The sequence below is a fragment of the Chanodichthys erythropterus genome, chromosome 9 (assembly GCF_024489055.1).
Source record: "Chanodichthys erythropterus isolate Z2021 chromosome 9, ASM2448905v1, whole genome shotgun sequence".
In the NCBI taxonomy this organism is placed as follows: Eukaryota; Metazoa; Chordata; class Actinopteri; order Cypriniformes; family Xenocyprididae; genus Chanodichthys; species Chanodichthys erythropterus.
This window is the reverse complement of record NC_090229.1, coordinates 31034922-31107010: the sequence shown is the minus strand read 5'-3', so window position 1 is coordinate 31107010 and position 72089 is coordinate 31034922. Positions and strand designations below refer to the sequence as shown.

The following is a 72089-nucleotide window of genomic DNA, read 5'->3' as shown; positions in this document are numbered from 1 at the left end:
GGTTAATATAGTCAAAAGTTATTAGCATTTTTGTAAATTTTGTTATAACTTTTGACCACAAGGTGGCGCTGGTCCTAAACTTGGTATGCTCCTTCAGGGCATTGTGCTGATGACCCATACCGAGTTTCATAACGATACGCTAATGCGTTCGTAAAATACAGCATTTTAGCACCAAATTTAAAATGGCCGACGGCCAAAATGTCCAATATGGGAAAATTGGATATCATTCGACTCGGCATGATTCCCCGAATCCAACGAGACCAAATTCATGATTTTTGGCCAAACCCATCAGAAGTTATAAGTAAAAATAGCCATTTTTCATATCTCCGCACCACTAGGTGGCGCTGCGCCGAAACGCTGCATGTTGCCTCAGGTCATGCTTGTGATGACAGTTACCAAGTTTGGTCTGAATACGATAAAGCGTTGCGGAGATACAGCCTTATGTCTATTTTTGCAAGCACTACGTACAATTCGTTTGCGTGTTTTTCGAAAACGGTTTGAGAAATCAACTTGAATTCCATAACATTTTGTCGGCATGGTCTGAAGATGATCTGGTTCAATTTTCGTGAAAATTGGAGTAACGGCCTAGGAGGAGTTCGAAAAAGTACGTTTTTCAGAAAATTCAAAATGGCGGAAAAATTTTCATGACGGAAAATGACGTCATATGGTGCAATCGATTCGTCTTGACCCAAGGAATCAGAGGAAAAAAGAATTTTGTTTCTAGCCCTTATGGTTCAAAAGTTATTAACATAAACATAAGTGCAACTTTGGACAGCTGATGGCGCTAGAGGGATTGAGTTAGAGACTCCAAATTTGCTATGGACAAAGGTCAGACTGTCCTCTAACTGTGTGCCAAATTTCACAACTTTCCCGCAAGCGGTTCTATGGGCTGCCATAGACTTCAAGAGCGGAAGAAGAAACGGAAGAATAAATATAGCTGCAAGCAGCAATTACGGGGCCAAGCACAAAAATGGCACAAGAAGCAAGCCAACATGGCTGGGAGCATCAGACCAACAGCAGTAGTGAGCAATTAGAAAAAAAGTTATTAGCATTTTTGTCAATTTTGTTATATCTTTTGACCACAAGGTGGCGCTGGTCCGAAACTTCTCAGGCTCCTTCAGTGCATTGTCCTGATGACCCATACCAAATTTATGAATTTTGGTCAAACCCATCAGAAGTTATAAGCAAAAAAATCCATTTTTCATATCTCCACTCCAGTAGGTGGCGCTGCGCCGAAACAGAGTATGCTGCCTCAGGTCATGCTTGTGAAGACACATACCAAGTTTGGTCTGAATATGTCAAAGCACTGAAGAGATACAGCTTCAAGAGTCGTTTTTGCATCATGCCTCAAATTCTTTGCTCTGGTATACGAAAACGGTTTGACATATCGACTTGAAATCCATAACTTTTTGTCGGCATGGTCTGACGATGACACGGTTCAATTTTGGTGAAAATCGGAGCAACGGTCTAGGAGGAGTTCGAAAAAGTAGGTTTTTAAAGAAAAACAATATGGCGGACAGGAAGTTTAGCTGACTATGGCAAATTTGATATCTTATTTCTCAGCATGACCCAAGGAATCTACTGAGACCAGTTTCATTACAATTGGTGAATACAGTCAAAAGTTATTAGCATTTTTGTAAATTTTGTTATAACCTTTTACCACAAGGCGGCGCTGTGTCGAAACTTCTCAGGCTCCTTCAGGGCATTGTGCTGATGACCCATACCAAGTTTTGTAAAGATACGTTAATGCGTTCGTAAAATACAGCATTTTAGCACAAAATTAAAAATGGCCGACGGCCAAAATGGCCGAATTGGGAAAATTGGATATCATTCGACTCGGCATGATTCCCCGAATCCAACGAGACCAAATTTATGATTTTTGGACAAACCCATCAGAAGTTATAAGCAAAAATACCCATTTTTCATATCTCCGCACCAGTAGGTGGCGCTGCGCCGAAACACTGCATGGTACCTCAGGTCATGCTTGTGATGACATGTACCAAGTTTGGTCTGAATAAGATAAAGCGTTGCGGAGATACAGCCTTACTTCTGTTTTCGCAAGCACTACGTACAATTCGTTCGTAGTTTTTCGAAAACGGTTTGAGGAATCAACTTGAATTCCATAACTTTTTGTCAGCATGGTCAGAAGATGATCTGATTCAATTTTCATGAAAATCGGAGTAACGGCCTAGGAGGAGTTCGAAAAAGTACGTTTTTCAGAAAATTCAAAATGGCGGAAAAATTTTCATGACGGAAAATGACGTCATAGGGTGCGATCGATTCGTCTTGACCCAAGGAATCAGAGGAAAAAAGAGTTTTGTTTCTAGCCCTTATGGTTCAAAAGTTATTAACATAAACATAAGTGCAACTTTGGACAGCTGGTGGCGCTAGAGGGATTGAGATAGAGACTCCAAATTTGCTGTGGACAAAGGTCAGACTGTCCTCTAACTGTGTGCCAAATTTCACAACTTTCCCGCAAGCGGTTCTATGGGTTGCCATAGACTTCAAGAGCGGAAGAAGAAGAAGAAGAAGAAGAAGAATAAAAAAAAATAAAATAAAAAAAAGAACGCCAACAATAACAATAGGTGCCTCCGCACCTTCGGTGCTTGGCCCCTAAATATAGCTGCAAGCAGCAATTACGGGGCCAAGCACAAAAATGGCACAAGAAGCAAGCCAACATGGCTGGGAGCATCAGACCAACAGCAGTAGTGAGCAATTAGAAAAAAAGTTATTAGCATTTTTGTCAATTTTGTTATATCTTTTGACCACAAGGTGGCGCTGGTCCGAAACTTCTCAGGCTCCTTCAGTGCATTGTCCTGATGACCCATACCAAATTTATGAATTTTGGTCAAACCCATCAGAAGTTATAAGCAAAAAAATCAATTTTTCATATCTCCACTCCAGTAGGTGGTGCTGCGCCGAAACAGAGTATGCTGCCTCAGGTCATGCTTGTGAAGACACATACCAAGTTTGGTCTGAATATGTCAAAGCACTGAAGAGATACAGCTTCAAGAGTCGTTTTTGCATCATGCCTCAAATTCTTTGCTCTGGTATACGAAAACGGTTTGACATATCGACTTGAAACCCATAACTTTTTGTCGGCATGGTCTGACGATGACACGGTTCAATTTTGGTGAAAATCGGAGCAACGGTCTAGGAGGAGTTCGAAAAAGTAGGTTTTTAAAGAAAAACAATATGGCGGACAGGAAGTTTAGCTGACTATGGCAAATTTGATATCTTTGTTCTCAGCATGACCCAAGGAATCTACAGAAACCAGTTTCATTACAATTGGTGAATACAGTCAAAAGTTATTAGCATTTTTGTAAATTTTGTTATAACTTTTGACCACAAGGCGGCGCTGTGCCGAAACTTCTCAGGCTCCTTCAGGGCATTGTGCTGATGACCCATACCAAGTTTTGTAAAGATACGTTAATGCGTTCGTAAAATACAGCATTTTAGCACATAATTCAAAATGGCCGAATTGGGAAAATTTGGATATCATTCGACTCGGCATGATTCCCCGAATCCAACGAGACCAAATTTATGACTTTTGGACAAACCCATCAGAAGTTATAAGCAAAAATACCCATTTTTCATATCTCCGCACCAGTAGGTGGCGCTGCGCCGAAACACTGCATGGTACCTCAGGTCATGCTTGTGATGACATGTACCAAGTTTGGTCTGAATACGATAAAGCGTTGCGGAGATACAGCCTTACTTCTGTTTTCGCATGCACTACGTACAATTCGTTCGTTAGTTTTTCGAAAACGGTTTGAGGAATCAACTTGAATTCCATAACTTTTTGTCAGCATGGTCTGAAGATGATCTGATTTAATTTTCGTGAAAATTGGAGTAACGGCCTAGGAGGAGTTCGAAAAAGTACGTTTTTCAGAAAATTCAAAATGGCGGAAAAATTTTCATGACGGAAAATGACGTCATATGGTGCGTTCGATTCGTCTTGAGCCAAGGAATAAGAGGAAAAAAGAATTGTGTTTCTAGCCCTTATGGTTCAAAAGTTATTAACATAAACATAAGTGCAACTTTGGACAGCTGGTGGCGCTAGAGGGATTGAGTTAGAGACTCCAAATTTGCTATGGACAAAGGTCAGACTGTCCTCTAACTGTGTGCCAAATTTCACAACTTTCCCGCAAGCGGTTCTATGGGCTGCCATAGACTTCAAGAGCGGAAGAAGAAGCGGAAGAATAATAATAAGCGTACGGAACGCCAACAATAACAATAGGTGCCTAAGCACCTTCGGTGCTTGGCCCCTAATAATAAGCGTACGGAACGCCAACAATAACAATAGGTGCCTAAGCACCTTCGGTGCTTGGCCCCTAATAAATATAGCTGCAAGCAGCAATTACGGGGCCAAGCACAAAAACGGCACAAGAAGCCAGCCAACATGGCCGTGAGCATCAGACCAACAGCAGCAGTGAGCAATTAGAAAAAAAAGTTATTAGCATTTTTGTCAAGTTTGTTATAACTTTTGAGCACGAGGTGGCGCTGGTCCGAAACTTCTCAGGCTGCTTCAGGGCATTGTCCTGATGACCCATACCAAATTAATGAATTTTGGTCAAACCCATCAGAAGTTATAAGCAAAAATAGCCATTTTTCATATCTCCACTCCAGTAGGTGGCGCTGCGCCGAAACACTGTATGATGCCTCAGGTCATGCTTGTGATGACACGTACCAAGTTTGGTCTGAATATGTCAAAGCATTGTAGAGATACAGCTTCAAGAGTAATTTTTGCATCATCTCTCAAATTCTTTGCTCCGGTATACGAAAACGGTTTGACTTATCAACTTGAAATCCATAACTTTTTGTCGGCATGGTCTGAAGATGATACGGTTCAATTTTGGTGAAAATCGGAGCAAAGGTCTAGGAGGAGTTTGAAAAAGTAGGTTTTTAAAGAAAAACAATATGGCGGACAGGAAGTTCAGCTGAATATGGCAAATTTGATATCTATGTTCTCAGCATGACCCAAGGAATCTATTGAGACCAGTTTCATTACAATCGGTAGATATTATCAAAAGTTATTAGCATTTTTGTCAATTTTGTTATAACTTTTGACCACAAGGTGGTGCTGGTCCGAAACTTCTCAGGCTCCTTCAGGGCATTGTCCTGATGAACCATACCAAATTTATGAATTTTGGTCAAACCCATCAGAAGTTATAAGCAAAAACAGCCATTTTTCATATCTCCACTCCAGTAGGTGGCGCTGTGCTGAAACATTGTATGATGCCTCAGGTCATGCTTGTGATGACACATACCAAGTTTGGTCTGAATATGATAAAGCATTGCAGAGATACAGCTTCAAGAGTCATTTTTGCATCATGCCTCAAATTCGTTGCTCTGGTATACGAAAACGGTTTGACTTATCGACTTGAAATCCATAACTTTTTGTCAGCATGGTCTGAAGATGATACGGTTCGATTTTGGTGAAAATCGGAGCAACGGTCTAGGAGGAGTTCGAAAAAGTAGGTTTTTAAAGAAAAACAATATGGCGGACAGGAAGTTCAGCTGACTATGGAAAGTTTGATATCTATGTTCTCAGCATGACCCAAGGAATCTACTGAAAACAGTTTCATTACAATCGGTTAATATAGTCAAAAGTTATTAGCATTTTTGTAAATTTTGTTATAACTTTTGACCACAAGGTGGCGCTGGTCCTAAACTTGGTATGCTCCTTCAGGGCATTGTGCTGATGACCCATACCGAGTTTCATAACGATACGCTAATGCGTTCGTAAAATACAGCATTTTAGCACCAAATTTAAAATGGCCGACGGCCAAAATGTCCAATATGGGAAAATTGGATATCATTCGACTCGGCATGATTCCCCGAATCCAACGAGACCAAATTCATGATTTTTGGCCAAACCCATCAGAAGTTATAAGTAAAAATAGCCATTTTTCATATCTCCGCACCACTAGGTGGCGCTGTGCCGAAACGCTGCATGTTGCCTCAGGTCATGCTTGTGATGACAGTTACCAAGTTTGGTCTGAATATGATAAAGCGTTGCGGAGATACAGCCTTATGTCTATTTTCGCAAGCACTACGTACAATTCGTTTGCGTGTTTTTCGAAAACGGTTTGAGAAATCAACTTGAATTCCATAACATTTTGTCGGCATGGTCTGAAGATGATCTGGTTCAATTTTCGTGAAAATTGGAGTAACGGCCTAGGAGGAGTTCGAAAAAGTACGTTTTTCAGAAAATTCAAAATGGCGGAAAAATTTTCATGACGGAAAATGACGTCATATGGTGCAATCGATTCGTCTTGACCCAAGGAATCAGAGGAAAAAAGAATTTTGTTTCTAGCCCTTATGGTTCAAAAGTTATTAACATAAACATAAGTGCAACTTTGGACAGCTGATGGCGCTAGAGGGATTGAGTTAGAGACTCCAAATTTGCTATGGACAAAGGTCAGACTGTCCTCTAACTGTGTGCCAAATTTCACAACTTTCCCGCAAGCGGTTCTATGGGCTGCCATAGACTTCAAGAGCGGAAGAAGAAGCGGAAGAATAATAATAAGCGTACGGAACGCCAACAATAACAATAGGTGCCTAAGCACCTTCGGTGCTTGGCCCCTAATAAGCGTACGGAACGCCAACAATAACAATAGGTGCCTAAGCACCTTCGGTGCTTGGCCCCTAATAAGCGTACGGAACGCCAACAATAACAATAGGTGCCTAAGCACCTTCGGTGCTTGGCCCCTAATAAGCGTACGGAACGCCAACAATAAAAATAGGTGCCTAAGCACCTTCGGTGCTTGGCCCCTAATAATAATTGATTAATTGAATAGTAGTTGATTATTTCTTTGCTTTTTTTTTTTTTGTATGAACACCAATAAATATAATGGATGAACCCACAACAACTTGCCATTATCCAGCTGCCAGTGTTGGCAGTAAACTAAAAACTTTATTTATATTTACACTTCACTATTACTGTTACACAAGGATAATGCACTATTCAGTAAAATAAGAAACTGTGCCAAAATGTCATTATCACCCCCTCTTCTTGCTCCTCACATGCCTGACATCAGTAATGTCCAGCTGTCATTTTGAATGCAGTAGTAGATGTACCAGAATGATCAACATCCATCTTCTTCAGCTCTGCTTGAAGTGTTTGTGTCAGTATAACCCACTGCAGCCTCTCTTTATTCACATTCCTTCCCTTTATTTATCTGGAAACTGCCATCCTTGTCACAACATGAAAGTATATGCAACTTTTGGTGCATTGTTGTCCCAAATATCATGAATTAGATCGAAAATATGTAATATATATTTATGTATTAATAAGTAAAACAATCATGGAAATTATATGTCATTTTTTAAAATTATGAAATAAACTCAGCTTAGTTAAATTGTATTTACTCTACCAAACACCACGTTCACCATAATTTATTACACAACACTTTATTGGAGGATACAGCATAAGATTGAAATTTGCATAAAGACAAATGAGATTCAAGCTAAATAAAAAACGTGTCTTCAAAAATACGTTAACGTCATAATAATCCATTCACAGACTTTACTCCTATTGCACAAATGAGCGCCACAGAATCCCATCCAGTCAACTATGATCCAGAAAACAGATTTGATATTGAGTTTAAAATAAAGATTCATTATCACAGCTGAACTGGGTTCTTGCTCTTCCCTGTACATGTCTCTATCATGTTCATGTTCTTCTTCTAAACAGTTTGTTCAGTTGTACTCTACAGTACAACTGATGACCAGAAGATGTGATCACTGATGTGCTGTAGCTTTTTCTCAACCAGAGGAAGAAGTCTTAACATCCCATTGTCAGGCGTTCTTCAGTCCTGGTCTAAAAGTAAAACAAAAAAACACACAATTCAAGTTAAGTAGTTTAATGGACAGCCAGGTCAGCTTATGTTCTGCATGATTTAAACAGTGGTGGGCTACTCTGGCCCTCAGCGTCCACGGTCCTGCAGATTTAGCTCCAACCTCAAACCCAACAACTGTCTATAAGTATACCTGAAGACTTTGGTTAAAATTTTCAGGTGTGCTCAATTATGGTTAGAGGTAAACTCTCCACCTCAAAAAGGAGACAGCAAAAGGGCTAGAGTTGCCTGTTCCTGATTTAACTTTACAAAACAGCAGTACATAATATATATATTATAATAAAAATGCAGCACAGACTGTAAGCTAAGTACTGAACTAGGGATGCTCGCATTGACCGTTTAACCGTTAACCGAAAGTAAGAATTTTAACCGATTAATACTATCAGTTAAACGATTTTTTTGTTTTTTTTGCTGCATGGTTAAAGAAAAATATGCTATATATATACATATATGCTTATTTGTTAACTCACCGGGCGTTTCACACGTGCCAGACATATTTCGCTAAGCAACAAGCAAAATGAAGCTAGCGAAAAGAAGTACTGACCATTTCCAAGCAATCGATCACAGCGTGCTAACGTTTTAGGACAGGTCGATGGTATAATTCGTGGCCGAACGTTAGCGTTTGTCAATCAAGCAAAACCATCCATTCAGAAACCGAGAAATTTGACACTTTAAGGTAAGAGGCTGATCTCTCAGATTGACTCAAATTGGCTTGACTGAAGGATTTGTAGTTTATGGACTGTTTTGAGTTAAAAGCATTGATGGCATCAATAAAAGAGATATCTAAAAGCGAAACGAAAATTATTGCCTCGACCGGCGACACAGTGGGGAGGACGCACGAGAGGAGACCTGCGCGTTTAATTGGTATGTGTATGCTACTGTAATACTGCATAATACAAAGCTTATCAGTGGCATGCACTTTGATCACGAAAGTGAAAGTGCCTTTTGCGGTCGCATAGCGGTGCCCCCGCGTTCCCATTTCTCTCGATGTGAACCGTGAGCTCCAGTCCATTACAATTCAGGGCCATGGTATACTTCATTTCCCGCATTCCGCTTAGTCTCGTGCGCGAGCCTTTCAAAGAAATTCCTTTGCCCATGAGCGCGGAAAGACGCGTTCGGTATGCACACGTGCACCGTCCGTGGTCATAACAATAACAATCCTTGAGGTAGGCCTGCTATTTTTATTTGACGGAAAAAATGTCTAAAATACCGGTTGTTAAAAGCTTCAATGGATTCACCGTGTTTTTGTTTTGTCATCTTAATTTGTTAAACATTTAAGTGAAAAATATTTAGTGTAGGCCTATTTATTTTATGCCTTTTATTTAAATTATTTTTTTCTGCTGTCAGAAACGCTGCAGGTGCGTGACAATTTGATAATGTGAATCCAGGTTCTGTTGTTTATCTGTTCTATGCTGCTGTTTGCATGTTAAAATAAACCCGTGGAAGACACAGACACTCGTCAATTGTATTTTTTATTTAATGTCATATTATATAGGCTATACAATATTATAATCTTATCAGTTAACGGTTAATAATCGGATAACGAGCGTCGGTTGTCGGTCGAGAAATTTAACCGAAATGAGCATCCCTATACTGAACAAAAACTGTTTTACCCATATTAACAGCAACCTGTTTTAAAAGATCTTTTAGAAAGGCATGCTCTCTTTTGAGCCTTGATTTCTTTCAGGACAACATACTCTTCTGTTTCTTGTTTCAAGAGCATAATTTGGTCAAAAACCAAGTGATAACCTGTACAATGTAAAATTGTTAAAATACTGCAATAAAAACTTTAAGGCAAGAATTAAGAATAGGCACAGGACTTACCGTACTCATGAAGAAGCCATGGCCATGCATAGTTTCTGCCTCTTGTGTTCCTCCATAGCTGCACATCAGTCGTTTTTCCTCTAGGATCTTCTGTTAGTGACTTCACTTGCTATCTGTTTTAAAACACAAATACAATGTTTTAGGTCTGTGCAGTATAAGGCCTTATTTCAAGCCAAAAAAACTAGGTATTACACATAATTTAAAGAACATTTACTATTTAATTCCTATTATACTATATTATATTATATTAACTCATTATCTTCCAAAGCTTCCCTGTCTGCTTTTATCTAAAAAAACAAACAAACAAACAAACAAACAAAAAAAAACAAAAACAGAAGGAACAGTTTTTAAGAACCGCCATTTGACTCCCCCTGGCATAAATAATATTTTGTAGCCCGATCAGAAAAAAGGGAGTAAATAATTAAAACAAAATGAACAGCATTAGCTGCTACGTGTGAAAAGAAACCTGCTTTGGATGAATTATGTTCAGGACAAACGTAATAGCACTGCAATAAATTGGCTTTATTAGGTTAAGGACCAACGTAATAGCACTGCTTATATGTTGGCATGTAACGTAATTGCGATTTGCAAAATAGTTTCCTCAGAACGTATTTCATGTGATACAGGATAGCCTGTACCAGTCCATCAGACACGGGCGGACTGGCCATCTGGCATACCGGGCACTTTCCCGGTGGGCCGACGTGCTTTTTGGGGCCGACGGTCGCCGACCGCAAAAAAAAAAAAAAAAAAAAAAATTAAAGTGAAAGTGGTAGGCCTAGATCGGCGGCCCAATACTTTTTCAATTGACACTGGACTGCTGGCCCGAAACACTTTAGTCAAAAATATCACATAGGCTAGTTTTTTTTTTTTTTTTTCTTCTGACAGACGCGGCTCATGAAACATGTAGCTCAGCGGGCCCGTTGGTTGTTTTCTTGATTGACACTGGACTGGCCCAATCATATCTTTGAACAGTAGGATTTCTGCCTGCACGCACACTGTAAAACCGAACAGTGAAATTAATTAAATTAAATGAGTTTGTTTCACTCAAATAATAATGAAAGTTCATTGTACTTAATAGAAAAAAGTTGCATGAACTCAAAATTTCATTGTAGTAAGCTGAACTTAATATGATTGAGTTGAGCAGCAGCAGATTTCTAATTCCCAGCATGCTTTGCGTCAGACCATATAAATAACTGTTGAAATTAAGTGTTATTTTGTGTGTTTTTGCACAAGATTAACATATGGAGATATAAGTTAATGTTTAATGTTGTGTTATGTTGGGATTCAGGGGGGTTCTGTTATGTTAGTTTTGTAGGGTTACCACTGTGGTGAAGAGTAGAGCCTGTGGTTAGGTTGAAGATGAGCTGCAAAACATTTAAGACCACATATGTTGTTTGAGTACATATATGCAAGTATGTAATGTCTCTCTGATAGTTATAATAGCGTGTGTTATTTGCTACGTAACATTTAACCAAGATCTGAATGTGATGTTTATGTAAATTAACGGTATGTAATTAACATTATGATGAGTTGGGAAAGGGATGCTGGTGACGGGATTGTTAGTGAGAGACACCTGTGCACCACACTGGCCTTGATCCGCTTCCATGGCTCTCGGCCCCGCCCCACTTGTCACAACAATTTTAAGTTCTACCAACTTTTAAAAAATGAGTTCGTTTACTTAAATGTTTTGAGGTAATAAGTTTCCTCAAATGTTTTGAGTATTCTGAACTTATTGGGTTTTACAGTGCAGTTTCAGTGTGATGGTGATCATGGAGAAGAAACGCAAAGGAGGTGCAGGACCCCCCCTATCTGAGTGCTGTCCCCCCCAAAAAAATATAATTAATAACCACACTAAGTATTGTGCATAAATTATATAAACTTAAAATAATTATGTAAGTAGTAAAGCAATACAATCGCAAACGGGCGTTTTAAGTTTAGAAACATTTTGAGTCACCCCTCCCTTGCCTCACAGTGGTTTGGTCCACCGCGCACGTCACACTCGCTTGTGCGTAGATTCTGTAGAAGTCCGGCGGCGCCGGCGGGAGAGAACAGTTACTACAGACAGATGAGTTCCAGTAAGTCGGCTGTCAAGGCTATTTTATTCAAAAACATCGGATGAAGTGATTATTTTCTCTTTAATACTGACGGTGCGGAGTAATTAGTCATAACAACAACAACAACAAAAGATGATAACTGATGATCCCGTGAGTCCGCTATTTTAGCGATTATAATGTTACGTAGCTTGTTTACCATAGCTTGTTGGATATAAGTCACCCACACCAACAACAATTAACATTGTGATAAGAATATGTAAACTGTAATAAGGCTAATAGATTTACTGTTGTGTATTGGGTTATGCTCAGTGTGTATTCATCGTATTTTGGTCACTTGGTTGTAAACAACTTAAACAAAAAATAAAATAAATTATATATATCATGAAATTATATAATTAGTATATAACTATTTAGTCATGAAATTATATATATATATATATATATATATATATAAAGCGGAAGGACGGGTGGTATTTGTGATCTTATGCGGTGGTGGGCCGGTCTGGGCCAAAATGCCAGGGCCGATTTTTGGTCCCAGTCCATCCCTGTGCAGGGACACGACCAGCAGAGTTTAGTTTAACAGCCCACACTAAAGGCTGTCCTGGAGCACATTACCTGATTGGTATTCTGTAGATTTCCTGGGAAGTAGGATAAAGAGGTCTGATGGACTGGTACAGGCTATATTGTACAGTAGGCAATAAAGCTAACAGTTAACATGATTGTACGGATCAAATTAAGACTAGGATGTTTTTTTACAGTTATATGCTAGTAAAACACATACTTTCATGCCTGTAATGTACATTTATAGTCTTTACACATCAGCTTGGCACCTTACATGGTTAAAAACCAGTTAATTTCAAGACGCTGGCGTCACGTCAGGTCGTCACGTGGGTCGACACGCTCAGTTAGACGCTCAAAGTACAAGACGTTCGGATAGACGTTCGGTTTGACGTTCGATCGGTCGTTCGGAAGTTTGATTTTGGCACTGATCCCGCGCCATAGTAAATAGCGAAACGACACCTTATATATTTTTTACTTTGCGTCTGGATAACGTACGTGTGGATAAACGTCTGGATAACGTACGTGTGGACTAGCGTCTGGATAATGTATGTGTGGATAACATTGATAATAATATTTTAGCTTTATTCTTATTTTGTCCGAAGGAAGCTTTAATTAAGGTGTAAATGTTCATAAATGTAGGAAGCATTACAAATCTGTCTCTCTGAATGAGGCCATTCCTCCGGACACTTTTCTCCGTTTAAAGGACACACCGGCCATTGCAACGCTATCTCACGACCAATTCGTACTTATTCTACGAGGTGGCTATTTCGTATAAATTCATACGACATCACTCGTGCGAATTCGTACGATTTGTCTAAACCCCACACTGTAAAAAATGACCGTGATTTTAACAGTAAAAGACTGTAAAAATGCTGCGGTGAAAAACTGTTGATTGGTTTACAGAAAGTTTCCGTACTATATACAGTGAATAACTGTAATAGATCTAACGGTACATTTAATGTAATTTTACGGTAAAATACCGTTAAATTCACAGTTTTTGGAATAACAATTCATTGTAAAATTTACAGTGAAAAACCGTAAATTGACATTCCCACAATTCCCTGCGTGACACTTCACATTTGATATATTTTCATTGAAATAACTCTGTTTCTTCTTAGTTTTTCTCATTTTTTTCTAATCAGTTATGTACATTAGGGTTTTATGTTACATCTAATGTTGTTAAATTAATGTTTATTGCATTTTTAAAATTTCATGCATGTTACCATGATGGTGTTTAGTGTGTGTGTGAATGACACTGTGTGCACCTTCTATATATTAGTATTGTCTTCCTCAGCTTGTGGAAAAGCTGCTTGTGATGAACTTTGATTCATCATGTGACTCTCATCACCACTGTGTTTGGTGACTGTCAGTGTATTATAAAGGTACAAAACAGATATTAGTACTTCATTAGGTTGGTAAATTAACATTATATCAGTTAATGAAATACGTTATTTTACCGTAAATTTAACAGATTTAAAATGTAAAATTCACATGTAACTCCGTAAGTATGTTTACGGTTAGATGTCATTTTTACAGTATTGTTCTGGTAACCACAGCTGCCGGTATTTTTCCGTAGAAACAACGGGATTTTTTTTACAGTGCAGTGACGGTTAGGTTTAGGGGCGGGGTTTGGGGTAGGTCATTCGTATGAATTCATACGAATTTGTCAACTCGTAAAATACATACGATTTAGCAAAAAACGTATGAATTAGTACGAGTGAGGTCGTATGAATTCATACGATTTAGCCACCTCGTAAAATACGTACGAATTGCCGTGATGGAAAATAATAATAATAATAATAATAATAATAATAATAATAGGCTAATAATAATAATAATAATAATAATAAAATAACAAGCCCAAAAATGCATATAAGTGGCCATGTTAACACTGCAAGTGCGCGCTTGGCTTGAAGCAGCTAAACAAATAAAACAGCAGAGACGAGCTCAACGGTCAAACATGTTTTTGTTTTTTTAAGCGCATGTTTACTTAGAAAAATAATGTAAAAGTGCTGCAATGGCATAAAAAACATTAAGGTTAGCACAACGAAATAAACAAATATATTACATGGTTATACACGCTCGTTTGAGATGTGTTGCATTAATTATTATTAGTAGGCCTAGACTTATTTATTTGTTCTCATGTGCTTGCATTCGATTTGTCTAATGCAATAAATTGAATTATTATATTTAAGCTTTAGTTATATTTTAGGTGATGTTGCTGGGTAAGTGAATTAAGAACAGTGCTCAGTCATAAAAAAAAAATAAATAATGTTGTGTGTGCGTGAGGCGCCGACGCGATCACTTACATTTTCTTATAAAAGCGGGAAAAAATTAAAATACTCAGACATTTATGGTCGCATTTATGTAACATTTCGAATCTGTGAAGGGTTAAATAGGCCTATTATTTCACAAGAAAGAAATGCCTGTAAAATAAAGAAAGCAAAAAGAATTTCCTTTCTGTGGACTTCTCAAAAATGAACCGAAACTCAAATAACTTACTTGTCGCAGTTTGTTCCTTTCATTTTGTTAATATGTTTATTATTTAGGTGAAATAAATTTCGCGCATAGGTTATTTATTCCTTTTATAGGATTTCTCCATTCAGAATGCTGCTGCCCGATGATGCTGATGATGAATCCTCATGTTCTGTTGTTTATTCTGCTATTTGTTCATGTAGGCTAAAACTAATTAAACCCCTGGGATTTTATTAATGGGTCACAGACACGTATTCATTGTAATTTCGTTTAATTCTAATTTTATTTTACCTTGTCGGTTAATGAAAAGATAATGATCTTGACGGTTGAAAGTCAGGGGAGGAAACGAAATGGCAAAGGCAACATTTAGTTTTCGTTTAGTTTAAGTTTTTTTTAACTAATATTTTTTTTTCTTATATTCAGGTTTATTTCGATTAGCATAAATGTTTAATATAGTTTTATTTTTTCTTAGTTAACTATAATAACCCTGCCTGGGAAAAACATCCACAACTGCAGTACAGTCAATTTTCCAGCTGTTTAAGCCATGAATATTTACAAATTCACGAACTATTTATTGCCGTTTGGGACACAATCTCAGGCCGGGAGTCTCAGACTCATCGAAGCCAAATACAGTTATTGATGCTCGGGAAGCTAACAGCAATTTCTTAACGATCAGCATTTCATCTGAAAGAGGTTCGCCTGAAAATGTTGTCCAATAGAGGGAGCCACAGGATAAGGAATATTTTAAGCTTATTTTCCTTATTTTTAAGCTTATCTGTTTCCATACTTATACTTTTGAACTATAACCATTAAATTTCTTTAACCATGTTCTGACAATATAATTTTACTGTACATTGACATATGAGAAATGCTTATCCCAAGAATAATTATTTTTATATGCTGTCTTAACTAATAGCCTATGACAGTTTGTTCTGCATGTGCATTTCTTTTTTCCGGTATATAGCTTACAATTGTCACGGATCCCTTGTCTCCCGGACTCCAAATCCCATGATCCTCACTTCCCTCGTCTTCTCCTCCTCATCACGGATTGCCTGCACCTGTTCCTGATTGTCAGCACACCCTTTATATTGGACTCACTCCCTTCACTCCTTGTCTGTTCTTTTATGTTATACTATGTGTTTGGAAGTTGTTTCTCTCCGTTGTGTTAATAAAAACCCATTTGATTGTGGAAGTCCGTATCAGCCTCATCTCTACAACAGCCAAACCGTAACAACAATATTATAATTTCTATTAATGATTAAAGTGTTTGATAATAGGCCATAGCTTGCACTCTGAATTAATCTTTTAATTTCGAATTCGGTCTTTTAATTTAACTGTCTTTAATGCATCATGCATTTTTTTTTTTTTTTTTATAAAGGATTTCTATGGGGGACAAAACTCTGTAACAATATGTTTTACTTGGATAATTCTGTCATTATCTTAGCAGTAGTGTTTATGACAGGAGAAATGTGTTGATTAGTTGTCTCTGGTTGTCATTTTAGGACATTAAGCCCAGGCTTTTTCAAGTTAAGCAATAGCACATCTTTTAATGTCAGTTAATTGGCTAATAGTGTACGTTAGGTCATGTTTTCGTCAACATATTTAAACAAAATTAGGAATGGAGAAATATTCAGCGATTTTGAGGTGCATTAAATGTGTTTTCTTTTTGCTCAGAACAAAGCAAAAACACTAATTTACAGAACTTCAGACAATTTACAAAATAACAACTGCCAAAACTTACTGCAGACGTCACGTAGCTTCTCACGTAGCTTCTCACACGTATGGCGAGCCGTTTTAACATTTAACAGCTAGACTGGATATGTGTCGCGGATATCTGCATTTCAGGTTTGCCTCGTCGAAAAGAACATTTCGGATATCCGCAACTGCATTCTTCCTATCCATAATTGTCATTTCAGATATCCACAAAGACATTCTTCCTAGGACAAATTTTGCCATTCATTTGTATGGGGTTTATCATTACAGATATCTACAATTCAGTTGCAGATATCCACTATGTGAATTACGGATATCTGTAATTGAACTGTAGATATCTGTGATCCAGTTTGAGATATCTACAATTTGATTCTGACTAGTCACAACTCCAGTTCAAGATATCTTTAATTCAACTCAATTCAAGATATCTACATGTTCCTTTTCAGATATCTCAAATTAAGTTTTGACTAGGCGAAATGACGTTGTAGATATATGTAACCGGAATTACGACTAGTCAAAATGGCGTTGTAGATATCTCAAACTGGAGTTAGGGATAGTCATAATTTAATTGTAGATATCTGTTATCAAGTTATGGATATCTTGAAATTAATTTTGATTAGAGATATCTGAAATTTGAGATATCTGTAACTTTCATTCCGCCTAGTCAAAATGTAATTGCAGATATCTCGAATTAGAGTTTTGACTAGGCGAAATGACGTTGCAGATATCTTTATGCAAATCAGGCCGGCACTTTTAGGCGGGAGCAGAGCGTGTTGTTGTTCTAATCATTCAAATCACGCCTGTTAACTCGTAATTAGCACTGATTGGCACCATGCCATAATCACTAGTAATAATGACGTTTGAGATATCTTTAACCTTCATTCTGCCTAGGCAAAACTGAATTACGGATATCTGCAATTGTCATTTAAAGGTGCCCTAGATTGTTTTTTTACAAGATGTAATATAAGTCCTAGGTGTCCCCTGAATGTGTCTGTGAAGTTTCAGCTCAAAATACCCCATAGATTTTTTTAAATTAATTTTTTTAACTGCCTATTTTGGGGCATCATTAACTATGCACTGATTTTTTCAGCACGGCCCCTTTAAGAGATGCGCTTCCTCTGCCACACGAGCTGTCGACTATATTACAGCGCATTTACAAAGTTCACACAGCTAATATAACCCTCAAATGGATCTTTACAAGATGTTCGTCATGCATGCTGTATGCATGCTTCGAATTATGTGAGTAAAGTATTTATTTAGATGGTTACGTTTGATTCTGTGTGAGTTTGAGGCTATATGCTCTGTGGCTAAAGCTAACATTACACACTGTTGGAGAGATTTATAAAGAATGAAGTTGTGTTTATGCATTATACAGACTGCAAGTGTTTAAAAATGAAAATAGCGACGGCTCTTGTCTCCGTAAATACAGTAAGAAACGATGGTAACTTTAACCACATTTAACAGTACATTAGCAACATGCTAATGAAACATTTAGAAAGACAATTTACAAATATCACTAAAAATATCATGATATCATGGATCATGTCAGTTATTATTGCTCCATCTGCCATTTTTCGCTGTTGTTCTTGCTTGCTTACCTTGTCTGTGCACAGATCCAGCCATTAAAGGTGCCCTCGAATCAGAATTTGAATTTACCTCGGCATAGTTGAATAACAAGAGTTCAGTACATGGAAATGACATACATTGAGTTTCAAACCCCATTGTTTCCTCCTTCTTATGTAAATCTCATTTGTTTAAAAGACTTCCGGAAAACACTCGGATCTCAACATAACACCGACTGTTACGTAACATTAATATGTATGACCCCAATATTTGCATAATGCCAGCCCATTCGACGCATTAGACAAGGAAAGGCAGTATTAACGGCTGGATCTGTGCACAGACAAGGTAAGCAAGCAAGAACAACAGCGAAAAATGGCAGATGGAGCAATAATAACTGACATGATCCATGATATCATGATATTTTTAGTGATATTTGTAAATTGTCTTTCTAAATGTTTCATTAGCATGTTGCTAATGTACTGTTAAATGTGGTTAAAGTTACCATCGTTTCTTACTGTATTTACGGAGACAAGAGCTGTCGCTATTTTCATTTTTAAACACTTGCAGTCTGTATAATGCATAAACACAACTTCATTCTTTATAAATCTCTCCAACAGTGTAATGTTAGCTTTAGCCACAGAGCATATAGCCTCATACTCACACAGAATCAAACGTAACCATCTAAATAAATACTTTACTCACATAATTCGAAGCATGCATACAGCATGCATGACGAACATCTTGTAAAGATCCATTTGAGGGTTATATTAGCTGTGTAAACTTTGTAAATGCGCTGTAATATAGTCGACAGCTCGTGTGGCAGAGGAAGCGCATCTCTTAAAGGGGCCGTGCTGAAAAAATCAGTGCATAGTTAATGATGCCCCAAAATAGGCAGTTAAAAAAATTAATTTAAAAAAATCTATGGGGTATTTTGAGCTGAAACTTCACAGACACATTCAGGGGACACCTAGGACTTATATTACATCTTGTAAAAAAACAATCTAGGGCACCTTTAATACTGCCTTTCCTTGTCTAATGCGTCGAATGGGCTGGCATTATGCAAATATTGGGGTCATACATATTAATGATCCCGACTGTTACGTAACAGTCGGTGTTATGTTGAGATCCGAGTGTTTTCCGGAAGTCTTTTAAACAAATGAGATTTACATAAGGAGGAGGAAACAATGGGGTTTGAAACTCAATGTATGTCTTTTCCATGTACTGAACTCTTGTTATTCAACTATGCCGAGGTAAATTCAAATTCTGATTCGAGGGCACCTTTAAGATGTGTGACGAGTTGAATGTCGTTTTCAATGACGTCATTGCAGATATCTGTAATTCAGTTTTGCCTAGTCAAAACTGAATTACAGATATCTCTATCTGTCGTTTCGACTAGTCACAATTACGTTACAGATATCTCGAATGACAATTCTGACTATCCAAAATGTAATTACGACTAGTCAGAAAAACGTCGGTGATATCTACAACGTTAATTCCGGATAGTCAAACTTAACTTTTAAATGTTAAAACGGCTTTCCATATGCGCTGACCAAAAGCACGATGGGAAACGACTTGCTGACGACACAGCTTAAAGCTTATTGGTTTAAACAACCGTGATGTATTGATCTGATTTAAAATGTTTGATTTTAAAACTCTAATATCATGTTTTTATGTGTAAAAAATAATGTGTGAATATTCCTAAACTCTCTAACACAGTGATCTCTCTATGGGTTATGCGAACGTTGTCATTTATAAAAAAAATATATAAAAACATGTCTATAATTAAAGTAAAAATGATTGATACACACATCTTTCGAATGGAAATAAATAACAAGTAGCCTACTTTGGGTGTATTGTTCATTATGTTTATTTTCATATAAAAGCAACAGAACTTAAATTACATCCAGTTTATCAGCAACACAGCGCACGAGTGTGATTCCCGCGATATCCGCCTTTGATCTCGTAGGTTCTGATCCACTACGAGAACAGAGAACTGTTCGTCTTGCCTGCACTTTTTTCACTCCTCCCCTAACTGCAGCCGCCTACTCTCGGCTGAACTTCAGGCGAGGCTAGGCGCATCTCAAACAAGCCTATACTTATTCGCTCGCCTACTGCTTTTCCCCTTTTATATAGTAGGTAAGTAGGCGCACGGCCGAATCTCACGAGAATTATTACGTCACCTAGGTAATTTTCGCCTACTCTTTTTGCTTCTGACATACTTAATCGCTCGCCTACTGCTTTTCCCCTACTAAATAGTAGAGAAGTAGGCGGTTTCGGACGCAGCCTATACTCTTTGCGCAGGGCTGCGTTCCAGTCCAGTTTTAGACACACACTCGCAAACTTCCCTAAACACTTCCCCTCCGGGGAATCCCTGCCGCCATTTTGAAGTGCGTTCCACTTCGCGAAGTGGACGAGGGAAGTTTATGGACAGACCCTCGCTCCCTCGATTTTGACTCGATTTTATGTACACTTCAGGCAGCTTCATAACCCACAATGCAACACGATTATGACATCACCGCATATCACGTTTAATTTACTCCACCACAAACAACTCTATGATATTTTAATTATTTTTTAAAACATTTAAAACACACATATATACATATAGAATGCTGTATTAAACAATTTTTAAGGGGACAAAATAAATAATAAATCAGCTCCAATTCCAAGTGATGAAGGGCTTAGGACGTTCCAGTTCAGCCCATTGCAAGGTTCCGCCAGAAGTGGGCACTCGTGCAACGTAAGCAATGACGTACATCCGAGTCAACGAGACCGAGTGAAGTTAGCGAGGGAAGGGCATTTAAAAACTGAACTGGAACGCAGCCTAATGCTGCGTTCCAATTCGCCTACTTATACTACGCCCTAAAAGTATGTACTCTTTCTGTGAACAAAAAGTACTTACTTTTGAGTGTGTAGTAAAAGAGTAGACAAGCTTTGGGACATACTAACACGTCATACAATCGCGTCTTTTCTCTCTGTCGCATCCCGTCACCGTAAACTGGCCTGTCAATCACCTTACTTCCTCCACATTTCATTTAGCTAATTTCCTACCGTATCGGAGTGAAATGCAGCACGTTGATCTGCAGTCGCGGGTCTTTCATGTGGAGAACTCTCCTCATATTAATGCATAATGATGCATTTAAAAGTTAATGGCCATTATCGGATCTTCATAAAAGTCCACATTGGTATTTGCAGATGAAAAATAACACGGGTAACATTACATATATATTTTCTATCAGGTTAAACTGATTATTAGTCACTCAAATCTCTCAGCGTCGATTGCATATATCCGCCATGTTTTGTAGTTTTTTAACACTTTTTACTCGTGTTTGTAGTTCTGAACTGAAACCTCGTCCAATGCGCAATGGGTTGTGGGCAATATTAGCCTCTATAGTGTGCACGGATCCACACTTCGAAAATCTACCGGAAATAGTAGACCATCCGGGGACTTTTGCCATACTCTTTTCAACATACTATGCTTTGGGACACACTTATTTTAATCTCACATACTATTTAGGGTGGATAGTATGGACATTGGAACGCAGGGCAGGTGTCATGGAAAGTCGCATAGTGTTGTCGTCGAGATGATGTAATCATTTGTCGTCGGAAGAACGCTTGCGCGCTAAGCTCGCTGCTTCTGCTGATGCAAGACAGTGGATGAGAGTAGTCACGTAAACCGTGTGAACAATATTTAACAGGACGAAAAATATTGATTTTTAATTCAGTCATCATGTCAGAAGACGAGGTATTGTTGTGGTCTATTTGTATATTTTGTTAATATTCACAGATGAGTGGAAAATTCAATCGTGTTGTGACTAGATTTAAATGCAGCCTCTAAGCTGCATTTGGTGTTTTTTTAAAACTACATTATTACGAATTATTTTTTGTTGTATAAAATGCAAAAACTAATAAAGAACACTCAACATTGCTTGAGCAGTAAAACAGGTGAGTATTATTTCCTTCAGGACAGTGAGGCATGCTTGACCAAATGAGCCTGGTGCCTTGTATGTGTCCTTAGATTTTATTCGACCCCACCACAACAAAGAAGAAAAAGAAGAAGAAGAAGCCCTTCATGCTTGACGAAGATGGAGATTGGCTTGGAGAGGAGGCCCAACAGGTTGAACAGAGAGAAGTTGAGCCTGAAGCAGGAGAGGAGCGAGAAATGGACCCTGAAGATGATGATGTCAAGACAAAGGGTGAGAGGATGCAAGTATGATCATCAGTGGTCATTTTATTCCCATAAACCATTAAGTGTTTTGCTTTTCTCTTTTACCATGACAGTGGATTTAGTCATGTTTCTCATCAAGTGTATTTAAACCAGAACCCTGCAGTGTGGAAGTGTTTGTCTATAATGTGGAATTTGAAATTGTACCTTTATGACACTGTTGTCCAATTATCTTCACAGAGCCTTTGGATGATTTAGATGATCTGAACTTCTTTAATCAGAAAAAGAAGAAAAAGAAACAAAAGAAGGTGTTTGAAAATGACATTGAAGAAGGTGTGAAGGTTAGTAGTTGTTTATAAGGAAATTGTCAGGGAATTGTTTTATAATTCATTCTGATAATCATTTGATATTGCACTTATTAGGGATTTTCACACTTGAAATAGTTATCCCTGGGTCATTCTAAACCCCGGGTAAATCGAATCCTGGGTTATCATTTCTCATAATTTATCTGGGGTTAACAATTAATCTTTATAGTAGTTATTCATAAACTTCAGTTAAACACTGTACATTCCTAATCCATAGGTTAACATTCTTATTTGCATATGCAGTGTCAGTGTCATAAATTGGATGAATGCAGCATGCACACCTTGCATTGCGCATCCTCGTTATAGGAAAAGGAAAGAATGAAACGATCTCTTCTTCACTCCAATTGTCATGTTTTCTGTCACTATTTGAAAATTTTCCTCTCTTGCTGAAATATAGCCTTATTAGCCTACAGTTTATACAACATGCTGGGTTTCTGTGACTGTAAAATACACATGAATATGAGGCATGTGATTGGCTGTCTGTTGATTAGCATTTTGCCATAACAATCTAAGACCACTTTATTTCACACTACATGTTTGGCTCCGCAATGCAGGGTTAACACCACAAAAGCCCGTAGCCCCGGGTAAAACGTGATGCTAACCCCGCTTCTAAAACATGTGACGTGTTCCTTTAGCCTGGGTTAAAAGCAGGGTTTTAAGCGATGATAACCCCCTGGGAGCAGTCTGAAAATCCCTATTGTGTGCATTGTTTTTTTTTTTTTTTTTTTTTAAACTGGTTTATTGAAACGGACTGTCCAAAAGAACCAGTTTGCGGAAACAGAATTGGACTTACCATCACCAATGTATGTCCGTTAAGCGTATTTTTTTTGTATTTGATAGTTCTTCTAATGGCTGTTGACTCTTCATTTTATTGGTGGCCAGGAGCTGAAAATTGAGGGAGACCAGCAGGAAATAATGGAGGAAGATGATTTGGGCTTGATGCTTCCAATTAAAAAAAAGAAGTCAAAAAAAGTGGAATTTGTTGAGGAGAGAGACACTGTGGAAACAGATGATGGTATGAACATACACTTCATTTAATTTGAATGTGCTGCATAATTAGTTAATAGTTACAGAAAAATATTGTGTTAGCTATTCAGCTATTCATAGTTAGTTATTCAGTTAGCATGAACTGCCATCTACAAGAAAAATTTACTTTAAATTCACATCAGCCTCAAAACTAGTTTTTACAATTTTTTTTTTATTTTTTTATCTCAGCTCAGTTACATTTGACTTTTTTTTATAATGTCAGGTTTAAGTTTCATAAGTTTGATATACAGTGCAGCTTGCTCTATATAGGAATTAGTCAGGCTACTCTTTCTAGGCTACAAGTGGTACAGAATGCAGCTGCTAGGCTGCTGACTGGTGTCAAGAAACATGAGCATGTTACACCTACCCTAATTTTATTACACTGGTTGCAGGTATGCTACAGAATTGATTTTAAAGTTCTTTTAACTGAGACTAAATGGCTTAGCACCATCTTATCTCACTGATCTCTTGTCAGATCATTGCTAGGGGAGGTCTCAAACCAAGGACTATTAGTGGTTCCAAGGACAAAATGAAAACTTAGAGGTGACTGGGCATTTGCAGCAGCAGCGCCAAAACTGTGGAACAGTCTGCCTGTTACTATTAGAACTGCTACAGTTGTAGATAATTTTAAATCAAAACTTAACTTAAATCTTATTTGTTTTCCATTACATAGCTTTTAATCAATGATGCAGTGCATATTCTGGTTATTGTTTGTTGTGTGTCAATCTGTATTGAGTTCTATATTATGCTATATATAAATAAAGTGACATTTATGTCAGAAAAAAATATTTTTTTTTCCCTCTTAAGGCTTTTAATGCACTACATGATGTACTGTTACAAATTATGAATTTAATATCTGCTTATCTTTAAATTTATGACAGATTTTCTTATTTAATTAAATATTTGATCTGAATTTTTTACTTGTATTTTACTACAGTCATCGAGGATGATAAAAGCACAGAAGGCATCACATTCAGTTCACAATCGGGCCCAGCATGGGCAGGTTCAGAGAGAGATTACACGTATGATGAGGTATGATGATGAGTACTTTCTCTCTTCTTCTATCTCACACATCACTCTACCCAGTGCTTGTGATGTAGTTTTCCTTAAGTTTATTACATTATTTACTTGTCTGCTTCTTTACAGTTGTTAAGCCGGGTGTTTAACATCATGAGGGAGAAAAACCCTGATATGGTTGCAGGGGAAAAGAGGAAGTTTGTGATGAAGCCGCCTCAAGTGGTCCGAGTTGGGACCAAGAAAACATCTTTTGTGAACTTCACTGACATCTGCAAACTGTGAGTGCAAACGTTTAGCATGTCTGCTGAATCTGGTTTCCAGAGAAAAATAGGAATGCTTATGGTCTTGTAAAAAAAAAAAAAAAAAAAAAGTTATATTAATCCATCTATTCACGTTAACAGCGCAAGTAGTTAACGCATTAGTTAACGCATTAGTTAACGCATTAGTTAACGCATTAGTTAACGCATTAGTTAACGCATTAGTTAACGCATTAGTTAACGCATTAGTTAACAGCATTAGTTAATCTTTGTTAACAGTAACTCGCGCATATATTAATGCATCTATTCACATTGACAGCACAAGTAGTTAACATTAGATAATGCATTAGATAATGAACTAATCATGAACAATGCCTTAATGTTTAAAGGTTAACTTACTGTACATATTTACATTAGTTTATGTAGCAGTGGACACACTAAGGGTGAACATGTCTAACTCACCATCTTACCCTAAAGGTAAAAATGCCATTGTGTACCTTATCAGCATTATTTATTAATAAGGCATTGATTTGGGCTGTAAAAATAATTCAGAATTGGAAACCATTTGAACATTAACGGATATGTTGTTCATGTTTATATGCACTTTACTATCATTACTTACATTCAACAAAGCATTCATTAATGGAATTTGTGAACCTTATTGTAAAGTGGACACTTTTTCAACATTAACTGATGTGTTACTAACATTTGTAGACCCTTTATTAACATGACTTACCATTAACAAAGCATTCATTAATGGAATTTGCGAACCTTATTGTAGTGTACACTATTTCAACATTAACTGATGTGTTAATAAATGCTTTGTTAATGGTAAGTCATGTTAATAAAGGGTGTACAAATGTTAGTAACACATCAGTTAATGTTGAAATAGTGTACACTTTACAATAAGGTTCACAAATTCCATTAATAAAAGCATTGTTGAATGTACGTAATGATAGTAAAGTGCATATACACATGAACAACATACACTATATTGCCAAAAGTTTTGGGACATCTGCCTTTACATGCACATGAACTTTAATGACATCCCATTCTTAAAGGATTAGTCCACTTTTAAATAAAATTTTCCTGATAATTTACTCACCCCCATGTCATCCAAGATGTTGATGTTTTTCTTTCGTCAGTCGAAAAGAAATTAAGGTTTTTGATGAAAACATTCCAGGATTATTCTCCTTATAGTGGACTTCAATGGCCTCCAGACGGTTGAAAGTCAAAATTACAGTTTCAGTGCAGCTTCAAAGGGCTTTAAACGATACCAGACGAGGAATAAGGGTCTTATCTAGTGAAACGATCGGTCATTTTCTTAAAAAATACAACTACATATGCTTTATAAACACAAATTAACGGCTTGTACGTGCTTCTGCTTTCCGTATTCTCCAAAACGCTTACGCTGTATGTCCTACGCCTTCTAGGGGTGTGACGAGACAGGTATCTCACGAGACGAGACTCGAGATTGAGTTCACGAGACGAGACAAGACAAGATTTTTACACACTATTTTTAAGAAATCCTCAATGGCGAAATACATGACTAGAAAAAATATTCTGCAGGTGTATTTGAAATGTTTTAACTAATCATCTTGTAATGAATGTCATTTTAGTTCTACTTTCTGAGTATGAATTATCATATGCAGTTAAAGACAACAATACTCAAGTACTGTAAATGATTTTGCCACTAACTCAACTGACTGACTTCTCTTCTGTATTTCAGTCTCTTCAGTCCTTACTGTACATGATTTATGAGCTTCAACTTTTGACCTCCTAACTGAACTCCTTTCCACTGATCATAGAAATAAAACAGTATAAATGAAAATGTTAACACTTTACAATAAGGTCTCATTTATGAACATTAATTAACCAACATCAACTAACAATGAGCAATATATTTGCTACAGTATTTATTAATCTTAGTTTATGTCAGTTAATAAAAATAGTCATTCATTGTTAGTTCATGATAGTTCACAGTGCATTAACTAATGTTAACAAATGAAACCTTATTGTTTGTGCTTAATAAGATTAAGAGAAAACTCTTATTCATTTTTATGGTAACACTTTACAATAAGTGCAACCATAATCACACACTCTCAATATTCAAAGTGCAAATAAGACCAAATTTTTCTTTGATACAGAGCTAAGAGATGGTTACAACTACACTGCCCAGCCTAAAATAGCTTTCATATTGAGAGATATTTGCCTTCATCAGGGAGCCGCTTTCAAAATGCGGGTATTGAAATTGCGTTTGAACACGCGCGCGCGCGTTTACTTTCACTTTCACAATCGCGCGTAACTCTGTAAATATGGAGCGGCGGCGGCCGTTATCCAACTGAATTAAATGTTTTTTATTTAAATACAAAGCAAAACGACAGTGGAGGCGTAATGTAAACATAGCTGTGGCATATTATTTCCTAATCATCCTCCTAACACTGTCATGGCAATATCACGAGACTACTTTTCGCCTCGACGAGAAATCTCGTCACATTTTAGTCTCGCGAGATCTCGTCACACCCCTAACGCCTTCCCTATTCTACTTACGGAAAAAAACTAAACTGGCGCCGCATTCGTTCCGACATTTCACGGCCCAAAAACGGAATCCGACGGCTTGGGCGAAGGTTAACACGTGTATGCCTTTTCAGCGCCTCTGTGAAGTTCACTTAATTTCACTCGTTTAATCTGACTCCAATTTCAAATGATTATTACTCTTAGGTTGTGTTTCCAATTAGAAATTAATCATTTGTTATGTATTATTTTAGATATTTGATTATTCTGGGTATCTCATATTTTCAATTATTCGTTTATTACTGACCCATATCACTTAGTAAAGTAACTTTGGCTGGTTGAGTGCCTTTCACGATCACAAACTCGGCAGTTCTGATCCTAGTCAGAGGGTGCAGAGTTTAGTAATGCATTTGAGTCGAACCGCCACATGCTTGTTCATACAAAAACACAGTTTTCTTAGTCCCGATACTGCAACTTGCTAAGCCAGTTGATAGACAAAAATCAAAAAGTCCCATGATGTGCCCACATGCTCCTTTCATGGGCCTTTAGTTTTAATCTATCCTGACGCAGATTTGCGGAAATATGGACTCCAATAATCTACTGGTCATAATGATTTCAGAAGAATCCAGAGTAAATCAAATATAACATTTTATTTTGTCAAGTAAAATGTATCATGCCAATTACATAGTTGGATCATTTGAAGCCAATTCAGAAATAATAAATGCATAACATCAATTACTCAAAGAAATGCATACACAGTGATGTGTGAATGTCTTCAGACATTCGACCGTCTCTGCATGGGGGCCTCTGGCTACAGAAAATCTCGCCTGACTGCTTTGCACAATATACAGACCAGAACAAAAGGGTTGTAAATATTTATTACACCAACACCTGTTTTGGGGGAGAGGAGTGGGTGTTTCAACACCCAAAAGGAGGACAGAATTCTCCTTAGTTTTCAATCTTCTGCATAATACTAGTGACTCATGTGAAATTGAGACCATTTTACCAATCGCACTGAGACATTTAAAATGATACCAAACATGAAAGAATTACACAAGTTATATTATACATAGATTGCATCCTGTTGCATCCTGCAGATGTTGTGAGGGCAGTTAAGGGCAAGGCATTTTCCTTTGCTACTTCTTTGAGATCTCTCCAGATGAGTTTTATTGCTTTATTGCAGGGCACTTGATCTCAGTTTTTGTCTGAGCAGGAAAATCAAGTCTTACACACGAATGGACTTATTGCACAGGTGGCAACCTATCACAGTACCACGCTTGAATTCACTGAGCTCCTGAGAGCAACCCATTCTTTCACAAATGTTTGTAGAAGCAGACTGCATGGCTAGGTGCTAGATTTTATACACCTGTGGCCATGGAAGTGATTGAAACGCCTGAATTTAATGATTTGGATGGGTGTCCCAATACTTTTGGCAATATAGTGGCTGCATCCGAAAACCTAGGTAGCTGTCTTGCTGCCTCACTGCCTTTATAAGAGAATGACTTGTATGGCTGCACTTGTGCATGAAGGCACGTCACGATTTCGGACAGACTTCTGAGGCAAACTAGCGCAAGCTTTGGTGAGAACTAAACAAATATTTAATTACTACAGTAGTAACTTCTCGATAGAAATGATATCAAAATTTAAATATGTTGGTCAAAATTGTACATTTATACACAAACTGAGCAGCAAACGCAACTTTTGGACGCCATCTTTTTCTAGTACAGCTGTCACAGAATGGAAAGCACAGGATTGTGGGATATCAAAGGCAGCGAAGGATGCATCTATGCTTCCTTCAAAAATCGATCAGATGAAGGTATCTCATGAGACAGGAAGTGAAGCTAACATTGGATTCGGACATGCCTTTATGCCTTCCTACCTTGAAATGTGTCCTCAGAAGGCAGCATTTTCCAGTTTTCGGATGCAGCCAGTGTATCTGTTAATGTTCAGATGGTTTCCACTTCTGAATTGTTTACAGCCCAAATCAATGCCTTATTAATAAATAATGCTGATAAGGTACACAATGGCATTTTTACCTTTAGGGTTCTCTTGGTGAGTTAGAAATGTTCACCCTTAGTGTGTCAACTGCTACATAAACTAATGTAAATATGTATAGTAAGTTAACCTTAAAACATGAAGGCTATTTACAGGCATTGTTCATGATTAGTTCATGTTAACTACTTGCGCTGTTAACGTTAATAGATGCATTTATGGAAGGATATTCTGGACCATTTTCAAAAGAAATCTTGCATTACCTTTTGCGCTTTCGCTGTCGCAAATGCACAATGACTGCCAAATTTCAAATGGAAAAGCAAAGTCCATTTGCATCTGTTTTTCCCATGTCTTTCGAGTTATGAGCCCGTCATATTTAAACAGCAATCTCAATTACTGCTTTTTCATTTTCTCTGCATCGCGTATATAGCCTGCCAAAACTTAAATGTAATCGCAATTCATTTAGCATTTGAATTTCCAATACCTTACACGGAAACCTGTCAATCAGTGTCAGAGGTGGGACTACACTATGGGGCGTGTTTGTGTGGTAAGTGACGTCACTCGCAGTCGAATGTCAAGAGGGTAAATGTCATGCCGATGTGTACTCTATACAAAAAGTTGTATATCATAAATGTCATCTCTGTACTGTTTGCAGTCATAATAATAATAATAATAAAGAAATGTCATGCCGAATGCTTTAAACAATGTAGGTAATCTGTGAAATTGTGGAGGAATTTATGATGTTCGTGCAGCAAGTTGACGAAAGACTAGAAGAAGACTAGAACAGCGTGGATTAAGGTACATACAATTTTCATAAATGTGTGTGTGCTTTATGGCGATAAAAAGCATTTGGAATGTATGGCACTGTACATATAATGAATATTAATACATACTAGTGTTGTCACGATACCAAAATTTTGACTTCGATATAGGGCTGTCACGATATTGGATTTTTCACACCACGGTTATTGTGGCCAAAAAATATCACGGTATCGATATATCGCGATATTTATAGAATCCTTGAGGGGAAAATTTATCAGTCTAAATAATTTTTACTTTATTTAGTTTTTCTCTTTCAGGGTTGCTGCACATTTTTTAAAGTCAAATGTCTTAATGAGTGAGTGAGTCAAATGATTTGTTCAAATGACTGATTCATTCAGGAACAAAGCTCGGATTCATTCGTTCTAAACGCGGATTCAGTCAGAATAACAAAAACATTTCTGTTGCACAGGGCTTTGTTCTGCTGTTCATAATTTTGAAATTTTCGTTGGCGAAATAAAGAAAAAAAAATACAATATTAACAATACTGTGTCTAAAATGTAACAAGTTGAAGGAACATTGCATTTGTGCTGATTTGGGGAAAACGGCACTTTTGCTCGTGTTATATTCTAAAACAACTACATCTTATAATATGATATAATGACAAAAAATTGTCGGGGCAAAAAATGCCCGTGTATCTTGAATTTTGAGGGCAAAAAAACTGCATGCATATCTACATCATGCTGAGTAAGACGAATAAAGAAAATGCGGTACTTAAAATAATCACCCTTTATTTAAATACGTGAACACAGAAATCGCTGTTAACAGGTAAATATAACATTTCCCATTCCATGACTAGTAAAATAATCGCAACTTACTCTCTGTAAAATGGAGTAATCTGCAGGGTGATGGACACGGAGGTGGGTAAGAGGTTGATGGTGTTGCCACCCTTCGCACTGACTGTAGCTAGGCAAATCCTGCGGTTTGGGCTGTCTAAGGAGCCGAAAAACTCCCATACTGTCAAGCCTATTTACTTTTTTCGGGTGTGTGAACATGGCTATTGTAGTTATTCAATGGTAACCACAAATTAACCATGGTTTTCTACAAAAACCATACTTTAACTTAGGTATTTGTGTAGTTATACAATACACACACAAAAAACGATATAAACCATGGGTAATTTTCATAAGGGTTGTTTTTAAAGGATTGCTTTTATTATTGCCTTAAACAAAAATATATATCATCTGACAATCTGTGGTATTAATATTCGTTATATATTATGTACAGTGTCATGCATTCCAGATGCTTTTTTATCTCCATAAAGCACACATTAGTGAAAATTGTATGTACCTTAATACATGCTGTTATAGTCTTCTACTAGGGCTGGGCGATATAGCGCATGCGATTGTCACGCGCATTTCATCAGTAAAGCCGGTTCCCTGATTACCGCTAAATCGTCATCACCTGCTTTCAAATGGAGCGGCATTTAATAGACAGAGCCGTAGTTAACTGACAAGCTGCGCAATATCGCGTTCATTATCGAAGGCGATTCATCTGCGATAATGAATGCGATATTGCGTAGCTTGTCATTGAACTACGGTTCTGTCTATTAAATGGATACTCAGATACTCCTAGCAGGCACACAAGCTGGACACATTAGTAACCACATACAACGTAGTAGGCTACTTAATCGTCTCTGGTGGTATGTCCATCAAAGGATGTCCTGGTCTTTTAGTTGTTCTGTCCCTCATAAAAAGCATGACTTCTGAGTAAGAGGAAATCTGTGGAGTATGAACTGTTGTCAACTTGCTACGCGAGCATCATAAGTTCCTCCACAATTTCTGTGTCTACACCAACCAGAACTGGTGTATGCAATTGGCTGATCACATCTCCGCCGTGGAAAACTCCAAACCGGACTCTGCAATCCTGGTGTTAGGAGATTTTAACCACGTCATTATGAAGAAAGCTCTTCCCAGATACAAGCCCCAGATTCATATTCCCAACAGGCTGGATAAAACACTGGACCAGTGTTACTCCTCCATTCTGGAGGTGTATCAAGCTCTAATCAGAGCTCCAATTGGTGAGTCTGATCATAACACTATTTTTCTCGTCCCTAAATACCAAAGACAAAGACAAATTCCTATCAACTGTATTGCTGAAATGGCAAAATAAACTTGACCTTGACCTTGACCTTACCTCCATTGTTCAAAGCATTCAGCATGACATTTCTTTCTTTCTTTTTTTTAATCAGGTTTATAAACAAGTACACAAAATATAACCCTATTTGACAACAAAATCCCAAAACAAAAAGTAAAATAAAGAACAAACAAAAAATAAACATAAAAAATATATAAATATAAATTACATTATATAAAGTAAAAGTGTCCCAAAAGGCACTTTTTAACAGCCAGGCAAAAGGTCATAGAGCATACTGTTAACTGTACATTATAGGAAACATAGAACCAAAATTATAAGATGCACTCAATGATATCTGTTTTAAGGCTTTAACATTGCTGGAGTTAGATATTGTATCCAAGTAATACTTCAAATCTTTACAAAATATAATAAATAGGGGCTTTACAGACAGACAAAAAATGTGCACTCATGTAAAATAGCTTGTAAAATAAATAATTTATTAGAAAATATTTGTCCTTTAGATTCTTATCAACATGATTAAAACCAAACAAAACATCCTTGTTACAACAAAGAAAAATTGTCTAAGAGAGAAGCAGATTTTTTTCCAATTGGCATGACATTTACCCTCTTGACCAGTGGTTCTCAAACTTTTTAGAGTGGAGTACCCCCTGAAGCATTTAAAATCTTTCTGCGTACCCCCTCTCTTCCACTTAGACTGCACCTTTTCCATTAAGGGACAGTAGTTGACCCGTTAAACATTAAAATCAAGAACTCACAGGGTTTTTGTATTGAGTTTTAGTCTTAAATCGATCTCTATGCACAGCCTGTGTTTATAGGCCATTTGTTCATGTTAGTAAGTGCTAAATCCCCACTTTTACAAAGTGTAATCAAGCGCGTTCTCTTTCATCATCTCGTGTTTGAGATCCACCTATGGGAAGGGCATCCGTACCTGACCTCTGCAGAAGCATCCAATTGCACCAACTCTGGCTAGACAGACAGAAGCGTGTAGCCAATGCCAGGTAAAGCCCCACCCCCTTACCTGAGAGCATATAAGGCCCATACGTGCAGCTATTCTCCAGTTGTCATTCGCTTCTCGCGACCTCTGGTTTAATATTCTCACGGCTCATTGGATTATTTGTGAATGTTCGCATTTGTCTTCAGGAGGACGTATTACTCTGATCAGCCTCCGCCAGACGTGATCGTCTCGCACTCTATTATAGCTGTCATTCTGCAAGCCACCCACGCTGCACTTCTTTTTAGGCTGTCTGCCTCTCACTTTTTACCTCTGTCACGGTTACCAACCGTTTGGATTTTCTGACACATTTCTATGACACTCTCCAAATCTGTTGCTTCCCCCGGTGACTGCCTTTCGCGTTCCTGCCTGGCAGTGTGTGGCGCACTTATCGCCGCCAGGGATTCTCACCCATACTGCGTAGTCTGCATGGGCCTCAAACATGCGCAGAAAGCTCTGGAATTCCCGGAAAATTGTAGCCACTGCCTGGCACTTCCCAAGAAGCTCCGTCACCGCAGACGTAAGGTGGCCGCTACTCAAAGTTTGGATTTCGAGCAGTCTGACTCTGACGGGGGAAACGACAATGATGGCATGTGTCCAGGGAGCGCCAACTCGAGCGGCTGCTCACCTCAATATCGAATGGTCACCTGACACCTCAATCCTTCTCAAGGTGGGCTGCTCAACACTTCCAAGCCTGTTCTTCTTAGCAAAATGGACCGCTTCTCTGCATCCATCCATCAGGCTTCCTTCAAGGCTTCAGCTTTAGCAGTTAGAGCCTTAAACATTTCCTTGCTCCTCTCGGCTTACCAGGCCGAGCTTCTCGAGGACATGGGTCAGCAGTTGGAGAAAGGCCTGATGTACGGCCACGGGGGGCTTTGAGTCTGTGTTCACGGGCAGACAGCCCACTGAAAAGCCCATGCACTACTCATATATGTCAGATATCAATGTAGAGAGAGAGAGAGGGGTGCACAAAGCTGCACGATTAAACTTTAAAAGATCGCGTTCTCCATTTCATCACCCACATGATCTAATTCCTAAATGACAACGATTCACCCATGTATATTAAACCTTTGACAAAAATAAAATTGTGACATTCAAATCTGCGTTCGCGCTGCCGTTGATCTGAAGAGTTGTCATGTGTAGATATAAACAGCTTCACAAACAATCTTTTCAAACGCACAGTATCATTATTTCTGTGTGACAAATATTCCAATTATAACAGAAGTATACAAAAGTTTATTATTTAGATAGAAACGCTGATGTTACCGATCAAAATATAATAAATTACCTTCTGAAAGTAACTGGACTTCAAATAACGACTGTATCGATTGCATTGTTATGCCACTAGGTGGCAACAAATAACTGTTAAAAATGTGTATCACTGAATCATTCTTTCAGAAACAAGTCTTACAAAAAAATCAGAAACTTACCAAAAATTAGATGAGATGCTTGAACACACATGTAAGATCCAGACAGGTGAAACAATATTTTTGTAACACTTTACAATAGGGATGCTCGCATTGACCGTTTAACCGTTAACCGAAAGTAAGAATTTTAACCGATTAATACTATCAGTTAAACGATTTTTTTGTTTTTTTTGCTGCATGGTTAAAGAAAAATATGCTATATATATACATATATGCTTATTTGTTAACTCACCGGGCGTTTCACACGTGCCAGACATATTTCGCTAAGCAACAAGCAAAATGAAGCTAGCGAAAAGAAGTACTGACCATTTCCAAGCAATCGATCACAGCGTGCTAACGTTTTAGGACAGGTCGATGGTATATAATTCGTGGCCGAACGTTAGCGTTTGTCAATCAAGCAAAACCATCCATTCAGAAACCGAGAAATTTGACACTTTAAGGTAAGAGGCTGATCTCTCAGATTGACTCAAATTGGCTTGACTGAAGGATTTGTAGTTTATGGACTGTTTTGAGTTAAAAGCATTGATGGCATCAATAAAAGAGATATCTAAAAGCGAAACGAAAATTATTGCCTCGACCGGCGACACAGTGGGGAGGACGCACGAGAGGAGACCTGCGCGTTTAATTGGTATGTGTATGCTACTGTAATACTGCATAATACAAAGCTTATCAGTGGCATGCACTTTGATCACGAAAGTGAAAGTGCCTTTTGCGGTCGCATAGCGGTGCCCCCGCGTTCCCATTTCTCTCGATGTGAACCGTGAGCTCCAGTCCATTACAATTCAGGGCCATGGTATACTTCATTTCCCGCATTCCGCTTAGTCTCGTGCGCGAGCCTTTCAAAGAAATTCCTTTGCCCATGAGCGCGGAAAGACGCGTTCGGTATGCACACGTGCACCGTCCGTGGTCATAACAATAACAATCCTTGAGGTAGGCCTGCTATTTTTATTTGACGGAAAAAATGTCTAAAATACCGGTTGTTAAAAGCTTCAATGGATTCACCGTGTTTTTGTTTTGTCATCTTAATTTGTTAAACATTTAAGTGAAAAATATTTAGTGTAGGCCTATTTATTTTATGCCTTTTATTTAAATTATTTTTTTCTGCTGTCAGAAACGCTGCAGGTGCGTGACAATTTGATAATGTGAATCCAGGTTCTGTTGTTTATCTGTTCTATGCTGCTGTTTGCATGTTAAAATAAACCCGTGGAAGACACAGACACTCGTCAATTGTATTTTTTATTTAATGTCATATTATATAGGCTATACAATATTATAATCTTATCAGTTAACGGTTAATAATCGGATAACGAGCGTCGGTTGTCGGTCGAGAAATTTAACCGAAATGAGCATCCCTACTTTACAATAAGGTTAATTTATAAACCATGAGTAACAAAGATTAACAAATACATTAACAAATGTATTAATGTTAATAAAAATATAGCCGTTCATAGTTTGTTCATGTTACTTCACAGTGCATTAACTAATGTTAACAAATACAGCTCTTGATTTTAATAATGTACTAGTAAATGTTGAAATTAACATTAACAAAGATTAATAAATGCTGTAGAAATGCAGTTCGTTATTAGTTCATGTTAATGTAGTTAACTTATGTTAATTAATTAACCTTATTGTAAAGTGTTAGCGAATATGAAATTAACAGTCTGTTAAATTCATTTTACAAGAATAATAAACACAAAAAGGACTGTTTGAGCCAAGTATTGTGCATTTTTCCCTTACTAATATTTTTTTATTAGTTGTTTAATTATTTTAATGGAACCAGAACCGAAATCATTAGGCAGATCCGGAATCGGAACCAGAAAATTTCTTACGATTCCCTACCCTACTTACATCTCACAAGTTCAATAAAGGCTTTGGCCCCAGTGTTCGCCAACACACAAAATAAAAACCTCAAAATGTCTAACTAATCATATGAATTTGTTTAATAAGAGAGAACCTTTCTTTGCAGAGAGAGGAAATCTCTCTGAACCCCTGCATGTCGCCCCTAGTTTGTCCACTAGATAGTGCCATTGCTTCAAAAATGAGCCAGCCAGGCACACAGGAAGCCATCAGCGCCTCACCGGCTCGGGCAGGGACACTCGCGAGTTACAAGTCAGCGGACTGTTTCAGCTCCTGAGTGGGTTACGCGTACAATAACGCAGGGGTACAGACTGCAGTTTGTGATGAAACCCCCGCATTTCAATGACGTTCTCTCTTCACACACGAAGGAGAGCGCCGCTCACATTCTGAAAGAGGAAATCTCTTTCCTTCTAGACAAGGGAGCGATTCAGGTGGTGCCCCACAACCTGATCAATCTGGGATTTTATTCTCATTATTTCCTGGTCCCAAAGAAGGATGGATCTCTCCGTCCCATTCTGGACCTCCGTGTGTTAAACAAACATTTGAGGAAATACAATTTCAGAATGTTAACCCACGGCACTTTGGCCTGCGCCATAAAACAGAACGATTGGTTCACATTGGTCAATCTGAAAGATGCTTTTTTCCACATAAGCATTTATCTGCCACACAGGAAGTTTCTTTGTTTCTCCTATCAAGGCACATGTTACGAATTCACAGTTCTCCTCTTTGGGCTCGCTTTAAGTCCAAGGATTTCTGTCTGTGTGCGGAAGCGGTTTAGCTCCCCTGAGATTGTCAGGTCTGCGGATTTTGACATGCATAGACGATTGGCTCATAATAGATGAATCGAAAGAGAAAGTGCAGCAGGACACCCGCTGTGTGCTCACACACATCACATCTCTCGGATTCAGGGTGAATGTAAACAAGAACAATTTTACACTTAGTCAGAGTGTGATTTTCTGGGTTTGGAGCTGAACTCAGTCTCCATGCGAGCGCGTCTATCTCAAGAGTGCGTTCTCTGTTTAATGAACTGTCACAGTTCAGAGAGGGAGCGAAAATGCAATATCGCACATGTCTCAGACTGCAGGGTCTAATGGCCTCATCTATCCAGGTTTTGCCTCTGGGTCTTTTGAGAATGAGAGAGCGTTCATGAAATGGGATTTGTCACTGCATTTCAGCCTGTTATGCGATCTTTGCTGCTCTGTAACAGTGACACGCGCCTGCATGGTGGCTCTGCACCACTGGAGGAGCGTGGACTTTTACGCACTGGAAACCCTTTTGGGGACAGTCATGTTGCGGAAAGTCGTGATGACAGATGTGCCCTTAACAGGCTGGGGAGCCACCCAGGAGGGCAGAAAGTTGTACGGTTTGTGGCAGAGCAGACTTCGTTCAGCACACATAAATTATTTAGAGCTTATGATCATATGGAAAGCTCTAAATTATTTTTGGCCCTGCATGCAGGGACATCATGTGCTCGTACGCTACGACAATAAATTGGCGCCTCCATCCTCAGGTAGTGGGCTTGATATGGATGAGATTTGGACAGGCAATCGTAGATCTATTCGCCTCGTGCGAAAACAGCCATTGTCCTATGTTCTTCTCGACTAAAGGACGTGGACGCGCCCCTCAGGGCAGACGCACTGGCCCACCCATGGCCCAAAGTGCTGCTGTATGCTTTTCCTCCCCTGTGCCTGATAATTCCCACACTGGCCTGGGTGAGAGAGAAGGGCCTGTCTAGGGCTGTGACGGTAGGCATGACAACCGCGGCGCTGCGGTGGTGAAGTTGACACCGCGGTCGTAGAGTATCGCCAGCGGTAGTGTGACATTATTTATTTATTTTATTTATTTATTTATATATATATATATATATATATATATATATATACTCAGAGGTCGCGTTAATCGAAAATTTTCCGTCATTGATGGAATTTTTTTTAGAAGTGACGGAAAAACTCTGCAGCCCGCCACCCGTCCTTTTGACAGATTATGTAGCTTGTAACTGTAATTCCCACCCCTGTCCAGTAGGGTGGTGAGTGCGCTCCAGTGTGGCAGCAGAGTGCGAGTTCAGTCTCCAGAATAAAATGAAAACGATGCGCTTGATTACACAAAGACGAGCCCCCAGTTTAAGTCAGTTTTATAATAATAAAGTTACTTATGCATGCATGCTTAATTAAGTTTTGTTATTTTTCTTGCTGACTATAAGTTTATGATCAACGAATGGCTTTTCTGAGGTATAACGTTACGTGACATTGTTTGCAACACTGATTGAACTGACGTGATACAGATTTGGGTAAGCTACTGTATCTTTCAACATTTTTTTTATTTTAATTCATGTTTATTTCGTTCTGTGTAGTAAAGAGGAAAGGATGATCGCATTCACTCACAATCCGTTACAAGTGTTCAAGATGAAAACTGGGACGTGACGCAGTCTTTAACTTTCTTTTCATAATATAAATAAATGCATAGCTATTCCTATTTGCTTATCCTGTAAGTTCATGAACAAAAATGAAAATGTGGACGAAATCAGAAGCTATTAAATGTCTTGTAATTATTATTAAATTAAATGTCGGGTAATTATTGACTTATTGACTATGATGGAGTTTACGATCCTGTCCATCAAAATGACAGCGAAGCGCAAGTCTAACGCAACCTCTGAGATTTTTTTTATATATATATATATATATATATATATATATACAAACAACCAACCCTCCCCCCCCAGGACCCCACCACCGCAACACCGGCGGTTGTTGGTGATTTACCACCGCGGTACTAAAAATTTGCCACCGTCACAGCCCTAGGCCTGTCTCTCATTCTGATAGCACCCAGGTGGCCCAAATCACTGTGGCTGGCAGAGATAATTCCTTTGTTTAATAATTCCCAGCCGTAGCGCCTCCCCCTCTGCACAAATCTATTATCTCAAGTGAACAGGGAGATTTATCACCCACATCCGGACAGAGTGGCTCTCTGGGCCTGGCCCGTGAGAGGACAAACTTAAATGCGCTAGGGCTTCCCCCGCGTATGATTGCTACTGTACAGAATGTCAGGGCCGTTTCTACGATCCTTATATGGTTCTAAGTGGCAAGTGTTTGAAGGGTGATGTGATGGGCGTGGTCTCACATCATATCAGTGCTCAGTTTCTGATATTTTGTGTTTCTTACAAAACTTTATGGATAAAGGCAGGTCTTTTTCCACTATTAAGGCCTACCTGGTAGCTATATCTGCCTGTCATGTGGGCTTTGAGGGTTCAACGGTCGGGCAGCATCCTCTAATCTGCAGATTTATGAAGGATGCCTGTCGTTCCTTGCCAGTCATCAGGAGAACTGTTCCTGAATGGGACCTCTCCATGGTGCTGGAGGCTCTGTCTCAATACCCTTTTGAGGCCCTGGGAAGTATTTCCCTGAAGTTAATGTCCTTCAAGACAGCTTTGCTCTTGGCCTTGGCTTCAGCTAAACATGTCAGTGAGCTACATGCACTCTCTGTTCATTTCTCGTGCACTAAATTCTCTCGTAGTGGAGATAAGGTTTTTCTTAAACCTAACCCGGCTTTTATGCCCAAGTGCTTCCCTGCATTCACATCGGAGGTGTTGGAGCGGTCCGCTTTTCAGCCTCCACCTTTTTCCTCCACAGAGGATCAGAGGCTGAATGCTCTGTGTCCCGTACGTGCATTACAGACATATATTACCAGGACCCGTGCTTTCCGGAAGAAAGCTCTTTATTTCATGGGCGCCCCCTCACAAGGGGAGTCCCATATCTAAGCAACGCCTCTCACATTGGCTTGTGAATGCTATTGCTTTGGCATATGAATCTAAGGGAGTGCAGCCCCCACGTAACATCAGAGCTCATTCCACGAGGGGCATAGCTGCCTCTTGGGCTTTGTTTAGAGGAGTGTCACTGCAGGACATCTGCACTGCTGCCAGCTGGGCCTCTCCCCATACATTTGTGCGATACTACCGACTGAATGTTACCAAAACTTTGGTAGCACATTTTGTTTTAGGGGTGGGGTCTTCATAGTCCTCCTTGTTACCTTCTTTTCTCCCTTCCTATTTACACATTGTTGTAAAAGAACAAGGGGTGTGGGCCGGCAGGCCACGCACATTCCTGTCACCAAGCACGCATTTACATTCCTGCCTGGGTGTTTATATTTGTATTGCTGGGTTTATTTACATATATGTGCTTCATACATGTTTCATGTCCTGCCTCTGCACAGCAGTCATGTGTGTGCGACAGGGTTGCAAGGTGCATGATTATGGGACATGTCAGGCACCACCCCCTTGGGGTGACCGTCCTTCTCTGGCTTACAGAACTTCACTGTGAGTTAGGGATGGTAAGATTCACCGATTTGCATCGGTGCATCGGCATAAAAGCTTACGATGCGATGCATCGATTTAAATAAGCGTGCATCGGATACATTTGGCATTTGTATCGCGATGCATCGTTTCTAACATATCTGCATCGGTAAAAAACGATTTATTCATATATAATTATTAGTAGATGCGCTATTCTTTTACTATTTATAAAGCGAGCAATATTTTATGTAACTTTTAGATTGATTTCTCCTTTCTGAATTGTTGCGAAAGCGCGTTCTCTCATCACCACTCCAGCTGCTAAGTGATTATGACATATGACAACAACACTACGGAGACCGAGAGGAGTCCTCCTGAGAGTTACCACCAAGAACGGATTGATATGGCAGACCCGGAACTCTTTCTTCCACCAAATCATTTTAAAAAATAAAATAATAAAAGTTAAATATCTACATATTGAATTGCACAGCATATTATTTTTCTCCATTGCATCGTATTACACTGAATCACATCGTGTTGAATCGAAATCGTATCGCACCGCATCGTAATAGCAGTGAATCGTATCACATCGGTAGCTGCCTATATGTATCTTTAATGTATCGCATCGTTGGCTATGCATCGAGATGCGTATCGCATCGGCCTCAGTTATGGAGATGCACATCCCTACTGTGAGTGTATTGGGCAATCGGGGAGCTGTCCATGTCTCTCCCATAGGTAGATCTCGAACACGAGATGATAAAAGAGAACAATCCATTACTGTCGTAACCCCGGTTCTCTGAAACATCAAGTGGAGAGATCCACCAGCTTTGCCCCGCTTGCTGCATGAGAAATGAATATGCTTACTGTGCGTATGGGCCTTATATGCTCTCAGGTAAGGGGGTGGGGCCTTACCTGCCATTGGCTACGCACTTCTGTCTGTCTAGCCAGACTTGGTGCAATTGGATGCTTCTGCAGAGGTCAGGTACGGATGCCCTTCCCATAGGTGGATCTCTCCACTCGATGTTTCAGAGAACCGGGGTTATGACAGTAACCTATTGATTTGCTAAGACCGCATACTCTGCACGCAACGTATTTGCACGCTGCTTGAATGGATGCAATCAGTTTTGACAGTAAAAGATCGGATGTCACGACATTTTGCCTGTATACATGCTCGGTTTTAATGTTATTTTAAGGGTAGAAAATGTAATGGGGTAGAAATGGGGTAGAAAAAAATGAATGGCATTTTGTTTGCGCACCCGAGTTTGAGAACCACTGCTCTTGTCAGTCGACTGCGAGTGATGTCACTTACCACACAAACACGCCCCATAGTGTAGTCCCACCTCTGACGCTGATTGACAGGTTTCCGTGTAAGGCATCGGAAATTCAAATGCTACATGAATTGCGATTGCATTTGAGTTTTGGCAGGCTACATACACGACGCTGAGAAAATGAAAAAGCAGATGTGGTAATTGAGATTGCTATTTAAATATGGCAGGATCATAACTCGAAAGACGTGGGAAATACAGTTGCAAATGAATTTTGCTTTTCCATTTTAAATTTGGCAGTCATTGTGCGTTCGCGACAGCGAAAAAGCAAAAGGTAATGCAAGATTTGCAATTGCATTTGGGTTATGTCACAGTTTATGCGTCCACATGTCAAACGCAAATGTCACATACAGTTTGCAATTTCTTTTGAAAATTGTCCGGAATATCCTTCCATATGCATTTATATATGCGTGAGTTAACGTTAACAAAGATTAACTAATGTTAACTAATTACGCTTTTAACATGAATAGATGCATTAATATATGCGCAAGTTAATGTTAACAAAGATTAACTAGTGCTGAACGGAGGTGTTGTTCATGATTAGTCCATGTTAACTAATGCATTAACTAATGTTAACTAATGCAATTATTGTAAAGTGTTACCGTCACATTACTCTATTTTTGTCCTGTTTTAGAGCTGAACAAAAAATTCATACTAACAATGACTTGAATACAAACACGTTTTGTAATTTCTTGAAGCATGTTTTTTTTTTTTTTTTTTTTTTACTTCTGAAAATTACATAGGCTATTTTGAAATTTTTATTTCTGAAGATTCAATTTATAGGGACTTGTCAGGGTGACACAACTGTCCTAATATCGTAATAAAACAAATCCTCATTAAAAGGATCAAATTAATATTTGAAAAATATTTGTCTGCCAAATGAAAATCAAGTGGACTAAAGTGCAAAAGAAAAAAAACATAAAAGAAAAAAAAAACATAAAAGGTCCTCATGACTCTCTCTCAAGGTCGATTTTAAAATGTTCAAGACAAGGTTAGTTCAGGTTGTAAAATGACAAATCTTATATTTCTGTATTAATAAATAACTGTATACATTAAATATACATTGAAATATTATTAAAAAAATTGTATAAAAAAAAAAAACTTTCTGCATTGAAAAATGTATTTAAAATCTTGAAAAGATTACACTCATGTATTCAGACAATTACAAAAATGGAAAAGTTTGTGGGTTTATGAAACCAACATGGTGCAAACAATAAGATAGTAGATTTTTCCTTTTCTTTCATTTGCACACTTTTTCTTGACATTGACCAATATGTGAATTTAATCAAACCAGTGATTCTAGTTTATTGGCCTAAATTTGTCTATTAAACCATTGTATGTTTACTTTTTTCATCTTCAGGTTGCATCGACAGCCCAAACATCTTTTGGCATTCCTGTTAGCTGAGTTGGGAACAAGGTGAGTTTTTAATTGCATTTCCATAATTGTCAGATGTGAAAAGGTGATTTCTTCTGTAACTAAAGAGATGTCTTTTTTTTTTTTTCCTAGCGGCTCCATAGATGGAAATAACCAACTTGTAATCAAAGGACGCTTTCAACAGAAACAAATAGAGAATGTCTTGAGAAGATATATAAGTAAGTACAATATTTGAAATGTATTAATATGTTGTACTACATGCCAATATACAGGGGTTGAACAATGAAATTCAAACACCTGGTTTTACACCACAGTAGTTAATTAGTATGGTGTAGGGCCTCCTTTTGCAGCCAATACAGCATCAGTTTGTCTTGGGAATGACAGATACAAGTCCTGCACAGTGGCCAGAGGGATTTTGAGCCATTCCTCTTCCAGAACAGCGGCCAGGTCACTATGTAATTCTGGTGAAGGAAACTTTGCTCCTCCAAAATACCCCAAAGTGGCTCAAAAATATTTATATCTGGTGACTGTGCAGGCCATGGGCAATGTTCAACTTTCATGTTGTAAGTCCCGCCCAATTGGCCCAACAGCAGTTTCCCATCGGACGGGGAAGGTTTCTTGCGCATCTTTTCAGTGTGGCAAAGTAGTTTAATTCCAATTAAACTTTTATCTGACTTTCATTTTTCATTATGAACTCAAATTTAGGGTAGAATGCTGTAGCATCTGCACAGGATCACCATCATCAACACAACTTTAAATTAAAGAAAGCTTTTAACGTTTGACCTCCTTCGTATAACTCACAGACCATGGCTCCGGCAGGTCTGGATGAGATTGCCCCATTGGCATCTTTGTTGGCTCATAGAAGCTAAGCAGAAGACCTTCTCACCAGCTCTGGGGACTTCAAAAGAGTTACCCTTAGCCATTAACCCAACATGGGGTGCACAGACACTGGCCAAAACCCCAATACACATCACACACACACATACAGACACACACAAACAAGCATGGAGACTGTATTTACATTTATCCTCAAAATATGACTATGCCAAAGTGTACCTGTTGTTGTATTCAAGTGTGCATACATGTATCCATTAGAGGTCGACCGATATCTGCGCTTAGTAGCACCGATTTAAAGCCAGGCACGTCCGCGGGCAGCCCTGTGTTATTGGTGTGGTGGAATGTGCTGCTGCCGCATGTGAATTGAAACTTTTGGAAGATTCAACAACAGTCCTGGGAGATAAAGGCTTAAATTCTGATATTTCAAAGTCCTATGGCCATATATATACTATATATTACTAGTAAACTATGAAGTGTTGCTTCACTTAGTGAAAGAAACAACGAATAGCATTGAACCTTCGGGAACTGCCATAATGCTTCAGCTGGTTGAAGGTTTGCATACTTGTAGTTAACTTTAAGGACTGTAGTCCAAAACTACCAGCAGCTTGCTTGCTACATATTAGCCCCAATGTTATAAGTTCTGTTTTATTTTTCCTGAATCGCAGTCGGAGAATTTCACTCTGTGCTTGGGATGGAGAAGGCGGCAGCTCTCACAAACACTGCAGCATGATTACTCCGACAAATATTGGCAATATTAAGAGGATTTGGCATTTCCAATTAATGTAAGCCTGTTACATTCTTCTAGTCTATTATTATTATTATTATTATTACTATTAGGTAAGCTACTTTTAAATTAAATTAATATTATAATAAATTTGCCCCGCAATAATTTCATAACTGACGAGCTGTGAGGATAATAAAAGATTAGCTATCAGCTCCTCTTTGAAAATGTTTTAAACATTTTTTTTAGGTCTATTATACAATGAATTAGACATAATTAAAATTATTAACGGTCTATAATATTTCCTAACACTGCAGTCATAAATGAAAATTAAGAGCAGCTTTAGGCTTCTTCAAGCAAAAAAAAAACAACAAGCTGTTTAACACTAAATATAGTTCATCAAAGTTGCCCTAAGAACTAAGTTGTCCTAAGAGGAAGGTTTTAGGACAACTTTGATGAAAGGTTTTGATCCACTTCAAATGTTGACTACTGTACTATTATTCTCATTTGTTTCACTATATGTACGGGCCACAAGAGAAATAATGGAATAAGTTAAGTTATGTACTGTTATCAGCATATTATGTTGAAATTCATCTCTGAGAGAAAATGCTCCATTAATGCAGCGTCAGACAGCTCCGTCACTTTCACTTTGAATACTGACTTTCGGCTCGCGGATTTGCGCTACGCCACTGCGCAGAAGTGTATGACATTTGTTCGGAAGCATTTGATGCAGACAATAGCCGGATTTCCATCCAACTTTGCATTAATGAAAATTCAGCTCAAGAATATGCGCATCTGCGTGTGTTTCCATCAACTGTGTAATGCGAATAAAAATGGATATCAGCCTAATAAAGTGATGTGTTCCGACCAATGACTATAGGCCTATATATATGTCGCACAGTTATTATCCTCGTTAAACCTGTCTAACGTTAACCGTCAAGAATGTCAGAAATCACTAAGAGTTTAGCACTGCCTTGCATTTATTTTATTAAAATGTATATTTAAGTTTACATTTATGTTCCAACAAACTTGGAAAATTCTGCTTGATAAATGCTCTAAAACTTTTATGTAAATAATTGACAGATTTTTTTTACATTACCTGTTTTATATATTTAATACTTGATCAGTTTATTGATTTGTTTGGTTAACTTTGGATAAATATTTTATTTTAATACAGTGCAGTGCACAAAATTAAGATTCAAGAGATGGTTCCAGTCAGCATTCAATAAATGATGTTAAGTTTAGAAATGTTGTGCATCCACTTATTATTAGTGTGACATTTTAGCATGCAAATGAAGGGGAAAACTTCAAGATATCTGCCCTAAAAATCGGCAGCACATATCGGCCATTGGCTGACCCTGACCTCTAAACATCGGCATCGGCTATAGAAAAACCCATATCGGTTGATCTCTAGTATCCATATTATATAAGCTTAGCTATGACTCTAGTTGTTAGTTTCACTCTAAACAGTATATTCTGTATAAAGTATTAAACTGTATCTCTCCCTTAATGTCTTTGCCACCTAGCATGTTTAGTTTTGTTCTAATTAGCAATGTATGTTACATTACTGTAAAATGCATTACTGTAAAATGCATTTTTCTATTTTTAATAGTACTTCGAAGAAAATGTAATCAGATCTGACACTTCATATACTATGCAAATTAGATCGTAAATGGAGACGAAGAAAAAGTTTGCCTGCCAAAATTGCACCCTCTCCATTGGCTGGTGCATCCAAGGAGGCGGTTTTTTCCTTAAAAGACAACCACATGCATCCACACGCTTTCTCTCGATTGTTTCTCGATATTTCATGCACGTCTCTCCCGGACGTCTCTCGGCGACCGCGCTCCCATCACACGCTCCTCTCCTCTTCGGGACGACCACCTTTGGTGAAACAAACTTTCAAGTTCTTAGTTCAAACTTCCCGCGGAGACGGAAGAATCCAACGAACTGCAGCCACAGATGCACTGAATCTTCACATGTATCTTTTTTAAACTCAGCACGCAAACTCATGCAAGTACCACTTCTATCTATCTTAGATGCGCTAAGTTACACAACCTAACCAAGTGATACTGATTCTTTGCTGGCTCTTAAGGAACTGTCTGTAAGTTTTGCTACTCTGTCTTCTTTCTTTTCCTGTCTTTACTTTATCTTCTGTATATATGTGTATTCTTTGTGAATATTTAGCCATATAGCCTATGTATTCGTAGTTTCATATATTAAATTCATTATATATTCATGCTCGATTGTTTTTGTTGCTCATTCAGAAAATCAAGTCACTTTTACGTTTCTATTTTGCTTTACACTTTAATGCTAGAATAGGATGTTATTTCTCGTGGCCAGAGGAATAATCTCCTTTTATAATAGTCGATAAGGAAAACGTCTCGGTTACGACTGTAACCTTAGTTCCCTGAAGAGGGAACGAGACGTTGCGTCGAGAATGACGCTGTGGGAACGCTCTGCGTAATTGCGTCGTGAAGCACCTATGAAATCAGTCCAATGGCGTGACGGAAGGTGGGTGACGTCATGACCAGGAAACTATAAAGCAAACCCAGACCAAACAATGTTAGCTTCTGATAGCCCGAAGCAAGTCGATCACAGGCATGCCGGAAGTATGGCAGGGCGACGCAACGTCTCGTTCCCTCTTCAGGGAACTAAGGTTACAGTCGTAACCGAGACGTTCCCTTTCAAGGGAACTCGCGTTGCGTCGAGAATGACGCTGTGGGAACGTTTATACCCACGCAGCCATACTGACCAGTGAATGTCTTGTGTGAAAACAGGCGAGCACAACTAAGACAAAGCAACTGGGACCCAGGGGTGAAGCCCAAATCTAGGTAGTAAAACCTGAAAAATGTGTGTGGAAAGGACCAGCCCGCCGCATCACAGACCTCTTGTAGGGATACCCCTATAAAAAGGCTTCCAAAGCCGCCATACTCCTGATCCGACGCACCACACAGGAAACACCAATGGGTTTCTCCCCAAAGACACCACCCAAAGGTGCGTGGTAAGCAGCTAGGCCGCCACGTAAACCCTTAGAGTGGAGGGGGATAACCCTGCAGAGAATCGATTCTGCAGAATTCCAGCCCTTACCAGCCGGGCAGTAACTGGATCCCGCTGATGATTCTGCCAGTTTCCTTGTGCAGGGAGCTCTGGAGTTAGCATGGTCTTACAACCTCAGTTGAGAGACCTGAGTCTACGAGTTGGGCCTCCTCAGAGGCCAAACCCATATCCATAACTCTGCTCTCCAGAACTCCCGGGAGTAGAACGATCAGGGAAACCGTGTACAGACACAGCCTCAGCCAAGTCTGCACCTCGATATGAGCTCCACCACCCCAGGGTGGAGTCTCCATTCCCCAGGCCTCAGCCCCTGTCTCGACAGGATGTCTACTCCCTAAATCTGGTGCCCAGGGATGTAGAGCCTGAGTCATCATCAACAGGCAGGTGCCTGGAGAAATGATAACCCGTCCACAGACTCTGAGCGACCATCCATGATCGCTCCCCAGCCCGTGAGGGAAGCATCTGTCGTAAGCGTTACGCGACGACAAGGAGCTCCCAAGCACAGGACCCTGGGACAAGAACCAAGACCTCTTCCACAAAACCAAAGTACGAAGCACCTGCGCGTAAAACTTAATCATGCGGAATTAGTGTTGTCAAAAGTACCGACTTCGGTACCTAGTCGGTACTGAAATTTTAAAAACGTGACGCTTTGAGCGCTGTTGTGCGGATGCGTAAACATCTCTGATTGGCCGTTGTTTTCACGGCTCATCGGATATGTCTGTGATAGGCTTCAATGATCAACGCTGTAAAAACGTTGTAAATAGTCATCAATTAAACTCTTCGCTAAGCGCTTACACAGATACACACGGGAGCGTTTGAAAGCAGGCGTCTATCGCGGATCGGTCCACTGTTAGACGCCTGCTTTCAATCGCTCGCGCTCCCACTTTCAAAACGCTTTCAAATTCAAACACTTCCGTGTGCTTTCAAATGCTCCCACGCGTTGATCATTGTTGCCAATCACAGGCATATCCGATGAGTGCGTCAACACAATAGCCAATCAGAGATGTTTATGAATCCGCTCAACAGCGCTCAAAGCATCACGTTTTTAAAATTTCAGTACCGATAGGTACCGAAGTCGGTACTTTTGACAACACTATGCGGAATGGGTTGCCCCTCAAGGAAACCCCTTGGTCTTGAGCCACTACTGCAAAGGTCTTATGTACAGCTAGCCAAAAGGTATCCCGTTGGACGCAGCTGCCATCAGACCAAACAGTCTCGCAACTGTCTGAGAGTGAGTGACTGGCCTAGTTATCTTGCTTAAGCTTTGTGGATCAAAACGATGCCTGCATCGTCATCTAATCCCACACCACGCCTGAAAAGTGGTCCTCTGAAATGGAGAAAGCACACTTTTCGTTGCGCTCAGCCTTAACCCCCCATACTTTCATGCGGCAAATGACATCTCGATGCCTATCCGCCATCCGCTCACACTTTGAGCCAGAAACACAGGGTGACAAGACTAGGCCGAAAGGAAGGATGGAATATGGGAGTATGCGTCCAGAGATCTATCGTGACAAACCAAGTCCTCGGATCTGATTATGTCCCGAATCGCCTCAGCGCACAGATCAAAAACTGGACACAACCCCCCATCCTTTTATGGAACAATAAAATATGATGAGGATGATGAACACATCTTAAAGATCCTCTTCTCTAGCAGAGTTTATCTCCTGTTCCATAACCAGAGCCTGCTCAGGGCCTACCACTGAGGACAGGAACCCCCAAGTGCAGGACCCATTGAGATATATTGGCAGTCTTTCATGCTGTCAAAAATCTACTAAGGGAACCAGTCTCTCGAGACTGGCCTCCGGAGTTTTTGAGTAGCCAGTTCGGTGCCCTGAAGCAGATGACCGGCAGGGAACAACCGAAACTAGAACTCACTGGAGACCGCTGCGCCCCGAAGCACACAAGGTGGCAGGGTTGGCAGAAAGGCTCCCTGATGGCCCTGAAGGGAAATGAGCACCGTATTAGGAGGTGTTAAGCACTTTCCCTCTGAGGCCAAGAGAGCCAGCCTCTCGAGACTGGTCTCTGGTATTACTCAGGCGACCAATTTGGTGCCCTGAAAAGGCGAACCGGCAGGGAACAGACAAATTGTTTGCTCTGAGACCCTCCTCAGAGGGAGCAAGCATCCCAGTGCCGCTACGTTTCTGGGCAGACGCTGAGATATGTGCTTACTGGAGACCGCTGCGCCCTGAAGCACACGAGGTGACAGGGTTGGCAGAATGGCCCCCTGAGGGCACCGAGGGGAAAAATGGGCACCGTGTAAAGAGGTGTAAACCACTTCCCCGCGGAGGGGACTGCACTCCCGCAGCCTTCTTGGAGATAATGATGGTCCTCGGATCCATTTTATCACCAGGAGACTTATACAAAGAGAACCAGCCCATCAAGACTGGTCTCTGGCATAACTCGAGTAGCTAGTTCGGTGCCCTGAAGTGGATGACCGCCAGGGAACAACCGAAACTAGAACTTGCTGGAGACCGCTGCGCCCCTAAGCACACAAGGTGGCAGGGTTGGCAGAATGGCCCCCTGATGGCACTGAAGGGAAATGGGCACCGTATAGTGAGGTGTTAACCATATTGCCCCAGAGGCCAAGAGATCCAGCCTCTCAAGACTGGTGTCTGGTATTACTCAAGCAATCAATTTGGTGCCCTGAAGCGGCGAACCGGCAGGGAACAGCCAAATTGATTGCTGTGAGACCCTCCGTAGAGGGGGCGAGCATCCCAGTGTGGCTACATTTCCAGGCGGACACTGAGATATAGGCTCAGTGGAGACCACTGCGTCCCGAAGCACACAAGGTGGCAGGATTGGCAGAATGGCCCCCTGAGGGCACCGAAAGGAAATGAGCACCGTGTCATGAGGTGTCGAACACTTCCCCCCGGAGGGGACTGCCCTCTCACAGCCTTTTTGAAGATAATGACGGTCCTCAGATCCATCTTACCCCGAAAAGACTTCGTACTAAGAGAACCAGCCTCTCGAGACTGGGCTCTGACATAACGTGAGTAGCCAATTCGGTGCCCTGAAACGGGAGACCGGCAGGGAACAACCGAGCTAGAACTCACTGGGGACCTCTGCGCCCCAAAGCAAAGGTGCCAACCCCAAAGGTGGTGGGGTTGTCAGAAATGCCCCCTGAGGGCACTGAAGGAAGATTGGCACCGTGAAGTGAGGTGTAACCCATTTACCCCGGAGGGGATGCCCTCAGAGGTCTGACACCACTGATGTCAGAACCTCTTCACCGAAGCCTTCTTTGCGATAACGACGATCCTCAGATTCGTCTTACCCAGAGGAGACTTCAGCTAATAGCGCCAAAGGGAGATGGGCACTGTATAATGAGGTGTTATCCATTTCCCCCCGGGAATTCACCATTCAATTCCTCAGAATTAAAAAGCAGCCAAATCAACCAGACAAGTAAACACGGTCTGGACTAAAGGCAGAAAATAGTGAGTAAAACAGGCATCTGATTTCCCCAAAATCAGATGAGTAATTGTCATTTAATTTCTCAAAATTAAATGCAGCCAAATATCAACCAGACAAGTAAAAACGGTCTGGATGAGAGGCTGAATATAGTGTATTAATACATACATCTGATTCCCCCAAACAGATGAGTAATTAACATTTAATTCCTCAGAATTTAATGTAGCCAAAATCAAACAGACAAGTAAAAACGGTCTGGATGAAAGGCTGAATATAGTGTATTAATACAGATGTCTAACTTCTGAAAAGTATTTATCATTTAATTTCTAAAAAAAAAATTAAATGCAGCCATATCAAGCAGACAAGTAAAAACGGTCTAGATGATAGGCTGGATATAGTATTCTCATACAGACACAAACTTTTCAAAGCAGACAAATTTTCATTTAATTCTCAAATTAAATGCAGCCAGTAAACAAACACACAATAATACATGCTGAATGTCCTAGCTGAAATATTAAACACAAAAAGAATTGTAGCTCGAAATGGTTTGCAAGCGATCATAGGGACAAGCGAGAAAGGGAAACTCCCGTCTGCTCAGTTCCCTCCGAAAGTACATATATACATTACAGGCACGTAATCTACGCGCTGCCTCGGCAAACGCGAGATCCGAGCCCTTGATATTACAGCAGACCAGTAATCCACGCGCTGCCTCGGCAAACGCGAGATCCAAGTCACTATATTCTTATTGCAGACCAGTAATCTACGCGCTGCCTCGGCAGACGCGAGATCCGAGCCATGCTTCATTGCAGACCAGTAATCTGCGCGCTGCCTCGGCAAACGCGAGATCCGAGCCACTATATTCTCATTGCAGACCAGAAATCTGCGCGCTGCCTCGGCAAACGCGAGATCCGAGCCATTGATCTTTATTGCAGACCGTAATCCACGCGTTGCCTCGGCAAACGCGAGATCTGAGCCTTGCATTAGACATTTATTCCCTCGAGAATAAAGCCAACGGGAGCGGACCTAAAAACTCCTGATAGTGCATGCTTTCCTTACACTTCGGGACATTTTTATGAATGCTTTTAATTCTGTCAGCCCAAAAGAGAGCTGACGTGCACACATGCTCCACTCCCATACAAACAACACATAAATCACGTGTATCCCAGCGAGTGCAGGGAGAAACACATGACAAACTGCTGTTTGCTCGCCATTATACTCCTGTCTAGATAAATTTAAGCTTGTGGACAAACAACAATAAATAGACAGAGACAATTTCACATAGAGCGCTTGCTGAAGGCACAGAAGCTAACATTGTTTGGTCTGGGTTTGCTTTATAGTTTCCTGGTCATGACGTCACCCACCTTCCGTCACGCCATTGGACTGATTTCATAGGTGCACGACGCAATTACGCAGAGCGTTCACACAGCGTCATTCTCGACGCAACGCGAGTTCCCTTGAAAGGGAACTGATAGTTTGCTGGACAAACTAGACCAGTCTTTCTAAATTAACTATTAAACTAGAACTAATCCTGAACCATATATGTAATTAATTATAATCCGTTGTAATTAATTCACAATATATGTGCATAATTCCCTTTTTGGTCGATTTATATTATAATTGATCATAATGCATTATGATTTAATTATATATTTCACACATAATTTGAGCTAGTTAATTAATGAATTCATTGTAATTCGTTACAATGCCAATTTATAATTGACCATTTATATGATAATTTATCTAGACATTTGATTATTCTATTTAACTCTTTACTTTTATTGTCCTTGTTCATTCAGATTCCTATAATGCTTTGAGCCTCGCACCGGCTGGGTATACGATCTCATACTCACAATCTCGTCAGTCGTAGTCATTAGACAGAGGCGATGACTAACATTCTAGAGGCCGTACCCACTCTTTGCTCATGCTAGAATGTTTATTTAGTCCCCATAGATCTGAACACACTGAATTAAGGTAAGATTACTTTTAACCAGATCCATAATCAGAGGTTGAGGCCCACCCTATTTAGACTGGTCTAGCAACACTCTGTTGCTCTAAAAGGAAAAACCCATTATTAGCCTACACAGTCTAAGTATACATAACTAATGCCAATGTGTTAGTTGGAGCTCTAAAATATCAGTTGGTGTGCACCACTGCTCCACCTAAACTGTACTTTAGTCCATTACTAACCTGAGCGTAGGTTTGTACCCCACAAACCTACGCTCAGTTTAGTAATGGACTAACGTTGTGGTCTTAATGTTATCTACTAGAGTCAAAAATTTCAGAGTAAGTCAGAATAAAATCAAATGTAACATTAGTCAGGTAAATGTATCATGCCAATTACATAATCAATTCAAAGACGATCAATACAAAACATCAAATGCTCAGAAATAGAGTAAAAGATGAATACCTGACATTAGAAAAATGCACACTAAGTGTCTGAAGGACACTCAGCAATGTGGGCTGATCTGATTACAGCGCCCTGAGCCTCCTGCAACAACTCTTTAAATACTCAGACCAAGACAGAACCTTCTTTCAAATGGAAACATGAGTTCACAATGGGAATTTGCATTAATCAGTGTCCTAGACTGAGTAGATTACACCTTTTGGGGACATTTGCATGAAAGACCCTGTGAAGGTGGACACACCCATTACAGAGAGCAAAATATCTCTAAAATCTTAAAACCTTTATTGCCTTCTGGTTTACTTCTGTGGGAATGAGACATTTGTACCAGTCGCACTGAGACACTTCAAATGATACCAAACATGAATAATGTTGTATGATAACTGTTCACATTAAACCATATAGATTTTGGGTGAATTTCAGGTCATTTCTGCATGTAGAGAGAAGAGATGTGGGAAGAGGGGGTAAAGGAAAGGAAATGTAGATTAAGGCAGTGCTGAGGTGTGATTGACTCCGTGTGATTGCGTCTCAGATGGGGATGCTAATTCAATGGGAGATGGAAGTTCAAATGTTAATTTCCTTTGTTTTCTCAAAGAGTAGCCCTCTCTTGGTCTAGACAGTCCAGCATCAGCCTTACAATGTTTATCAAATCATTCTGTCACAAGTATTGCTGTGTGTATTGGTGCATTATCGTGCTTATACACGGCACCACCTTCAAGGTACAATAATTGAGCTATTAGGTGCACATCGTCCTCCAGAATGGTTCGATAGTTCTTGGCAGTGCACATCAAGCACAGTAGGGAATGCAGCCCAAACCATCACTGATCCACCCCCGTGCTTCATTCTGTGCAGCACGAACAATATCAGAGAACAATACATGTTTCACATTGTCCACAGCCCTAGATTTACACTGGCACGAGTGACCTAAGGTTTGGCTGTAACAGCCCTACCATGAATATTGACTCATGAATGAACATCTTTGGTGGAAACGAGGTGCACATTTAATTCTGCAGTGAGTTGGGCAGCTGTTTTATGTTTTTTGGATACAATACAAACAGTTACTCCTGTTGTATGTGGTTTGTCCTGGATAGAGATGTTCCGATACCCCTTTTCCATTCCCGATACCAATTCCGATACCGAGTACTGATCCGATACCAGGGTGCAGGGCTCTGAACCGGTTCAAGGAACGAAAACGAAAACCGGAAACGAACGAAATTTTGACCTGTCAACCAATCATGAATTCAAATAGTACAGCCTATGCAAATGTGACGCTGACGCAACCAACGTGAGTGAAATGCCCGCGCTAACGCTCTAAAGTGAGATATGCTCGCGCTGACGCGCTCGATAAGGCTCAGCTGTCATGTCATCATAGGTTAGGTAAGTTACAATGGCAATGCCCTGGCATTAGTTTTTCCGATGATATATGTCACCACTAGGCCTACATTTAAGTGAAAATGAATATCAAGTAGGCTAATATGCAGCGTGTTGTGCGTTTTGAAACCAGCGAAAATTATAGGATATGTAGAACATGAGTTCACACAATGCCACATCACGCACATGCAGCGGTTCAGAATAAAACTATAGGCTAACATAACACATATACAACAAAAGGGAATATTTAGGCCTATAGGCTATGTGAAATATTTCACCATATAATTAGGTCTACATATTAACAAAACGAAAGTGGTTCATTGTGGCGCACTCCAGCGATCTAGGAAAGGAAACCGACATTCTGCTTGTTTTCGTTATTTAAATGTATTATGTAAATGTATGAATTATGTCTGGCTTTTAAATTCCGACCATAAACCATAAATTACGGAGTACAGTTTAGGAAAAAACGTTCCAGTGTTCGCGCCGGCACCTCATGCGTGTGCACACAAATTCTTGCATTGCTTACTTGATATCGCAGCTCAGCTGTTAAATATTAAAATAAAATACAATCAACCAAACATATAAAATACAATCTGCCGTCCTGTGACCACCCAGGCGTTATGTGAAGAATGATGTCGATAATGCAAGTGAAGTACAAAGCTTACATAATAAATAGTCTAATAGCTTAGTATTTGTCTCGAAAAGGAAACAGTGCCGAATGAGAAAGGTATGCTTCAGATTCACTTTAAATTAATTCATTTAGCATCTTATTTAGTTTTATTTCTAATAAATAACCCTGTGTTTCACTTCTTCGCTGCTCTAAACAGTGGTTGCTTATGGCAACACAGCACAACTTCCTGTGTTTGCATTCTGAGAAGAATTGATTTCCGATTTGCTGCGTTAAGCAAAGATAGCGGGCACAACTAGATATTGTTTAAGAAAATGGTATCGGATCGGTACATGAGTTTAATTACTCGCCGATACCGATGCTAGAATTTTTTCTGGTATCGGTGGTATTTCCGATACTAGTATCGGAATCGGAACAACCCTAGTCCTGGATACCATGGCTCTTGATACACCACAAAGACTTGCTGTCCTATTCGCGTGCACCAACGATTTGTTCCCTTTTAAACTTTGATATGTCTCCCATTATGTTGTGTGGATTGCAATATTTTATGTACAGCTCTGCTATTGCTCTGCTAATTCATCCTTCACACTCTGCTCTTATTAGTGGAATGTACAATCAGTCGAAGTTTTTCAGTTTTATTGTTCAGCACCTGTATGTACTGTTCTATTACCTCTCATCAAACACTCCTACGCACTTGCAGTTGGCATAATGTTAGCTTGATCATTAGCACTTGATCGATGTAACTGTCCATGCAAGTGATACACCTTTGTCATTTGCCAGTGAGTCAAGAAGCATACATCTTTCCCTATGATTTATGCTTTGCAATCTTGATTAAATAAACAGTACTTGTGCAGACATAGTTTCATGTAAATGTCAATGTGACCTTTTCAAATGTAGTACGTGTCATATGATAGTGTTTAGATCACTTTACTCTTGGTTTACAGGTGCATTGTTTTCTGCTAGTACATTTAATTTACCTAATAGGTTTTGACAAGGCATTTTCTCTTTTCTCTGTTTCACAGAGGAATATGTGACTTGTCATACCTGCCGCTCACCAGATACAATTCTGCAGAAGGACACACGTCTCTACTTCTTGCAGTGTGAAACCTGTCACTCACGTTGCTCTGTAGCCAGCATCAAGACTGGCTTCCAGGCTGTCACTGGCAAAAGAGCCCAGCTTCGAGCCAAAGCAAACTAATGCAAGAACCCTATTCTGGCCTCTTCCCCACACTGATGCTCGCTCTGAAGCACAGCGGAAAGGCTTGGACTTCTGAAGTGACCTGTAGAAGGTTTTGAGTGTAATTTCTATGAATAAATCTCACTCTGAAGCTAGAGTGCTTCAGTGAACAGGCTGCCTGGTTTGCTCATCTTACTTTACCTCCTTCCTTCAGAAATATTCTGTGCATTCAGCATAACCAAATAACCAAAGCATATTTCTGTATATAATGTAGTAAATTTTCACTCTCAGAGCAGTATTTTTTATTTTTTTTTAAAGAAAAATATAAGGATATTATTGGATGGAAACCAGAAATAGGCGTACATCCTCTTCCTTGCTTTTAAAAAATGAACCACAGCCTTTTATGTCAAACTTTGTTTTATCAAAGTAAAACTGATTTTCCAAATGTCAATGTATGTTTTTATGGGACAGTCATTGCACAAGAATGCAGGAATGTTCAGACTGGATCCAAGCAAGTGTTTGGTGATCCAGGCATCCAGCAAAATTGTAACTTCGAATCTCCTTTGAACTCTAGGAAACAAGAACACAGTTCATATTTAATTACACAGACAAATACAGATTGCCCTGTTTTCTTTAGTAGAACATATGGACAGCTAATGTTTGGGCATGTTTCGCAGTGCTTAGATGGAAATAAAGGCTTTTTGTTTGCATAATTGGAATTTGATTTTTTTTTATATATATATATATATATATATATATATATATATATATATATATATATATATATATATATATATATATATATATATATATATATATATATATATATAAACATGAAAATTTAAATTTTCGTGTGTGTTTCTTGCTTGTCATTGATCCTTTCATGAATTATTGAATTATTAACACCACATTATAGAATTGCTGCATCCAGGGAAGAAACCCAATCTTGCTGTCAAAGGAGATGATAAAGTTTTTTTTGCCTCGCATACTACAGAGTAAGATTTTTTTTTTTTTTTTTTTTTTTTTTTTAAAAATTATTACTTTTATTCAGCAAGGATACATTAAATTGATAAAAGTGACAGCAATTTCAATTTCTATTTCAAATAAATACTTTTGTTTTGAACTTTCTATATTAATTAATTTAATTTAAATTAATTTAATTCTATTTATATTAATTTAATTTCTTAAATACTGTAGAGAATAAACCATAATAATGAGCGTTTACGTAGCACTCAAGTGCACACATAAAGCTTGCCGTAAAGAATGATTATGAATGTGACAAAAACAGCAAGGAGACATTTTAATTGTTTATTAATAAACTAGTGTTTTCTGAATCAGTGTCTGCTGCGAAGATGTTGACAATGAAATGGATGTGCATACGTCGCATAGTGGACGTATGCACATTTTATGCGGATTACATAATCAGAGATTAGCCTTTCTTATTTTTAATTATTTCGTTTAAAAGTAGACATTTCAAGCTTTCTATAGATAAGGTGTGCCTTTAGCCCCATTGTACCCTAAGAAAAATATGCTTTTCATTACTCCCATAGTGTATGATTACAAACATATATTTTTTCTGCTTTGAACATTTATGGAGCAACAGATGTTGTGTGAGAATAAATCATATAAGTGGTTTATTTTGTTTAAAAATCTTGAATGTATGAATGTATAAGGTGGCGAGGGGGGCCTTTTACCCCACACATGGTGGTAAAAGGCACACAGTATTGATACAAATACTTTAGCTAAAATAATGTTTTTAATAATTTCTAAGTTAATACTTGTTCAAAACAATCACTTTATCAAAGTTTGTACTATTTTCTGTTTATTTTGATAAATAAGAGAATAAATTTGTTCAATAAATATGCTGTCATTAAAATATGCTAATATAGAAATATTTTAAAAATATATAAACAAATCCATTTTAAAAAATGGTAAAGATTCTGAAAGCATTGAATGAGATCCCATAATAATTTAATACAGATTTACAGTAGTAACAATACATGATATTTTATTATATGATATGATTAATATCATATTTTTAAATCCCACCACAGTCTACACTCCTCCATGGAAAATGTTCACTAGTGGGCCACACCCAGGTACAGCTAGTACAGCACAACATGAATACTGGCAAAGCTCCGCCTATCCGGCTATGACCCCACTGGTTAACGCTGGCCAAACAGACCGCAGCAGAACAAAAGATCCGGGAGATGGAAAAAGCAGAAGTATTTGAGCCGTCCAACAGCCCGTGGGCAGCCCCTGCCGTACTTGTCAAAAAGGACTCCTCCTGGTGGTTTTGTGTGGACTATCGCCACTTAAACGCTGTCACAAGAAAAGACTCTTACCTGCTACCACGAATCTACGACACCCTGGACTGTATCGCGGGGTAATGCTGGTTCAGCTCCCATGACCTCCGGAGTGGATACTGGCAGGTGGAGTTGGCTCCGGGGGCCAAACCAAAGACTGCCTTCACCATCGGCCAGGGGCTATGGCAGTTCCGGGTAATGCCGTTTGGCCTCTGTAATGCTCCAGTCACCTTCTCCCGGTTGATGGAGCAGGTCCTGGCAGGTGTATCTGGATGACCTGTTGGTGCATGCACCAGACTTTGCGGGCGCACTGAAGAAGGCAGAGAGAAACTACTGTGTTACCCGCCGAGAGCTACTAGCAGTGCTGCTGGCACTCCGGCACTTCTGGCCCTACCTGTACGGGAAGAAGTTTCGGCTGTGGACAGACCATGCATCCATCACCTGGCTGTTAAGTTTCCGAAACCCTGAGGGTCAGGTGGCTCGATGGCTGGAGATTCTCCAGGACTACGATTTCGTGCAGCACCGGGCCGGCCAGCAGCATGGAAACGCGGATGCCCTGTCCTGCTGCCCCTGCGAGGTGATCGACTGTCAAAATTGTCAGAAGCAGGAAGAATGAGAAAAGGCCATCAACAAAGCTATGGTGCGGCAGGTGGACGGAGGGAATGGGGCCTGCGAACCCCTGGAACTTCATAAGTTGCAACGGTAACAGGAAGCAGATCCCACCTTAAAAAGACTACGCAGATCCCACCTTAAAAAGAGCGTGGCTGGTAGCAGGGCAGTGGCCTGAGCGGCAAGAAATAATGGCTTTTGGACCGGAAGTGAAAGCCTATTACTCAGAGATGGAAACTCAAGTCTGCGACTTGGACTCGAGTCGCACTTAAGTCGCAAAAATGAACGACTTGCGACTTGACTTGGACTCGTGAACTACTAACTCGAGACATGACTTGGACTCGTGAACAAATACCCGAGACTTGACTCGAGACTTGACTTGTACTTGAAGACAGAGACTTGTGAAAAATACTTTTGTCTTTTGGCATTACATTCCCGATTACGTTCTCTATTTACTATCCAACATGATGGCACGAAACATCACATTTTACAATCTATTCATTCCCAAATATGTGCTGCAGCAGCAGAGAATATCACAAATCATCTCTAAACACACCATCGTGCGCGTGACGCATCTGAAGGCACGCAAATTCATCACCCATTAGAAAACAAATAACAATAAAGCCAAGCCTTACCTTGCAATAAACTTTGTCATTTCATTTGAAAAGCAAACAATTAATCCGAAGTGAAGCTGCGGTGTTGCACAGCTGCAGAGGCTTGCTTGTGGTCCATTTTCAAGAAGTATATGTCCTATTCATTTTTTTTATTTATTGTTGCTCAAGTATTTGATAATGCATATAATATCCAGATTTACCATGTTAAATTGTATTTGGTTAGAACGAGCACTTCCATGCATGCGCATTTTATGACCCTGTCCGTCAGACTCATTTCCACAGATCGGTATGTTAAGTCGCAGTGCGTTAATATATCGCCTTATCACAAACGAGACACACAAAAGGAAATGTTGTTTGTCGTGTTGTTTACTGTAACGCTTGTCTATACACAGGTTTTGTTACCGCAGGCACTCACTGGAAGACTACATTTTCCAGCATTGCTTGAGATCTACAGCAAACTACGGCAACACATATAGCTCAAAATACACAGCACTTTTTTCCTTGCAGTGGTTCTAAATGGTATAATTTTGTATAAAGTTAGAAAGTAATAAAAATGATTTAAGTAGTATTTTGTGTGCTTTATTAGACAATTTTAAAATAAAAGTAATTTGTTTTGATATTTAAATACACTGTTAATTACAATAACAACTAGCTGAAAAAAATAAAATAGAACAAAGACTTGACTTGGACCCCTAAAGACTTGAGACTTGACTTGGACTTGGACCTCAAAGACGTGAGACTTGACTTGGACTTGACTTGACCTGGTCCTCAAAGACTTGAGACTTGACTTGGACCTCAAAGACTTGAGACTTGACTTGGACTTGACCGCAGGTACTTGTGAACATCTCTGCTATTACTCGCAGTGGGCCACCCTTACTCTCCGTGATGGTCTGCTTTACCGTCAGTGGAGAACACCCGATGGTGAGGCTACCTTACTGCAGTTGCTAGTTCCCCAATCCTTGTGATGCCATGTCCTACAGCTCGTGCATGGTTCAGTGAGGATGGGGCATTTTGGAGTGGCAAAGACCCCACGGAGATTGAGAAGCCGGTTCTATTGGGCAGGATGCCAGCTGGACGTCGAACACTACGTCCACTGCTGCGACGCATGCACGGCCAAGAAGGGACCCACACGGCGACCCCATGCCCCGCTGCAACAGTACCTGGTTGGGGCTTCCTTGGAGCGTGTGGGGGTTGACATCCTGGGCCCCTTCCCGGTCTCCGAGGCTGGGAACCGTTACATCCTAATCACCATGGACTACTTCACTAAGTGGCCAGAGGCATATGCAATACCCAACCAGAGTGTGGCCACCATGGCAGAGAAGCTGGTGGAGATGTTCTGCTGATTCTGAGCCCCAGACGAGATCCACAGTGACCTGGGACGTAATTTTGAAGCCGAAGTGTTCCAAGAAGTGTGCCGACTCTTGGGGAAGATGCGCACTCCCCTTCATCCACAAAGCGATGGATTGGTGGAACGACAGAACAGAAGCAATGTCCACAGTAATGACAGAGACTTTGCTTCCAGTAACAGGGTTTGGGTTTACTCCCCAAAAAGGAAAAAGGGCTACTCTCCAAAGCTTTACAGTCACTGGCATGGCCCATGTGAAGTGCTGGCCAAGATTTCTGATGTTGTGTACCGGGTCAAGATGGGAGGGCGACGACGGCGAATGGTAGTGCCCCATCGTGATCGACTTGCTTCGTATCAGCCCATGGTCATGGAGTGTTCGGAAGAGAATCCAGAAGAGGAGACACCGCAGACAAGTGCAATGCCATACGCAGCGTATTCCCTGGCTAGCCCACCTGCTACGGTGGGGAAAGGATGACCACAGCGACAAAGGAGAAAGCCAAGATCCTTACAAGACTACGTCTGTGACGCTGCTCGTATATAAGAACTGATTGACTAATGTTGTTGCAACTGGAAGTTACTGTGCGCTACTGAGTTCTTTTATGGACACTGGGACAGTTGTCTTTTAAGGGGAGGGGAAGGTAGTGTAGCGCACAGAATCTTTATAATTCTTTTTGAAATTGCGGTTTTATTTTGCACCTGCAGTTCTAGGGTTATAACAGGAAGTTTATAAGCCTGGAAGAGAAGCAGTTAGAGATTTAGTTAGTCTGACGCACTTGTGTTGCAGTTGTTATGCGTTCCGATTGAAAGTTCAGAACAAAGCCTCCCTTGTCTGTCTGTCTTCAGACATTACAATATTGTCTGCTATATTTGCTTCTTATTTATTAAATTCAGGCAATTGGTTGATGAAACATTGATTAAAATTAAGATACAATTTTTACAAAACGAAATTCACTTTAAATAAAGGCTTTCTACAAAACAAAACTTAATGAAGTGGTCAAAATCATGTCTGACCTACTCCATGTCTCCCGACATATTGCGCATCTTATGATAGCCTATCTTACTCTATGCTGTTCACTTTTCATAATCAAATAGATTAAATTTATATATATATTACAATAGACAAATTTAAAAAAAATTGAAAATAAATAGGCCTACATTTTCTTTAAAGGCTACATGTGACCTACCAGCGTCAGTTGCGTCACTTCACTACCATTCTCAAATCATCTCCCGTGGCCTCATGGAATAGTAAAGTCAAGTGTCCATCGTATGCACACTTCAGAATCTTGCTGGTAGAAGTAGGTCATCTGGGTAACTTTGTGCCTACTCTTTTTTTGAATTCAGACGTACTTCTTTTGTCACATACTGTTTTACGCCTACTATATAGTAGGGAAGTATGCGATTTCGGATGCAGCCTCAGGCTAATATTGCCCACAACCAATTGCACAAGGATTTGATTAGAACTACAAACACAAATAAAGTGTTAACATCCACCATGTTTGTGGTTATTTTAAGTAGAGAGGTTTACATAAAGGCATCTAAGTGTTTATTAATCAGGATCTAATCTGACGAAAGTATATTTATACAATGTTATCCACATTATATTTAATCTGCAACAGCACTGTAAACTTTGGCAAAGATATGTTTGGTCATTAACTTTTTAATGCATCATTATGCAAATTGAAAAAAACAACAACAAACAAAACAAAAAAAAATATGAGGGCGGTCTCCACATGAAAGACCTACGACATTTCTCTCCGAAACGGTAGGAAATAAAATTAAATTTAATGTGGATGATTTTAACTGTGACAAGATGATTGGCAGGGCACTTTAAATGGTGACATGATGCATGTAACTAAGGGACAGAGCTGTCCATTAAATTATCATTAAATGCCAAAGCTTGCCTACTCTTCTGCTGCATACTCAATAGTATGAACTTTTTCTTCATACTAAAGTACATACTTTTAGGGCATATTGGGACGCAGCCACAGTCATTGCAATTCAATCCAGCATTAAAATTGATAAAACCCGAAAGACAAAGAAAGAAACAATGTTGTTAATTTTCTTTAGAAAATCTAGGCAATTCTTTCTTTAGACAACTCAATCACTCAATTTTATTAAACAACGCCTATTACTGCTACACATTTGCAGGTGGTAATGCCACGAGTCCTACCTGTCGCAACATTACTCGGCCTTCTCTTATAAAATAACATTTTTATCATAGCAAAATCTACACATATTTGTCAAAAGAAAAGTGTTAGTGTAAAACATGTTAAAGATTAGTGGACAGGCTGCCAATTCATTAAATGATATTCCTCACAAAAGCGGTTTATTCAGCATAGTAAAGTGAAGCCTCTCATCCATTGACATCCATTAAAAAAAAAAAAAAAAAAAAAAACGGCCTCTTCAAATGTAGCTTTTTTAGGCTAAGCTTGAAGTTTTGTCTTGCCTTCAAGTGACTTTGGCCGAATCCCCTCTCCGAATGGTTAGCACTTAGGAAGCGGAAGTGTCACTGTAAGCGGAAGAGGTACTGCCTAGAACAGCCGAAGAGCGAGGCGGAGCACGGGAACCGAATTGTCTCTTTTAGCGATTAAAGTCAGAGTAAACGCCATCCAGAACGTAAGTATACTTTCCTTGTTCGTTATATCACTCCCCATGTGTCTTACATAACGTGTTTTCATTCCCTTGCGTAAATGATCTTTTGATCCGTTTTTGTGGGCAGCGGATGGATTTAGCAGGTTGCTAAGTGCTTCAGGCCTCACTGTCTGTCAGACGCGGTGAATCATTAGTGTGAAATATCCGAACTTCCTGTCTGCATTTTGTGTTAGATACAAGTATAATGTTAGCAGTATTGTTTATGAGATTGGGAATCATTACACATTCTCTAAGAATTAGTTTTTTTTTAAATGAGGATGTGTAGTTAGTCTGCTAACGTTAGTTCACGGCAGCTGAGCATGACAGAGTGAATTGAGTGGCTGAACGTTACGACCGAGAAGAGGATAAATTATGAAACTTTTTTTTTTTTTTTTGAAAGCCTGATTACAAAAAACAAAAGGCTCACTGTTAAAAGCCTTGTCCTAAGGACTTCAGCATGAATTGAACATATACAGTACAGTAGTCTATTGTGAGCCAGTGTAAATTTCCTTATAAAATGGGATAGCCTTTGCATGGTCAATAATGAAATTATTTTAATTAAACCATATTGTTAATTAAAATAATATGAAAAAACATGCCAGTTATTATTATTATTGTTGTTGTTGTTGTTGTTGTGAATGCATCAATGTTTTTGAAAAAGGAACATCTAACAATAAAATTACTGTTTCAAATAACAGCACTAAGCTGTGTGCACTGAAGCTGAAGATTGAACACTGGTAAACAAGCACTTTGTGGGTTAATTAATTCAATGAAAATGCATCCTATATGAGAATAATCAGATATTTATACAACATAAACCTGATATTTCAACTTATATGTGCACAAAATGACAAGATGTTATGAAACTTCAAACAAACTTCCTTTTGGCTTGATTTTGTTCAAAATGATGTCACAGAAGTTCGTTCTTAGATTTTGCTTGAAATATATCAGGGCCTTTAGTGTGTTACATGTTTCTGTCTTGTGCTTTTTAGAACCTTAAATTCCATTTAATTTAGTGGTTTATGTAAAATACTGTCCTCATTAGGGCTGCACAATTAATCAAAATCGAACTGAAATTTTAATTAAACCGTCTGGCTTAGTGCGATTATGAAATCAAAAAGGGTGCTATTTAAAAAAAACAAAAAACAAAAAATATGTGCAGCTTGTCAGTGAAGCACATCTCTGTGATCAGTAGCAAATTCTGCTCAATCTGAAAGCACTTCAAGTTTGAGTCACTTATAACGTACGTTTGAAAAAGCAAGACACGTCAAACATCTTTACAAACATGAGAAGCATTTACGAATCTCTTGTCCAACAAAAGACATTTAGTAACATGTTTTTACTCCAAACTCACTTCATAATGTCAGTCATGAGTATTTGAAATAACATGCTTCTGTGAGATGATGTGGCTTCTTACACAGAATAAGGCACACAACACATTATTTCATAGTATTCTATTCAGTGATAAAGGCTGTCGATTAGCATTGCATTATCAATATATTTTATTATTATGAAAATACCTGAGAAGGCTTGAAGAACTCAGATAAACCATATATTGTTGTAGTCATGTTTCTCAATCAAAGCATTTCAATCTTAGGGCTCCAGACTGCAACTAGTCGCATTCTACAACTGTTTTTCCTGCCTGTGCGAGCAAAATTTTGTTTGTCTTGTTTTGTTGTTTTGTTGTCAATGTTGCCCAACATAAAAATGGCAAACGTAATGTCAGTGCAGTGGCAGCAAGAGCTGGAGCTACTCACAAGCTGATATTGATCACGCGACACTGTTACTACACAGCGCTGGGAGATCCAGTAAAGAAAACATTTGAATTTGCCACAGAATTCATAACAATTTTCACCATGGATTTAATGTAGTAATACTAAATGTAACCATGGAAGTTTGGCAGGAATAGTAAAATACTTTTAAGTACTTCACACATCTTTTTCCAGCCCTTCAAAACTCTGATATTACCATATTTAAATGTTATTTTTAATGTGATGACCAAAACATTATTTGTTCATCCTTCATAGATTACCCCCATTTATAAAAATGAAAGTTTCAAGATGTAGGAAAACTCACACTTATTTAAAAATAAAAAAGACATTAAATTACCATTGTAACCAGTAGGTGGCTGACATTTCCAGTCCCTAATATATATTTTCAATCATTTTGCTCTTGAATTATTATTTAGACAGTATGAATGATAATGCTGCCCTCGAATGTTAATCTGGAGCCTTGCAAACTTAAAATAAAACTGCATATTGTATTTTTTTTTTTAAGTCTATTTATTATCAAGGCATTTGTGAGTAATACAGTCAAAATGGGGGAAAATGTGAATAACAGCGCTGCAGGTTGATTTAAGCTGTGCCCTTAAATTTTATGCTTGTGCTCCTAAAATTTTCAGTAATGGGCTACAGTACTCATTAAAAAAAAGTCAGTCTGGAGCCCTGAATCTTCTGTTTGTTCAGCTACAGTGATGGTATGATACCCATAGGGATTTCCTGGAATGATGTGCGTTATCTTCTTCGGGACACATTTGGAGTTTCTGCGTGAGAGCACCCTCTGGCTTTCTGAAGGAGGAGCTTCACTGACAAGCTGCATATAAAAAAATCACAGCCAAATCAATTTGAATCATGCAGCCCTAGTTCTCATACCTACTCATATCTGATTCTCAGTGTAAAATGGACAAGAGCGACCTGGTGCAGAAAGCCAAGCTCGCCGAGCAGGCTGAGCGCTACGATGACATGGCAGCAGCTATGAAAGCTGTTACCGAGGGTGGCGTGGAACTTTCCAATGAAGAGCGCAACCTGCTCTCCGTGGCGTACAAGAATGTGGTAGGTGCCCGCCGCTCCTCCTGGCGTGTCATCTCGAGCATTGAGCAGAAAACCGAGGGGAATGAGAAGAAGCAGCAAATGGCACGCGAGTACCGTGAAAAGATTGAGACTGAGCTGCAGGACATCTGCAATGATGTGCTGGTATCTCCACTTCTTTCTCTTGACCTTCTAATCCTTTTATGATGACATCAAATGATTCTGAATATGTTTATTCCTAAACACATTTTCTTAAATGGAAAATATTTATTGTTCAGTTGGCAAAGAAGTTAATTTCATTTTAATGCGTTAAAAATGTAATTTGTAATATTTAACCATTCTTCAGAAAGAAAGAGACATTTTTTCACAATATGAGCCATCCTGATGCTCCCAACTTGTCTTGACAGGGTCTTTTGGAGAAGTTCCTAATTCCCAATGCTTCTCAAGCAGAGAGCAAGGTGTTTTATCTGAAAATGAAAGGTGATTACTATAGATACTTATCTGAGGTTGCATCTGGAGAAACTAAAAACGGTAAGTGCATTATAGAATTGGTTTAACTTTTTCTTCAATAAAATTTCTCCTTGGTTGATTTGACAGTGTGCTATCCATCCATTCATCCATCCATCTGTCTGTCTGTCTTTCTCTCTGCCTAACTATATCATCTGTCTATTAGACGTGTCAATATACTATCATACGATATATCACGATAATAAACATGCATGTTATTTTTATCGTTGACAACTAGCGTTGTCACGATACTGGAATTTATAACTTTGATACGATACTTTGAAAAATATCAATATTCAATACCATTTTCGAGACCATGGGGAAAACTGCCATATATACTGCCATACGGTTATTTTAATTATTATCTCATAATTGTTTTTAAAAAATTGGGTAATTTTGCTGCAATGGCTTACACACAACACAGGGCTTTATTTGAAACTGAACTAAATTTACAAAAAAAGACAAGTAAACAGTCAGTAATTAAATGAGTTAAACAAATTGTAAACAATAGCACAAATAAATACAATAGAATAATGAGACAAATGAAATAAACACAGCTTCAAGTTTTTCAGGTGGGCCTAAAAGTAGTACTCGTGTAAGAAATATTAGAGAAATTAGAATGATGAAATTAATATATAATAATCATATGTACAATACCACTGGGTAGTCTTCATTGTAAAAATGTAAAGGGTTAGTTCACCCAAAAATGAAAATAATGTCATTTATTACTCACCCTCATATTCTACAAACGGAACACAAATTATTTTTGATGAAATCCGAAAACATATTTAAAACGGTTCATGTGAGCTCAGTGGTTCAGTCTCAATATTATAAAGCGACAAGATAACTTTTTGTGCGCTAAAAAAACTAAATAATGACTTTTCAAAGATATTTAGTGGTGGCCAATTTCAAAACACTGCTTTGAATCTTTTGTTTCGAATCAGTGATTCAGATTGCGTGTCAAATTGCCAAACAGCTGAAATCACGTGACTTTGGTGATTCAAAGCAGTGTTTTGAAATCGGCCATCATTAGATATCGTTGAAAAGTCGTTATTTTGGTTTTTTTTGGTGCACAAAAAGTTCTTTCCTCGCTTTTATAATATTAAGATTGAACCACTGAACTCGCATGAACTGTTTTAATATTGAATATGTTTTGAGTACCTTTCTGGATCTTGAGAAGTTCAGTGGCATTGCTGTCTATAGAGGCCTCACTGAGCCATCAGATTTTATCAAAAATAACTTAAATTGTGTTCCGAAGATAAACGAAGGCCTTACAGGTGTAAAACGACATGAGGGTGAGTAATAAATGACATTATTTTCATTTTTGGGTGAACTAACCCTTTAAGACAGATTAATTCTTACAAATAAAGTTACAAAAGTTATTCAGCCAAGAGCAGTGAGTGATTTTCTTTTTTGTCTTTTGTTCTTTGATTAACATGACAGACAGCAGCAGGTATAGACCTTATGTAGGCCCGCCCCTTTTCAGCGCTGCGCTTGTGTTCTGTCTTCCGGTTTGTATTTCCACAGCATGAAGGTAAGATCTTATTTATGAATGAACCACTCGTTTTAAAATTTTCCCAGTCTACTGACATTTGTTATGAAATCTACTTCAGGCATTACAATAGTCTGAAATTAATCTTAGGCAGTGATGCCATAGAAATATACAGAGCTACCTCAAAAATTTAAATTAAAACAGAATTCTAAAGATGGCTGCACACTTGTTTCTCTGGCAAATAAGGTCTATATTAGGCTGCTGTCACTTAAGAGCTTATGATCAGATCCAGTATACTGTTACAGTATACTAGGGGTGCAACAGTTCAAAATGCTCACGGTTCGGTTCATATTACGGTTTTAGGGTCACTTTCAGTACGGTTCGGTATATGCTATGTTTAGGGAAAATAGGACTACTGTCAAATAAAAATAAAGAAAATAAGAACAAATAATCAAACTACAAATAACATCACAAATAAATACAATAGAGCAAATATTCAAATAAATAAACAGTGCTTTTCAGATTTTTCAGGTATCTAACAGTAGTTTTCAGGTACAGAAAATGGATAATGTAATCAAATATAAAATAGCACTGCATATTATCTTCACTGTATAAATTAAATAAATATTAATCATTATTTAGTTACAAAAGCTATTCAGTCAAGAGCAGTGAGTGATTTCTTTGTCATTTGTTGCTTGATTTAACATTAAAAACACAGGCAGCAGGAATATTTTTTTTCCCTATAAGACATGCACAATCCTGTACATATACTGTTACACGTGTTGTCTTTCTCGACTATTATACGTTCATTTAAGACATAACCGACTGTTTGCTAGGATATTTGCCAAGACGGGCATGTTGACATCATTTTTGTATGAATTTGTCCGCTGAAGCGCAAGACTTGAAAAATAACTTATTAGTATTTGTGCACTGTCTGAAATAAGCGTGTGCACGCTGCGGATGAGCGCACACACAAGTCTTCTCACAGCGCGCGTAAGTTCTCTTTCACATCTTGCTCTTGAATGTTTAAATTAGCAAGGCTTAAATGAGTTTAGTTTAAACACAGATAGCAATGTGTGCTGTTCAGGTCTCACCTGCGCACGTGCGCTATCAACACCCGAGTGATGACGGCGTAAATGATTGGACATTAGAGTATACGGCACTCGCATTGAACAAAGTTTACAAAGAGTGACTGTTTTGTCCACGCTTTCTGATTATTGTTGTTGTAACATTTTTAGAAGCCAGAATGCGCATCCATTGACAGAGCGCACATGCGCACATCCATCCAAGTGCTTGCCGAACCGTAAGTGGAGAACGGTACGGTTGGGTTTTTTTTACAGAGAACCGTTGCACCCCTTCAGTATACTGTATACAAAATATACCATTTACTTTCCAAAACTTACTGTGTTTCGCTGAATACTTGCCAAGACAATTTTGACATAATTTTGTGTGTATTTGACCGTTTAAGCACAATAGAGAAACTCAATTTGGTGTTTTGCAAGCTGTTTGAGAGGCGGCTTTATCTGCGGCACATATATATTTAAGTGGTGCACACGCTTTTGGTGTGAGCGAAATATTGATATTTTTGACAACACTAGTGGGCAAAGAATTTCTTTATTACAAATTATTTAAAATTTTAGTATTTTAAATTTACAACACTGTTTGTATGCTGCGTCAAAGAGGCATGTGCACTCTGATGTAAACAATCCTAGAACAGAAAAAATGTGCTATGGTCTGACGATACCAAGATTGAACTTTTTGGCCAAAATTGTAAAAAGTATATTTGCCGCAAAAACGACACAGCACTTCAGCAAAAGAACACCATACCCACAGTGAGGCAAGGGCTACTTTTCTTCAGCTGGAACTGGGGCTTTAGTAAATGCAGGGACCCAGGTGAAAAAAAGTGCACTAAAATACACAGTATTTTTTTCAGTACACTAAGTACACTTCCATAATGTACTTAAAGTGCTCTATTTTTGTGCACTAATTTTGTACTTAATATACTAAAACTTCTTCTTTAGTACTTAAGATAATCTTAAGAACACCTAAGTGTACTCAACTCAGGGTATCTGCGGGGCATTAAAAAGGATTAAAAGTCATTAAATGGATTTTGTGAAAATTAAGGCCTTAAAGGTGCCCTAGATTCAAAAATTGAATTTACCTCGGCATAGTTAAATAACAAGAGTTCAGTACATGGAAAAGACATACATTGAGTCTCAAACTCCATTGTTTCCTCCTCCTTATTATAAATCTCATTTGTTTAAAAGACCTCCGACTGACCCTACATAACACCGACTGTTAAGTAACAGTCGGGGTGTACGCCCCCAATATTTGCATATGCCAGCCCATGTTCCCAACATTATGAAAGGCATTAGACAAGGGCAGAACGTCTGGATGTGCACAGCTGAATCAACAGACTAGGTAAGCAAGCAAGGACAATAGCAAAAAATGGCAGATGGAGCAATAATAACTGACATGATTCATGATAACATGATATTTTTAGTGATATTTGTAAATTGTCTTTCTAAATGTTTCGTTAGCATGTTGCTAATGTACTGTTAAATGTGGTTAAAGTTACCATCGTTTCTTACTGTATTCACGGAGACGAGTCGTCGCTATTTTC

The 72089-nt window shown here is 39.1% G+C and overlaps 2 protein-coding genes across 4 annotated transcripts in view; both read left to right on the top strand.

The window, feature by feature from the left end:
* The first annotated feature begins 21625 nt into the window (after positions 1-21625).
* LOC137026605 (eukaryotic translation initiation factor 2 subunit 2-like) lies at positions 21626-57853 on the top strand. The gene is made up of 9 exons (XM_067394005.1): positions 21626-21797; positions 22071-22248; positions 22458-22558; positions 23465-23597; positions 24546-24640; positions 24755-24903; positions 43547-43603; positions 43694-43779; positions 57001-57853. Exons 1-9 carry the CDS (start codon positions 21783-21785, stop codon positions 57174-57176), a joined length of 990 nt encoding a protein of 329 aa, XP_067250106.1. The 5' UTR covers positions 21626-21782; the 3' UTR covers positions 57177-57853.
* Positions 57854-64518: 6665 nt separating this feature from the next.
* ywhabb (tyrosine 3-monooxygenase/tryptophan 5-monooxygenase activation protein, beta polypeptide b) overlaps positions 64519-72089 on the top strand; it is a 13350-nt gene continuing 5779 nt past the window's right edge. For 2 of the 3 annotated variants that reach the window (XR_010896013.1, XM_067395322.1), the window contains exons 1-3: positions 64519-64645; positions 67333-67632; positions 67875-67998. Coding sequence is in view for 2 of the 3 variants with exons in the window: in XM_067395322.1 (XP_067251423.1) it covers positions 67339-67632; positions 67875-67998 (418 nt within the window). In the remaining variant the exon portion in view is untranslated. The remainder of the gene's footprint in view (positions 64646-67332; positions 67633-67874; positions 67999-72089) is intronic. The other variant, XM_067395323.1, reaches the window with a different exon arrangement.

Coding starts and splice junctions, on each gene's coding strand:
- LOC137026605 (XM_067394005.1), top strand. Junction 22,249..22,457: donor TGATGATGTCAAGACAAAGG/GTGAGAGGATGC, acceptor TTATCTTCACAG/AGCCTTTGGATGATTTAGAT. Junction 24,641..24,754: donor GAGATTACACGTATGATGAG/GTATGATGATGA, acceptor GCTTCTTTACAG/TTGTTAAGCCGGGTGTTTAA.